The sequence below is a fragment of the Hyperoodon ampullatus genome (genome assembly GCF_949752795.1).
Source record: "Hyperoodon ampullatus genome assembly, chromosome: X".
NCBI lineage: Eukaryota > Metazoa > Chordata > Mammalia > Artiodactyla > Ziphiidae > Hyperoodon > Hyperoodon ampullatus.
In genome coordinates, this window is record NC_136913.1 from 91,840,184 (window position 1) to 91,897,967 (window position 57,784).

The following is a 57,784-nucleotide window of genomic DNA, read 5'->3' on the forward strand; positions in this document are numbered from 1 at the left end:
TCTCCGTTTTCCTGCGTTATTTTAGACCGCATCACTTCCTGACAAATTTTATGAACTGTTTCATGTATACAGAAGATAATACAGCATATATGTAAGGTATATCTTAATAATATGTAAACCTGTGTACTCACCACCAAGCTTGAGAACTAGAACACGGCTAATGCCTTGGAGGCCCCCCTGTGCCCTTCCAGGTTCATCCCCTCATTCCTTCCCAGAGGTAACCATGATCCTGAACTGGGATAATAATTCACATTTTTATACATTCACTGCAGAGGAATGTTCCCTTAAATAATGTTATTTCTTTTCCATTTTGGAGTTTATGTAAATCTAATTATACTAGATGTATTACTTGTCTTGCTCTTTCTCTACCCCCGCAATTTTGTGTTTGTGGTATTTATCCATGCTGATGTGTGCAACTGTTGTCATCATTAATCATTGCTCTATAGTTATCCATCATATGAAAATTCCACAATATGTCTATTTCCTGTTGATGGACATGTGGCTTGTTTCCAGCTTTATGCTTTTGCAAATTATTTTGCGATGAACTTCCTCATTCATAACCCGCTATGCCCATATACAAGAGTTTCTCTAGTTTCTCAGTTGAGAGCAATTCTCCGCACTTCCCCATCCGCCCCAGCCAGGGTGATATTTGATAACGTCTGGAAACGTTTGGGGTGTCATAATTGAGGGTGTGCTACTGGCATCTAGTGGGTGGAGGCCAAGGATACTGCTAAATATCCTACAATGCACAGGACAGTCCTCTACAACCCAGAATTATCTTTTCAAAATGGCAACAGTTGAGAAACCCTGATCTACAGTATAGGCCTAGACATGAAATTTCTGGGTCCTAGGTTCTGCCCAAGTTCAGTTTACTAGGTAACACCAATTATCTTAAAAAATGGTTGTACTAGTTCATATTCCCAAGAGCAGAGGATGAGACTTCTATTTGCTCCACATTCTTGCCAACTCTTAGTATCATTACCTTCATTACTTCTTGCCTGAACTTTGCCCTAGACTCCTGACCTTCTCCTACCTCTGTGTCTTTCCCCACAGATACATGCTTCATATACTTGCTAAGTTAACCTTCCTAAAACCCAACTCTGGCCATGCCAAATTCCTGTAAGAAAATTTTGATGACCGTACTGCATACACAATAAATTTGGCATTTAATACGCACACAAAAGAGCCCACTATCTCTGTAGACCTAGTAATACCAACTTATTAGGTGGTTTCCAAATAAGCCCTGCCCTTTCTCTGCTCTCTGCAGCATGTGTGTTGTTGAAGACATACCCTTTCTTATGTCTGTTCTACATTCATTTCTATGTCCATTAATTCAGCCAGTCATTAATTCTTTTTAATTTACTGAGTATTTGTCTTTCTCTGGCTCACTTATTTACCTTAACATAACACCCTCCAAGTCCATCCATGTTGCTGGAAATGGGAACTTTTTTTTTATGGCTGATTAGTATTTATTTGTATATATACCTCACATCTTCTTTGTCCATTCATCCATTGAAAGACACAGAGTGCTTCCATACACTGGCAATTGTAAATGACACTGCTATGAATATTGGGGTCCATGCATGTTTTTGAATGCATGTTTTTGAATGCATGTTTTTGATTTTTACAGATTGATGCCCAGCGGTGGAATTGTTGGGTCGTATGGTAGTTCTATTTTTAGTTTTCTGAGAAATATCCATACTGTTTTCCACAGTGGCTGCAACAGCTTACACTCCCGCGAAACTGTGTAGGATGGTTCCCTTTTCTCCACATCCTCGCCAAAATTTGTTATGTGTGTCCTTTTGTGAGGTGATTAGTGATGTTGAACATGTATGCATGTGCCTGTTGGCCATCTGCGTTTCCCCAGAGACAGCAGTGGAGACTTCCTTCTTAAGGCTACAAGAAGCCATCAAGGGGCTCTAATTTGGGAAATAATTTGTGTTTTAGAAATGTCACTCTGAAAGCAATGTGAAGAAAGGATCAGAGAGGAGCAAGAATGGAGTGCTCATTGTAGCAGTGATTTATGTGAGAGATGCTGAAGTCCTAGACTAAGTTAGGGGTATTGAAAGCACATGAAGAAGTGTATAGAACTGAAAGTCAACAGTTGATTGGCTGTGGGTGATAACTGGATGTAGAGATACAGAAGGTGTTATAAGCGTAGAAGAATAAGCGGTGGTAGATGTATTGAGAACTTAGTATGCCAGAGTGGGAGCAGGAAAAGAAGGAAAAGAGGAGAAACCCCAGGGAATACCCTGGCGGTCCAGTGGTTAGGACTCGGCAGTGGCTGGGGGCCCGGGTTCGATCCCGGGTTGGGGAACTAAGATCCCAGCAAGCTGCGCGGCTGGGCCAGAAAAAAAATAGGGAGAACCCCAAACCAAATGAATAGTGACAGGAGGGAGAGACAGAAGAGGGAGAGTGCAGATGGGCAGAAAATAGAGAGGCCAAGGAATAGGAGGGCTCAGTGAGATAAAAGAACACGTGTAGAGAGAGTGGAAGAATGAGAGAGCAGCATGGCCAGGGGCTTGCGGTCCAACACTGGGATATTTTCATTTTAGATGTGAGAGGTAGAGTAGTTTAGGGTGAAGAATAAACCAGAGTGTGTCTGTGAGAGGGGTTGGCTAGTATGTTGTAAAGATGTTCATTGGAAATGAGAGCGTCAAATTGTTGAGTGATTGATGTGGACATTGGATTCATGTAGAAGGTGGTAGGATGGGGCAGAGAGCAGTGGATGGCTAGGGTCAGTAGATGATAGCGTGAGGGAGTTATAGAAGGTGGCATAGCAGGATAGCTTAAACCTCAATGATAAATTTTATGACTGTAGGGACTGATAGATACGTTAACAATGAGAGCTGGAGATTTTAACCCACCACTGTCAGAACATGAACGTCCAAGCAAACAGAAATAAGCAGTGATATCAAAGGCCTAAGCAATAATACATTTGAGCTATTAGATACTATAAAACTTTATACCCAACAAGCAGAGAACATAAATTCTGTTGAGCATATTGACCGTTTACAGAAATAGACCTTACTAAGAAAAAGGAAGCCTCAATAAACTGCAAAGTATCCCTGGCATGAAATCTAGGCTCTCTGAAGATAATGCTTAACGCAGTGGGTAATAACACAGAGATAGCTTTAAAACACCCAAATGTTTGGAAACAAAATAGCATACTACTAACTAATCCTTGGATTGGAGGAAATCAAGAAATATTTAGAACTGAATAACGGGAATATTCAGTATCCCTCAAAGTTTAAGATATATTTACCCTGGACCCACTAATACTACCACTAGGCGCTTCGCCTAGAGAACCCCATGCCCATGCAAAGCAGATGACAAGGCCAAGGATGCACAGAGCTGCATTGTTTGTAATTGTCCAGAACTGGACACAACCCAAATTCAAAAACTAGTTGGTAGTTATATGAAGTGATATATGCATCAGTGGAATGTCATACAGCAAAGAAAATGAACAATCTTGGCTACATACAAGCTAGATGAATCTTATGAATCAAGATATCAAGCCAGAAAAAGAAAACAGAACAGACACACACAAGAAAACATTCTATAGGAGGCCATTTTTACAAAGTACAAAAACAGGCATGCATAGATAAATCACAAGAGCCTACAAAATACCTGGGTGTATGAGGGAAAAGCACAAGAGACTTTTGCACGTGGGCATGTTTGTTTTAACTCAAGTAGTAGTTATAATTTCCAGAATTGTTTTCTTGAATAATACCCCAGAACTGGTACAATCAGGAGGGTGGAAAGTGAAGAAGACATTGGACCACTCTGTTTCTGCTGAGAGCATCACAAATTTTGGCTTTGAGACCACATTGCCTCCTTCTCCATCTATACAAAGTTGATGTCCCATGCCTTGCCTTTTGATACCCACAAAACTAGGAAATGTACCCTGGGACCTCTATTATAACTGCTGCAGGAGAAGCAACAGTTTCTGAGCCCATGCTCACTAAGAGAAATCAGAAACCACAGAAGAAGCAGCATAGACTCCACGTTCCTGCTCCCACCAAATCTCATGGGGGTTTATTATCTGCTTGGCAGAGGCTAAGCTATGTGTGGAATCCAGGCCATAAGGGGGGGAGTTCAGGAAATGTAGACTTGGTCTGCAACCTCGATCAAGCCTTACCTGCTGTGATTGGGATTGTAATGGAGTCAAGTGAGCTAACCTACGATATTTGCCACAGGATATAAAACTGGAAGTGGGGAAGCCAATTAGGAGGCTATTGGAGTAGTCCACCTGAGAGACGATGGGAGCTTGGACCAGAGTGACAAAAGCAAGGTGTTAGAAAGTGGTTGGATTTATATTTTACTCAGAAAATAGGACTTGTCTATAAATTATGGCAGGGTTGAGGGAAAGACATAAAAGTGTGAAGATTAATACTTCCTTTCACTCCTGCCCCAGACATCCAGTTTTCTCTGCAAACCCTCAAGCCTGGTTCAGGAGCCCCTCTTATGTATATCACTGCACCATGTGTTTTGAAATTCCTTGGCTCATCATCTATATTTCAACTAAGGAGTCGTTTCCCGGTGGGCAGACCGTGTGTGTGGCTGTACATGGCACAAGACCTGGCATATGGTTCTCTCTCAATAAATAGTGCTATCATGAGGAATGGAGGAATACCGGATCACCTTGAGTTCACCAACTCAGTGACCTGGGGAATTCCTCTGTATTAAGGGGCCCTATGACTCCTTGCTTATTTCCAGTGTTGCCAGATGGGGCTACATCTTCCAGTGTGCATTGTGAACACATTTGGGTAGTCAGAAACTGGAATCCAACCCCAAGGGAGGGGCACGGGACTGAGGCTTACTCAAGTCAACACACATTATGTTCCACTAAATTTCCCCTTTGCTCTCCATGGCAGTGATTGCCCTAAGCACACTTATCCCTCATTATAGTAAATCAGAAACACAAAAACATTCTGCATTTTGCCCTGGGCTCCATTGTGAACAAGGCTGTATCCACATGAATATCTGAGACAAAGCTGCTGACAGAAAGGTATAAATGCTGAAGCTGCTCTAGGAACTACTTGAGAGTCTTAACTGAAAATTAAAGGGGAAGGTAGTTTGATATGGACTAAGGGCTTTGAACAAAGTAATAGTTGAAACCATTTACATTCTGTGATGACAACGGAACACGAAGTCCAGCCATTAGAAATTATAAGGTAAGGTGATAAGGTGGTTGCGCGTCACTCAGGGGTTTGACATCCCTACTGGGTAAGCCAGAAACTGCTTCAGGTCTCCCAAAGAAAAACTATGATGAACAATCAGTTGCTTCATACATTGCCACTTGTAAATTAAGAGGGTAAACTAGTACTTTTAAAGTGAATTTATTGTGATTCATTGAGCTTAGTAATTTGTATATTCCTTGGGGTTCTAAACACTTCCTGGAGCCTGTGTGGGAAAGGGCCTTCTCTCATCTGCGGGATTCCAGGAGCTTCTGGCTGGGCAGACACATTTGGGACATATCTTAGGCACTGGCTCCCCCTGGAGTGCATTCTCCAACCCTTGTAGACACCTCCCCCTGCCCCCAGTCAGGGTCACACAGCTCATTTCAGGAACTATGGATAATAAGGCCAGGCTGCTCCCATGACCCATGTTTCTTCTTCTAGTCGGCTTCAGGGATGCATATTTTTCCTTCTCATTCATGCTATTAAGTGGCCACAAAAAAATGGCCTCGTAACTCTAGAACAAGTAGATTTTCCATATTTTGAGCACTGATTGTATGATTGGCCATAATAATTTAGGTGCCTTCCATGAATTAACTCATTGCAGCCTCTAAAGAAGTCCTAATATTATCTTACTCTAGAGATGAGGAAACTGAGGCACAGAGAAGCTATGTAACTTGCTTAAGATTCCACGGCTAGTGGGTAGCACAGGTGAAATTCCAACCCAGGCAGTCTGGCTTCAGAGTCTAACCTCTGACATCTACTATATCATCTCCCCTCCCGGCTGGAAAATGGGAGGAATAATACCTACCTTACAGAGCTGAAGTGAGGATTAAATGATTATTATTCGTCCTCTGGAGGAGGGTGGCCATTTTCTGATCAGTGGGATGGGGTAGAGAGTACATTTTGTCAGTTAAGGTCCACACATAATCCTCAAGGTGAAATAAGCGTTTCCATTTATTTTTAATAAATTCAAAGTGAAGTTCTGTATAAGCAAGTTGCCATAATAATGCATTTCAGTGTAAAGATGCTCTCTTAATATGTTTGCATTAAATGGAACACAAGAAAGGTCACTCTGACTTCATTTCCATAGCTCACTCCTAAATAGGATCTGCAGATCCAAACAGAAGCTTTTCCAGACCTAATAGCTCCTGGAATAGGTTTATGCACTTGAAATTCTTCCTTAGCCCAATCAAGGTGACACATAAAATTAACCGTCATAATTCCTATGGAGAATACTCACCCCTTTCATAGCCCATGAGACGACATACTTATAAGATGACGACCTTTCATGTATGACTAAGAAAATTTGAACAGCTCCTAGGTGTCAGGTTGCTCTAACAAATAGATTTGTTAGCAAATGTATTTTATTAATGAAGAATGAAATGGAGAATGCTTATAAAATAGTCGTTCATGGTAAGTCTGAGCAAAAGGTATTCTTAAGGCAAGCGTGTAGAGGCCCATCCCCTTGTCTTTATTTCTTCTGCTCCTGCCCAAGGTCAAGATTCATTATCTCTAACTTGGATCATTAACATAGCCTTCATTCTTTCTGATTTCCTGCACTTTCATTATGATGTGTCTAGGAGTGAATATCTGTTGTTTATCCTGCTGAGAATTCACTGGGCTTCTAGAATCTGTGGATTGGTGCATTTCATCTGCTCTGGAAAATTTCTGGCCATCATCTTCTTTCCCATTACTCAGTTGTGTCCTTCCAGGATTTAAATTAAATGTATATTAGACTTCTTCACTCTATTCATTGTGTCTCTTATCCTACATTTTTCTTCATATAATTCATTTCTCCAGGCAAAATTCTGGATGATTTCTTTGGTCTATCTTCGAATTCCGTAATTCTCTCTTAGGTTTATTTCTCTTCATCGCATTTATCATCATCTAATGATTATGTTTAGCCTTCTGTTAAACGCATACTTTGAACCCTCAATCGTTATATTGTTTAGTCCTAGATGTCCTGTTTGATTCTTTTTCAAATTGGCTATGCCACTTTTTAGGATTTTCTGTTCCCTGAAAATATTTTAAAGCTTTTTAAAAATTTTTTGAACTATAGTAGGCCATAGTGACTATAGTCTGTGTCTCATAATTCGGATATCTGAAATATTTGTGAATTTGTTTTCATTGCCTAGTTTTTCTTTCAGCTGTCACTTACAATGTATTTTGTTGCTTATGTGTCCACTTATGTTTGACTATGTGCCAATATACCACTGAAAAATTATTTATCAGACTGATTTCAGGCATAGGAAGACAGAACCTTCCTGCAGAGAGCATTTTTACTTGCTGCTGCGAAATGCCTGGGGTCACTACCTGTCCAAGACCACTTTAATCCAAGTTCAGGGCTTGAAGTTCCTTGGATCACTCTGGTGATGGATATCTAGACTGCAATTCCATGCCAGGGCTTGTTGCTTCTGGTTCACCATTATCCCAAAGGGGTAGCCACTTATTTTAGAGTGGCTGGAAGGCTTATCAGATCTACTCACTGGGGATGAGAACTTCAACTTTTCATCTCTTTTCCATGAGGCCACCAAAACCACAGCTCAGTGTCACAATTCTTTCTTCTGGATTTGCTAATGCCCTCAGGCAAAAGTGGCTTTGAGTGCTGGGCTTTCCTATTTGGGTTTTTGCTTTCTTCTAGATTTTAGCCTCAGAGTTTCTTAGCGCTTAATGAAGATAATTTCTTTTTCACATTTCACCCAGTATTTTTTAGTTGTCCTCATTGGGATGGTGAGTGCAAATGACTTAGCCTGCCATGACTGGAAGCAGAGGTGTGCACCACCCTCCTAACTTCTCTCCTTGTCCCCAGTCTCTCTTTCTTCTAGTTCTTCCTCCAGAAAGTAACTGAAAGTTTCTTCCTGATGGTGTCATTTTCCTGCACAAATCCTCCAAAAGCTTACTGTTGAATGTCAGATGAAATTCAAATTCCTTTGTTTGGACGATCAGATCTAAAACTCTCTTTCTGAGAAACTAATATATAGCACAGGGAACTCTACTCAATACTCTGTGGTGACCTAAGTGCGCAGGAAGTCTGAAAAAGAGGGGATATACATATACATAAAACTGATTCACTTTCCTCTAAAGCAGAAACTAAAACAACATTGTAAAGCAACTATACTTCAATAAAAATTAACTTAAAAAAAAAGTAGAGGGCTTCCCTGGTGGCGCAGTGGTTGAGAGTCCGCCTGCCGATGCAGGGGACTCGGGTTCGTGTCCCGGTCCAGGAAGATCCCACATGCCGTGGAGCAGCTATGCCCCTTAGCCATGGCCGCTGAGCCTGCGCATCCGGAGCCTGTGCTCCGCAGCGGGAGAGGCCACAACAGTGAGAGCCCTGCATACCGCAAAAAAAAAAAAAAAAAGAAAGAAAGCAAACAAAAAAGAAAAATAGAAGAGATGCAGATGAGAAATGGAGTATGTGGAATAGGTTATGGAGAGAAAGGTTGAAGAAGAAAAGTTCTCTGCCAGTCAATCAGAAGACTTTGGACTTTTTAAAGTAAGAAAATGATGTGATTTTATTTGGGTTTAGACATGGCACTTTGTGGGCAGTGTGGAAATTGGGTAGGTATCCTAAATAGAATGCTTGCATTTCCCCCAAATCTATGTGTTGAAATCCTAAACCCCAAAATAACGGTATTAGAAGGTGGTGTCTCTGGGAGGTGGCTAGGTCATAAGGGTGGAGCCCTCATGAATGAGATTAGGGCCTTATTTAAGGGGGTCCTGAGAGATACTTTGACCCTTCCACCAGTGAGTACATAGTGAAAAGTTGCCACCTATGATCCAGGAAGTGGCCTTCACCAGACACCGAAGCTGCTGGTACCTTGATCTTGGACTAACCAGCTTCTAGGACTGTGAAAAATAACTGTTAGCTGTTTATAAGTAAAAAAATAAAATAAAATAAAATTCTCTTTCTTAGCTTCACATATTCACTGAGTAGTTATTTTCTGTGCACTGAATGTGCGGCCCTCACTAGGCCAGGTACTACCTATTCTTTTTCTTCTTACGTGTTTTACCTCTTGCCTTACCTCCCAATCCACCTCATACTCTAGACAAACTGGAATACTCGCAGTCATGGGTCAGAGCTGGGTCAGAACACAGATGGACTAACTCCTAGGTCAGTGCTATGTCCTCTACACCATGATCCCATATTCAGGTTTAAGTGCATTCAATCTGGATATTGATGTACATTCTAATAAATAAACTAGACAAAAACTCAACAAGTATAAATTATCCTGGCTTTTTCATATTCCTTGCTGCCTTCTCGGCTCTTTGTCATGTGAGTGGGGGACGTAAGCTCTGGAAATAAATTCATTCTTGCCATCAAGTTTTTGGCCATATCCATAGTCACAAGGACGCCTAGGAGAAAAACTTGAGGCTTACTTTTCCTGTCAGTTGAGACACTGATTGAAGAATTTGATTCCAGGAATAGGAATAACCTGCTTTGAAACAAAACAATTCCCACATGCCTGTGGCTGCCTGAAATAGCAGTCAAAGCTGAGTTTCTCTGGAAAAACACACTTTTCTAGAAGTAGGCCAACCTGGAAATAGGGTTCTAGTTTCGCTCTTTGCCACTGTGTAACCTTGGGCCCATCGACCCTCCTTCTCTAGGCAGTCCCCACACCTCCTCGCCCATATACAATTCAGATGCTCAGACAAACTGAACTGAAATGGCCTTTTCATTTTTAACCAGCAAGCATTGGCTGGACGAGGATGCCTGGGTGACCAGAGACAAGGGGTGCAGGATTAAGAGCAGTAGGGCTGGGCTCAACTGACCCACTGCTGTTGTGATGGTTCGTTATAGAGGGATCCCCCACGTAAGTAAGTGGGTTAGTTCTATGCGGATCTGCCCCGTAAGTGAGAAGAGAGCACTAACTGCAATAGAAGGAAAAAGAGGGGGAAAGGAGAGGGAAAACGAATGTGTGAAGATTCTCTGCTGGTGAAGAGAAGGAAGGAAATTAAGAGACACATTTTAAACACGTGTGATTCTAAAATCGTTTAGAAAAAAGACAGAAGAAGAAAGAGGGTGCTTGAGAAGAGGTCGAGGTGGGGTAAAGAGTTAATTTTTTAGCTGTACAAAACACTCAGCCACCCCAGAGAGTTCCATGCAAGTAAAGCTGTGCAATATGCTGGACACAAGCGGTCCCAGCTCTTTTCACCAAATACTGAAGGAAAGGGGAAGGGGGGGAATGTTTGTTTGAATATTCTAGTTGACCAAGAGTGAACCTGAAATCCATTTTGATTTCAACACTTTTACATGGCATGCCTCACGAGGTTCAGCGCTGGTGAATATGACTGAGGTCTGTCTGTTCATTGCCCATGTGGCTTATGTGCTCTGAAGAAGCCTCTTTCTGACCTTGCTTCATCAAGGTACCTGAGATGGGAAGGATGAAGGGTAGTGAATGAGTGGAAGCATTTCCTCTTTCTCTGAGATATTTCTACTCTATGTGGCAATGTTCAGGGTAGCGGAAAGAAGAGAAGCCCTCTAGCAAAAATGTAAGGCTTTTTTCCCCCACATGCGGGGCCAGAATGCTGGAGCATTAGAGTGGCCTGCTCTCCGGGGGCTCACTGCCTTGAAGATCCCATACACTGACCGTTGCCTTCTTTTCCCCTTCAATGCTGTCAGCCAAGAACCCTCACTTCAACTGTGCATCCCTTAGCTATGGGAGGGGGGCTCCTGGAGCCCAATTTCGGTCCTGATGATGGGCCAGAACCGTGTCACAAGACGCACTGGTTGAACCTCCTCTATGCCTTCCAGAGGACAGGCAGTCTGGTTCACTGGAGGCCCGAGGGTCAGGGAATGACCACCAGTCAACTAGGTCCTGATTCCTCAAAGGTGTCCAGTATTTTCAAAACGCAGATTGAGCCCGGGTGGTCAAATTACTACTTTCACCACAAAAAGCAAACTCTTGGGGATACGCTGTTCCAAGTGAAAAGCACATTTTGCGTTTTTGCAGAGGGGAGGTGCAGGGCGGGGTGCCCCGCGCCGCCGACCCCCGGCCCAGCTCTCCAGCTGCCAGGGAGCTGGAACTGCGGCTGACCCGGGAATGACTGCAGACGCCAGAAGGAGCAGAGGGCTGGGCGGCACACAGGCTGTGGTAGGAGGCGGGACCGTGCAGCTCGTTGAAAGTCTCCCGGCGCCTGCCTGATTGGCGAAGCTCGCTTGCCATCGGGGTGGGCGGAGCCAGTTGTGCGCCGGGCCTCAGGCCCGCCCAGCGGCCGCCAGCAGTGCGTCCGACCCCGAGCTGTCTGCAGCGGCTGGGTTTGTGGTCGGGGTGCTGCGTGGAGTGAAGTTGCTGGGCTGCTGCTCTTCTTGCCGCTCCCTGGCTCAGGGCCGCTGGTCGACCCGCACCCTCCGCGCTCCCCTTGGCCTCGATGTTCGCACCTTACAGGCGGCTCTTTGCAGAAGCACGACCTCCTCGCCCCGCTCCTCTTGGTTATCCCGCGCCCCCCGTCGTCTGTCGGCCTCCCGCTCCGCAGCGTTCTCGAGCGTCCTCGGACAGTCGGAGCTATGGCGTCCCGACATGCGGCGGGCCGCTGTGCGCCTAACTCCTCATCAGGACCCGGCCCTTGGCGGGCGACGACCCCAATCCCAGCTGGAAATTCCACTTTGGCTTCTGACCTCTCCTCGCCTGATGTTCCTGACGTCGTTCTGGACTTCTTTGATTGGTGAGCGGGGTCGCCAGGCTGCCGTGAGCTGGGCGGGCAGAGGGTGAGTGGGCGACCTCTTAGAAGGAGGCGGCTGGAGCAGACGTGGGCCTGGGCTTTTGAACCGCTGCCCACGCGCGCTGCCTGCTGGCCAGTCCGTAGAGGAGTTGGTGGTGGGGCTGGGCACGTGCAGCTGCGATGGAGCCCCCTTGTTTCAGCCCCTGTGTTGCTGTGGTACCTAATAGCGCTGAAATGGCGGGGGTCGGGGAGCTACCGCCCCAGGGTCCACCCCTCCGTCTCCAGGGCCTGAGTTCTCCTCAGCCAGGTATACTGGCCCCTGTGTGTGAGTGCGCGGGGGGAGGGGGTGATGGTGCGGTGAGGGCTAAAGTTAGTATTCCGTGCTGAGTTGACGGCTGGTAAAACTGGGAGGGCCTCGAACGGCCTAATCCCAGATTCCGCTCCCCACTCTGCTCCGCCAGATAGGGTCCTCTAGCAACAACCCTTCTTATTAAATGCACCGGATGCATTCCTGCTTCTTACCCCTGAATAGTGTTTCCTTGTCAGCCAGCAGAACGATTCAAACAAGCCAATCACATCCTTGCTTAGGCACCAGGGAGTACCTCACCCTCTTAGTACTGCAAAGCCCGCCTCCCACAGAGCCTTCTGGTTCACGCTGTTCCAGAATGCAACCCCCACGTGTCCTGCATGGCCTGCGATGTCCTCCTCTCCTGGGCTGCCCAAGAGGTGGGTCAGTGTGCCTCCGAACCTGCCCCCATAAGCACCGAAAAGGTCTGGACCACTCATGATTAAATGGAGATAAAACCCACAGCTGTAAATTTGCCCTGCTAGAAATCTAAAATATTCTGAGGGAATTTGTATAGAGAGAAAAGACAAAATAATAATAATAATAATTCCATGCAGTGCAAGTGGCAGCACCATAGGAGAAGATGGTTTCAGTCCACCCACCTCTGGCTTGGGGGCCCAGCAATCTTCTGCTGTGCCACTCCTTTGCGTATGCCTCTGTTGCAGTAAAAATCCTGATCATCCTAATGATAGGGAAAAGCAACCATGGCACTTTTGTGACACAGTGATGAAATTAACCCCAACTTAAGCCAGAGTCCTTAAGAATTATTAAGCAACCATTGCCATAGGGGTGGCTTCTATCCCTAATGAAACTGGTTTGATGCTCTCTGAAGGAAGAAATCTATAAATATGAGCAGATTAGAGAGGACACACCCTCTCACCCACACACACAAAGTACATCCAGTGACAAACAAACAAGCAAAAAGAATCAGAGAGAAAGAAATCAGAAAACTTGAATGCAGAGGGAGGAAACAATTTAAATTGGTACAAAGGTCCACAATTCAATCCAGTTGGAAGTCTAGAATTTGCTAAAAGAATTTATACCCTGGTGAGACCTTTGTCCTTGGCAGACAGCTGGCTTCTTACTGTGTCCTCACATGGCCTTTACTTTGTTCAGTGTGGGGAGAGAGAGAGCTCTGTGGCGTCTGTTCCTCTTTTTATAGGGATACCCCCCTATTGGATTAGACCTCCAAGCTTATGACCTCGTTTAACCTTAAGGCCATATCTCCAAATATAGTCACAGTGGGGTTAGGGCTTCAACATACGAATTTGGGGGGAACAGAATTCAGTCCATTACATGTTTTTTTTTTTTTTTCTTTTTTTACTTTTGTCTGTGTTGTGTGTTCGTTGCTGCGCGCGGGTTTTCTCTAGTTCCCGCGAGTGGGGGCTTCTCTTCGTTGAGGTACACGGGCTTCTCACTGCGGTGGCTTCTCTTGTTGTGGGGCACGGGCTCTAGGTGCCCGGGCTTCAGTAGTTGCCGCATGTGGGCTCAGTAGTTGTGGTTCGCGGGCTCTCGAGCTCAGGCTCAGTAGTTGTGGCGCACGGCTTAGTTGCTCCGTGGCATGCGGGATCTTCCCGGACCAGGGTTCAAACCCGTGTCCCCTCCATTGGCAGGCGGATTCTTTTTTTTTTTTTTTTTCGGTTCGCGGGCCTCTCACTGTTGTGGCCTCTCCCGTTGCGGAGCACAGGCTCCGGACGTGCAGGCTCAGCGGCCATGGCTCACGGGCCCAGCCGCTCCGCGGCATGTGGGATCTCTCCGGACTGGGGCACGAACCCGTGTCCCCTGCATCGGCAGGCAGACGCTCAACCACTGTGCCACCAGGGAAGCCCAGGACATTCTTGTAGGTCGCCATTGCCACAGTGCTGTCACAACATACTCATTACATTTATGTGCAAACAATCACACATTCACTTACCCATATTGTCACAAACAGGAATTAACTCACGTAGGCACGTCAAAACAAACATGCTCACACCTCCCAAGAAGCTCACAAGTTATCTCAAACTCAGAAAAAAGTACACTCACACACATACTTCCATACATTCCCTTATACAAGTATACTTACATTCACATATCACACAAAAACACACATACACAATCATCACATAAGAATATGCTGACATGCACTCAGATGCTCACCAATTCACTCATACAGATGAGTACACACAAAATATTCACTTAAATATACAGACTCCTTCACAATAAGGCACTCTCAGCCGTGGAAAGGCTTGCATATACCCAGTAACGTACACTCACCTAGTAACAAGACGCTTTCACACATGAACTCCTAAGAACATGCTGATGAATTCCCTCATACATAAACACTCTCAGATGCACACATACACACACTGACACATTCACTGCACATAAACCTACTCAAGCAGTCATTCAACCACATGAGCATGCTGACCGTTTCATGCACATAGAGACCTATATTCATTTCCCAACACACCCATTCACTTTTCATGCACCTGAACATGCTCACAATCAGGAACCTACATATACACTTGCACGTAAACATGGTCACACTCGTCACGAAGCCCCAGCATTCACTCACATAAACTCATAAACATACTCCCATGCTCACATTCCACTCATACAGTGTACTCACACTTTAACAAGCTCACATAAATAAACACAATAAGCCGTCACACCTACATGAATATGCTATCATTCATGAACATGCTCGCACATTCACATGCACACACAAATGCTTTTTCAATAAATTCAAACATTTCAAATATAATCACACTTGAAGACGTGTAAAAGTTCATGTATTCATGCTCACAGTGTGCATCGTCACCTATAGACACACAATTGCATTAACACACGTAGTGTTGACTCATCCAAATGAACATACTGACTAAAAACTCAATACTACTCATTCACATTCGCACCATATGCTCGCACGTTTACTCAGGTATGCTCACAACTTCAGTCATTTCCATGAGCGTGGTCAGACATTGACTCCCTCACTTGAACATGCTCACAATTTCACTGATGTACATACTCAGAGCTGCTCATACAAACACACTGATACATTCACTCCATAAAAATGAGCTGACACCTTCACTCAGTCGCATACCATGATTACCGTTTCTCTCACAGGGATACCCAAAAATATACTCTCCAGTGCTCCCATTTAGCTACCCACATTAACATGCTCACCATCAGGAACATGCTCACGTACGCCCTTGCACACAAATATGCTCGTGCTCACCACAAAGCTCACGCATTCATTAATCCATACGCTCACATGAACTCAAGTCATGCGCTCACATTTCACCCACACAGTATACATGCATGAATATGAGCATAAAATACATTCATACACGCCCGTGAACATGCTTTCATCCAAGCATATGGTCACAAGGTAATGCATACACATGAACACCAACAAACATTTACTTGACCACTCAAATATTCTTCCGTGATCATACTCCAAGACACGTACACATTCACATAATCACTTTCAAAAATGTGCATCCTCACATATACACACAGGATCACACACTGGCTGACCAACATTAAGATGAGTATAGTTCACTTCTTGCAGTGAACATCCTGACGAGTTCCTCACATACGTAAACATGCATACATTCGCACTCACACACACACTTCCCTTCACTCACACAATCATGCCGACAACTCAGTGAGTCACAGAAGTATTACCACACATTCACACAGATGAATATGATAAAAAATTCATTCATACGCCATACATATTAGGTTTAGAGTTCCACAATCACACATTCACTTTCAGTTTTATGCAAATTCTCATTGTCTCAAACGGAAACATGCTTATACATTCACTTGCACAGAAATCTTCTTACAGTCACCAAGAATCTCACAAAATCTTACAACACGTAAAACACTTTCCCTTACAACACACTTTCACACATGACCTGACTCAGATGTACTCCCACATAAACAAGATAAAAAAGAAACCCACCATATAGTCACTACACAGAAACATGCTAACGTGTCTGGACATGCTCACCATCCATACATACAATGAGTGCAACGAAACATCACTTGAAAAATGCTTGCTCACAATGAAGGAGCATGAGCCGGCTCACACATACACTTACACAGAGACATACGTATATACACACACTCACACATTCATCACTCAGCAAAAAGTTTAAGCATTCACGCATTGAAATATGCCCACAAAGTCACTCATATTCAAAGACATGCATTCACACACACAGACTGACACATTCAGTCACACAACATGGTGACATTCACTCAGCCACATGACCATGCCCACATTCATTCACACAGAGGCTCCCACTGAGACATTCACTTACACATGCAGATTAACATTGAGAAGATCAGGATCATGCTTGTAAGAACCCTCACACAAAAACATGCTCACATCCACTATGAAACATACACTTTAAAACACACATATGTCAACTTTCAAATGCCATCCTAACACACTGTCACATGTATAAGTTTACACATTCATTCTCACGAGTGTACATGCTTACATATGTTCACACGCTCAAACATTCCCTCGTCCTGTTTACATGCTTATAGTTCACTCACTCAAATGCACATACAAACTGGCTCACACACATACCCATACTAACATATGCACACTCAGATCCTCAAACATTCCCACAAAGTAGCTCGTACCACACTCGCATAAGCATAATCACATACTCACTTATACACACGAAAGTGATTACAAATTCCCTCACATTCTAGACACATTCATTGCATGTATCTGCACACACTCACACATTCACTTTTCCATGCAAATTATCATTGTCACAAACACAGCATGCTTACAGACTCACTTGCTCAAGAACGTACACTAAGAATCTCACCCATTCGCTCAGTTACATAAAATCCCATTCACTCACACATGCTCTCAGAGTAGGTTATTCAAATATAGTTGTACGTTATCAAGATCACATGAAAACCACCTGCTCATACCCACTAATATGCTAATAGGATTGCACATGCTAACAAATGGACGCGTAGAGATGGGAACACAAATATTCACTTTGTAAACACAAATTTACACTTAAGAACACAATCACCCATGAGCCGGCTCACACTTAAACCGTCATAGAAGGCATGCTTGCGTACATGAACATGCTCACACAGTCACTCACAAAACATACTCAAATACTCATTCAAATATGCCCACAAAGTTGCTCACATTCAAAGACATAGAAACATTCATGCATACTGACACATTCACTCCTTCGCACAAACCTACTCAAACGGCCACTCAATCACATGAGCGTACCCACAAATTCATTCACACGGGGACTCAAACATATATACTAAGATGCTCCCACGAACACATTCACTTATACATGCACATTAATATTGTGAAAATCAGGAACGTGCTCCCATGGACACTTACACATAAGTGTGCTCACTTCTAGGTGAAGGTCCAGTAGTCACTCACAGAAGAATATACACTCACATGCACTTACACTCATGTTCGTATTTCACTCGCAGAAATACACTGAACGATTCAACTCACAGTAATAAACTATACATATTCACTAACTCAGAGAAACATGATAACAGCTGTACACATGGTCACAAATTTAAACATACAGTTGAACACACAAACATGTCAGCATACACAGATGTACAGGTTCCATATTCACTCTAAAGAAGATAGATGCTCACATAGAAGCACGTGGTTACACATTCACTCACATTACCACTTGCATTCACTATGCAAAAGCATATAGTGACAACTTACCCTCATCCATACACATGGTAACTAACGTACATTCACACCCAAATGTTCATACTTTCACACACTCACAAAAAGTATCCCACACCTCACTCACTCTCATGAGCTGAATTACGTATTCATTCACTCACGAAAGTGAGTACAAATTAACTCACTTGCAGATATGCTCATTGCAGTTATAAACACCCATTCACGCATGCACATTATTATTGTCACTAAGAGTAACAAGCTCATATATTCACTTGCACACAAATATGGTCACACCAAGCTCACAAATTCACTCAATTACACGGGTTCGTGTCCCGGTCCGGGAAGATCCCACATGGCGCGGAGTGGCTGGGCCCCTGAGCCATGGCCGCTGAGCCTGCGTGTCCAGAGCCTGTGCTACGCAGCAGGAGAGGCCACAAGAGTGAGAGGCCCACGTACCGCAAAAGAAAAAAAAATGCACTTGAACACGCACGAACATGTACATCAACACAAATATTGTCTCAGATCTACATGTTCATATATTCAGTGTTGTGAGTGGACGAACTCAGATATATGCATACTTTCAAACATTAATTCACTAATATTAACATGCTCAAATTTCACTACTCAAACACGTGTAGTGACACATTTACGTACACATATACACATATGCACATATATTCCCCTTCAGACACTCAGGCATTCATATACCTACCCAAAATTTCCCACGTCACACTTGTGAGCAAATGCACACATTCACTTATACACACAAGAGTGATTACAAATTCGCTCACATTCCAGACATGCTCATTGTGTGTGTATGCACAAACCTACACATTCATTTACTCATGCACATTTTTGGTCATAAACATTAACATAGTCACAAATACAATTGCACACAAACATGCTCACACTGACTTAGAAGCTCACAAATTCACTCATTTATATAAAAACCCTTACATTGACTCACACATATGGGCATGAATGACCTCATTCGAATATACAGCTGACCCTTGAACAACAAGAGTGTCACCTGTGTGGGTCCACTTATATGCAGATTTTTTTCAATAAATTTATGGCTAGCCCTCTGTATCAATGGGTTTTGCTTTCACAGATTTAACCAGCTGCATATCACGTGCTATGTTTATGATCCACAGTCGGTTGAGTCCGCGAATGCAGACTACAGGGATAGAGAGGGCTGACTATGGGACTTGGACACTCTCAGATTTTGGTATCCTTGGTGGCTGCTGGAATCAGTCCCCCATGAATAGTCTGCAACTACTGTAGTCACATATTAACAAGGTCACAAGAAAACATACTTGCTCATCCACTATACATGAATATGGTAACATGATTCGCAGGCTTACAAGTTCATTTATACAGGTGAGCATACAAAAGTGTTCACTTTAAGCGTGCCAATGTAGATCCAAGAGACCACTCTCACCCACAAACAGGCTCACCTACACACTGTCACAGACAGATGTGCTCACATACATACACTCACACATTCACTCACTCACAAAACACTTAAACACTGAGGCATTCTCAAACTTGCCCACCAATTCACTCCCACTCACAGACACACATACATTCACACATACATACTGACATTCACTCCTTCACACGAACGTGCTCAAACACTCAATCACATGACCATGCCAAGAGATTCATTCACACAGGGACACAAATGCATACATTCAGGAGTTCCCACTCACACATTCACTTACACATGCACATTTTCACTCTTAAAATCAGGAACATGTTCACATAGGTATTCACATACAAACACGCTCACATCCTCCATGAAGCTCAGAATATCTACTCAAAGAAGCAAATACACTCACATGCACTTCCACTCATGTTTATTCAGGTTTCACTTACACAAATATACTCACCTGTGAACTAGCTCACCACAGTGAACCTGATACACGTTCACTTACTCATACAAACATGCTAACCCCCATGCATATGGCTGCAATTTCAAGGGTACGCTTGAACATACATTTAAAGCAGTCCTCAGAGACTGAGATACTAGCACAGTTTGAGATTACAGGGCCGCATATTTACTCTCACAAATGCACAAGCTCACGTACATGCTCATTTGTTCACTCACATTATCATGCTTACAGATAACTCACTCAAACACATATACTGGCAAATGTACTCACACATACTAACATACATTCACACTTGGTGGCTCACAGTTCACACACGCACAGTAGCCCCACCTCATTCAGATTATCATCATCAATCATGCACTTAAAACATAAACATGGTTACAAGTTCACTCACACTCCAGGTACACTCATTTCATTTACACATGCACACACCCATTCCCTTACCCATATAAAATATCCTTGTCACAAACAGTAACATGCTTACATATTGAATTGCACAGGAACATGCTCACACTCAGCAAGAAGCTCACGATTTCATTCGTTCACTTAAAAAACCATTACATGCATTCCCTTATACATGCTCCCTTATTCAAATATATTCACACATAAACAAGAACACACAAAAAACACATTTACCCCCAACGACTCAGAATTATGCTAACCTGCCTTCACGTGCTTAAAAATTCATTCATACAAGTGAACACACTTAAATATTAATTTTAAACACAAATTTGCACCTAAGAAAACACTCTCACCCATGAACATGTTCACACTTATAATGTCACACAGAGATATGCTTAAACACAGTCACATGTTTGCATACTCCCTGAACAGGCTCAGATTTGCCTACAAATTGAAATTAAAAAACATACTTTCACATGCATCCACTTACACATTCACAGCTTCACACAAACATGCTGATATATTCAGTTAATTTCATGACCATACTCATAAGTTTACTCACATGGGGACCCAAATATAAACACTCAGATGCTTCCCGATGCTGTCACTCACACTTTCACTTGCACATGCACATTCTTGAAATCAGGAACATGCTTACGTATAGATGCACACACAGATATGCTCACATCCACCGTATAGCTCCAACATAAGCTCACAGAAGAAATTCGCTCATATGGACTCACATTCTCACAGTATCTCACGTGAATATGCAGACACATTACCTAGCTCACAGCAATGATCCTGATACACATTCTCTCACTCAGAGGAACATAGTAACATCAATATTGTCAATAAAAAAGTATGCCATATGGAGTTTAAGGCAAGGAAGGCTTTTATCAGGACCATTGTGATAGGGGCTAGGGACTATTGCAATAGGGAAAATAAACTCAACTCCACATACAATAGAGACAGATGACAACTTATGGCCAACAGGGAGGGTGAGGGAGTTAGTGAATGGCAGATTACTGAGAGGAACTTAGGTATTGTGTTGGTTAATTTTAGGTGTCTATTTGGTTTGAGTAAAAGATGCCCAGATTGTTGGTAAAACATTTCATGGTGTGTCTGTGAGCAGGATTCCTGAAGAGATTAGCATGTGAATTGGCAGACTTAGTAAAGAAAATTGCCTTCATCAGTGCAAGTGGGCATTATCACAATCTCTTGAGGGCCTGAATAGAACAAAAAGACAGTGGAAGGATGAGTTTTCTCTTTGCTTGAGCTGGGACATCCATATTATTCTGCTCTTAGACATCACTACTCCTAGTCTTGGACCTTTGGACTTGGACCAGGATTTGCAGCATCAGCCCCCTGATTCTTGGGCCTTCAATCTTGATCTGGGACTTTCCTGTTTGTCAGGCCTTCAGACTTAGAGTGGTTTTTACCACTGGCTTTCTAGGTTTTCCAGCTTACAGACAGCAGATTGTAGGACTTCTCAGCCTCCATAATCTCATGAGCCAATTACTATAATAAATCTCCTCATCTATATCTATATCTATATCAACATCTATATCTCTATATAACAGAGAAATAGCATTAATGTAAAGATATATCTATAAATATATAGATATTAGATATCTGACATAGATATCTAGATATATATACCTACCATTGATATTGATCTGTAGATATAGATAGATAAGCTATCTATATGCCTGTCTGTTTCTTACTGGTCCTGTTTCTGTGGAGAACCCTGACTAACACAAGGATGAAGGGAGGCTGGGGGGTGGAACTTGATTAGACCTCAAGAGGAGGGATGAAGAACTTAGATACGAAGGAGGGGGGGATTCTTGCTAAACTGGCCTAGGAGGATTTTTGCTCAAACTGGGCTTGGCAGGCCAAAGATAGGATCAAGCTTGAGGCCTAGTGAAGGAGAGGACTCAGAATGGCCTCAAGTTTGGTTAAGAAGGGAGTTACTTTGAGTTCCCCTTCTTGTGCAAGTCAAGAAGAGGCATTCTTTTTTCCTGTGAACGATATAAGTCCATTTCTCATTCAGTCACCTTTTGTTCATTAAGGAACAACTGAGCCATCTGCTGATGCTTGGTAGTAGAGGATATTTGCTGGATCATGCAAGGCATGAGGCATTTAATGAGGAGGGTTTCTAAGAAAAGGAAAAGAAAGATTAATGTTTGTAGTGGACTATCTGAAGCCAGTTTCTGAGTCCAGAAGGACAGCCCATTGAAGATGCTGGGCTTGAAGCATGTTTAGATGGTGGAGTGAGGATGGCAGTGGCAATCTGATGGATTTCCTAGTTTACAGTGGATGTTTTCTGATGGCATAGACATCAGCTAGGTTTTGGTAAGATCATCCACAGTCATGATTATTTCGTGGAGCAGAGCATGGAAGATAAAGTGAATTTCCCGAGTGGCCCACACGGCAGCAGTTCCAGGCATGAGGATCATACATGATCTGCTGCAGGGAAGAGTCCTTTGAAGTTTACATCAAGTTGTCCAACTTCAGCTCACAGGGCTTCTTTAGATCCTGTGAAACAAAGCCAGTTAGAAGAAAACCTAAGGATCCAGTAAGAATCTGGGTGGTCAGCTTTGAGTTCTCAGCGATGTCAAATCAGGAGGGTTGGAGAAAAATTGGAAACATTAGTTTGAAGAGTTGCAGCCAGATGTTGAAGGAAATTGGAAGAATTGAGAATTTGGTAAGGACTGACAAAATGTGTGAGATAGCAGGAGCTAGTCCAAGTTACATGTAGGTAACACAACCATGTAGTTTACGAAGAAGTGCAAACTAGCTGAAAGGTAATGAACAGGACCAGAATCTCACCCCTCACAAGGGTGCATTTTCTATTGAAATATAAAATTTCACTCAACCGTCACTTCCTTTTTTTTTTTTTTTTTTTTTTGCGGTACACGGGCCTGTCACTGTTGTGGCCTCTGCCGTTGCGGAGCACACGCTCCGGGCCGCTCCGCGGCATGTGGGTTCCTCCCGGACCAGGGCACGAACCCATGTCCCCTGCATCGGCAGGCAGACTCTCAATCACTGCACCACCAGGGAAGCCCCGTCACCTCCCTTTTGATCAAAGATAATCAAAGTAAGATTATTCTTGCTTATAGAGTGTCTGGTCTTATTAGATTTGGCTTGCTTATTTGCACGATTGCAGCAAGAATGATAATTGACCACATAGGCCATTTTTAGTTTACTCTGCTGGAACTTTTCATAAGGAGTCTCACTTCGATTGGAGTTTTAAAAGCCTCGCAAAGCTAGGAATCCAAGCCAAAATCTCACCACCACAATTCCCCTGCAGTACCTATAGATCTGGGTAAATTAATCTCTTCTTGAAGGCCCCCAAAATATCCTAAGTTTCCTAGGCCTGCCATGAGGTGACCTCTCCCGCTCACCTGTAAGGCTGAGAAAGCTGTAAACCAGGTGCCAGGCCCATTTTCCCAAGAAGACTTCGTAAGCATTGGCTCCATAAAGTCACCTTTAGTTCCTTAAAACTATCTGGTCATATCTGATTATATATATTGTTCTCAACTATGATAGTCTGGGACTTCCCTGGTGGTCCAGTGGCTAAGACTCTGTGCTCTGAATGCAGGGGGCCCGGGTTTGATCCCTGGTCAGGGAACTAGATCCCACATGCCACAACTACGAGTTTGCATGCCACAACTAAGGATCCCACATGCCGTGACTAAAAGACCCCACATGCCACAGCTGAAGTTCCCGCATGCCGCAACGAAGATCCCTCGTGCCGCAACTAAGACCTGGTGCAGCCAAGTCAATCAATCCATCACTGTTTTTAAAAACACTGTATTCTTTCAAAACATGATAGTCCGCTCAGAGCTTTGGTCATATAGTCAAATCAATTATGTTCTGTTCCCAGGAGGAAGGATTCTTATTGAACCTAAGCAGTTCATTGTATTACTGTGAAAATAAGAATACTTAGTAAGAATATTCAAATTCTAGAGTGATCAGTCAGGCAAAAAAAGATAAATGCTTCATTTCTGCTTACAGAAGTATGATCTACTAAACTGTTATGAATTGTAGATAGCTGAAGTTAGAAAAGTAGGCAGTTCTTTATATGCAGAAAACGGAACATTAAAGCATCAGCAGTAGTCCAAGCAAAAGCCATAATCGTCCTTGACGAATTCATTCAGCCCTATGTAATTCTTGTTCTGCTTGATCTTGGGTTAGCCATCTCATGAACTTATCAGCTTCTCCAGGAGAATTCTGGAAATCCTGACTCAGGCCGGTGGTACGGTCTCAAAGTTATTTAAGCAATGCCATTAGGAGTTGTGTGCCTCAAGAGTACCTGGCATAGTCCTTTCTGTGGGACTCCAAGATAGTCCCATTTTGTTGAAGATAATTACTCTGGCCTGTAGCTGATTGCAAGAGCTTTCAGGGAGGCATCAAACTAAAACAAGTGTGGATGACAAAAGAGTGAAAATGGCCATAGTAAAAGACGTGATGAAAGTTCATCACAAAAATGATGCAATTGCCAAGGACAGTTGGTTGTTTCTGTGGCATACAACATTTTAAGACACTAACTGGCATGACAGCTGATAACATTATGCTGATGTTGTCTAATTCTAAGGCAAAGCAGCACCAAGATACGTCATGGACAGCAAGGGCACTGACATTTATAGGAATCAATACAATTTCTGAAGTATTTGTATTAATAACATTTTACCCATAGAAATATAAACTAGAGAAGGTTAAGCATCTCTTTATATTTGGCAGTGCTTCCTGTGCAACTCAACTTATCAAATAAAGCTACTTATTGTAACATCTCTCATTTACAAGGTGAAAGAACAAACTCTGGATTTTCCGCAGGCTCTCTTGGAAATATCAGTGTCCGTATGAGGTCAAGAAGATTTCATTTAGGATTTGAATTTGGAAAGACCCAATATCACAAGTTGTTAGAAATGGCAAAAGATTTGTACACTTGGCTAAATAGAATCATGGGTCACTAAGAAACTATTTGGCCACCTATTTAACCAGAGTACTAATATAAGATTTCAAAAGTAAATATTGGAAGTAATGTGATTAAAAACAGCCTTCTCTCTTTTAGAAGTAAGAAGACTCATTTATCTTACAAATAAAGGACATGATAAATCAACAAGAAGCACAGGAATTTATTCTGCTAAGACACAGAATCTCTGCTTTCTACGGAGATTACTTAGAAGGTAAGGAAAAACCTATTATAAACTCTTATTAAGAGCAAACCGAAGAGGGTTTTGTCTTAGCAACTTTCAAATATACAATATAGTATTATTAACTGTAGTCATCACGCTGTACATTACATCCCCATGACATTTATTTTATAACTAAGAGTTTGTACCTTTTTTATGGCTTCATAGCTGCGTTTCATTTTTTAATATATTTTTATTGAAGTGCAGTTGATTTACAATGTTATGTTAGTTTCTGGTGTACAGCAAAGGGATTCAGTCATATATATAAATATATATATATATTCATATATACATATATATATATATACACAAACACACACATTCTTTTGCATATTCTTTTCCATTATGGTTAACAACAGGATATTGAATATAGCTTCCTGTGCTATGCAGCAGGACCTTGTTGTTTACATATTTTATGTATAGTAGTTTATATCTGCAAATCCCAAACTCCTAATTTATCCCTTCCCCACCCCCTTTCCCCTTTGGTAACCATAAGTTTGTTTTCTATGTCTGTGAGTCTGTTTCTGTTTTGTAAATATCAATAAGTTCATTTGTATCGTTTTGTATTAGATTCCACATGTAAGTGATATCATATGATACTTGTCTTTCTCTGTCTGACATACTTCACTTAGTATAATAATCTCGAGGTCCATCGATGTTGCTGCAAATGGCATTATTTCATTATTCTTTATGGCTGAGTGGTATTCCATTGTATATATGTACCACGTTTTCTTTATCCATTCATCTGTCGATAGACATTTAGGTTTCTTCCGTGTCTTGGCTGTCGTAAATAGTGCTGCTGTGAATATTGCAGTGCATTTATCTTTTTGAATTAGAGTTTTCTCTGGATATATGCCCAGGAGTGGAATTGCTGGATCATATGGCAACTCCAGTTTTAGGTTTTGAAGGAACCTCCACACTGTTTTCCATAGTGGCTGCACCAATTTAATTTCCCACCAACAGTGTAGAAGGGTTCCTTTTGCTCCACACTTTCTCCAGCATTTAGTGTTTGTAAACGTTTTCTTAAATTTTATTTTATTTTCTTTATTTATTTGGCTGTGCTGGTTCTTAGTTGGGGCACGTGGGATCTTTGTTGCCCCGTGCAGGATCTTCATTGCACGTGGGATCTTTTAGTTGTTGCACGCAGGATCTTTAGTCGTGGCATGTGGGATCTTTGGTTGTGACATGTGGGATCTTTTAGATGTGGCGTGCAGGATCGTTTAGTTGTGGCATGTGGGCTCTTACTTGCGGCATGCGGGGTCCTTTAGTTGTGGCATGTGGGCTCTTACTTGCGGCATGCGGGATCTAGTTCCTCGATGAGGGTTTGAACCTGGGCTCCCTGCATTGGGAGTGTGGAGTCTAAACCATTGGACCACCAAGGGAAGTCCCTGTTTGTAAACTTTTTGATGATGGCCATTCTGACCGGTGTGAGGTGATACCTCATTATAGTTTTGATTTGCATTTCTATAATAATTAGTGATGTTGAGCATTGAAGAAGATACCTTCTAATCCTAGTTTTTTGAGAGTTCTTATCATGGAAGTTTCTTGAATTATGCTAAAGGCTTTATAAATGTCTCTTAAGATGATCATGAGGATTTGTCTGGTATTCTGTTAGAGGTATTACACTGTGATTTCTTGTTTTATATAAATTTATTTATTTTTATTTTTCTCTGCGTTGGGTCTTCGTTGCTGCGTGTGGGCTTTCTCTAGTTGCACTGAGCGGGGGCTATTCTTCTTTGCGGTACGCGGGCTTCTCCTTGCAGTGGCTTCTCTTGTTGTGGAGCACAGGCTCTAGGCGTGCCGGCTTCAGTAGTTGTGGCACGTTGGCTCAGTATTTGTGGCTCAAGGACTCTAGAGCGCTGGCTCAGTAGTTGTGACACACGGGCTTAGTTGCTCCGCGGCATGTGGGATCTTCCCGGACCAGGGCTCGGACCTGTGTACCCTGCATTGGTGGGTGGATTGTTAACCACTTCTCCAGCAGGGAAGTCCCTACACTGTGATTTATTTTCTTTCTTTCTTTCTTTCTTTCTTTCTTTTTGGCTGCTCTTGGATCTTCGTTGCTGCATGCGGGCTTTCTCTAGTTGCAGTGACTGCAGGCTACTCTTCGTTGCGGTGTGCGGTCTTCTCATTGCGGTGGCCTCTCTTGTTGCGAAGCATGGGCTCTAGGCGCGCAGTCTTCAGTAGTTGTGGCACATGGGCTCTAGAGCGCAGGCTCAGTATTTGTGGTGCACGGGCTTAGTTGCTCCGTGGCATGTGGGATCTTCCCAGACCAGGGCTCGAACCTGTGTCCCCTGCATTTTCGGGTGGATTCTTAACCACTGCTCCACCAGGGAAGTCCCTACACTGTGATTTCTTAATGTTAAATCAACATTATATTCCTGGGATACAAATCCAAATCAACATTATATTCCTGGGATAAAAATCCTTTGGTCAGGGCATACAATCTTTGTGTATGTTCTTGGACTGCTACAGGCATTATACCCAAGGAGTCTAGGTCGTTTTCAGGGAGAGTCCAAAACGGGTTCAGTCAGGCAAGAAACTCATACAATATGGAAGATTCTCTTCTATCGTTATACACAATCATGCATGAAGTGAATCTTTTTTTAGAATGAGAAAAAGTTCATAATGAAAAAAGATAACAACTACCATGAACAAAAATTACAAAATATCACACACACACACACACACACACACACACACAAACACACAATGCCACATATGGCATGATTCCATTTCTATGAAATGTCCAGATTAGGCAAATCCATAGTGGCAGAAAGGAGATTAGTGGTTGCCAGTGTTTGAGGATAGGAGGGAATGGGGTATGACCGCTTCCTGGGTATAGGGTTTCTTTTTGAGTTGATGAAGATGCTCTGAAACTAGATAGGGGTGATGACTGCACAGCATCGTGAATGTACTAAAAGAACTGATTTGTACATTTTATTTTTAAAACTTTTTATTTGATTTGTCCATTTTAAAGTGACTAAAATCATTAATTTTCTGTTATTTTATTTTCACTTTAGTTTAAAAATAACAAAGGAAGAAATGTGCAACCCCGTCTTAACAGAGAAGAGGCTTCTTGTAAAAAAAAAAAAAAAAGCCTGATTTGGGACGTTAAGGATGATTAGGGCTTAGAAAGTCAGTTTTGGCCAAAGCTATGCATAAGGTCTAGTTAGAGGAATGAAGATGGGCAAAGATCCATTAGAAGAAAGAGAACATAGCATATTTGAAGGAGTAAAAGATGATCTGTGCAGCTACAGCAGTGAGCATGGAATGTGTTCATTTTGTGATGTATCCAGACATTAATTTGCACTTACTCTGTGCCAAGCTCTACATCAAGTAGGCCCTTGTAAAGTATTAGCTCATTAAATCTGTACAGCAATCCGATGAGGTTGGGACTATTTTTCACCTCATTTACTGATGGAGAAATTGAGAATTATTATATAAGACAGGATTTGAGATATTAAATCCTGAGCCCAAGATCTCACAGCCTGTGAGTGAACTGGAACTTTTATCCAGGCAGTCTGGTTTGAGAGCTCACACCCTTTAACTGCCACAGCTGCCCGAAGACACCAGGTCCTGCCTCTGCAGGGCAGCTCATCTCATGAGTTTAAAGACACAGGGGATTGGCAAGTGTTTCTGTGTAGAGTTTATGTTTACAGTTTGCCTAAAGTTCAACCGAAACAATCTTTACCCATACACTCACACACACCCACTCAACCCTCCAGATACGTTTCTGAGTCATACAAGGTTTTTGCTTCTACATAGTGTTTGCACAGATTTTACCTTTAGACCTCCCAATTCTTCCCAAATCTTAAGGGTATTTTGAAATCCTTCAGGTAGAAAAACTGCCTCACCTGAGAGTGGTGTTCCATCAGGGGCGCAGGCAGAGGTGTTGAGTATATCTGAGGCTAGGATATTAAACCAACATATGGGGAAGGAAGCTTTTTTCCTAATCTCTGAGTTTCCTAGGTGGCCATGGGAGAAAGAAGAGAAGTCATTATGTACATGAAATTTTCTACATCAAAATTAATGATATATGTAAATTTCATTAAAATCTGTCAGTGGTTCCCTATTTACTATCTAAACATGAGTACACTTCCTAACAAAGGTCTTAAGTTTTGTTCTTGTGTTTTTGGAAGTGGGTGTTACTGATGTTATAGTCACTTCCGTGTTTATTTTGTGTCACAAGGCACACTGTTTGCATTCTTTGTCAGGATATATAAGAGGAAGTAGATGCGAGGTAAGTAAAATTTGTTTAATATCTGGGCTGAAAATTCTGTAACCTTTTCTAAGTTTCTGGGTCTCTGTCAACCCTATTTTGCCTTTGCAGCTGGCTCACTATTAAGCTGTGCCTGTAGAGATTTCCTGAGAGAGACAAGACGTCTGAAGGAAGGAGAATCTACCATGTCTTGTCTCTGTTCCTGTTCCTCTCTGTGTCACCCCCTAAAGGTAAGAATAGTCTTGCAAATGAACTTTTATTACTTTATTTATTTTGTTTTTATTGATTTATTATTTTTGGCTGTGTCAGGTCTTCGTTGCTGCGCATGGGCTTTCTCTAGGTGCGGCGAGCGGGGACTACTCTTCGTTGTGGTGCGCGGGCTTCTCATTACGGTGGCTTCTCTTGTGCAGCACGGCCTCTAGACTTGCGGGCTTCAGTAGTTGTAGCAAGTGGGCTCAGAAGTTGCAGCTCACAGGCTCTAGAGCACAGGCTCAGTAGTTGTGGCTCACAGGCTAAGTTGCTCCGCAGCGTGTGGGATCTTCGTGGACCAGGCCTTGAACCCATGTTCACTGCGTTGGCAGGTGGATTCTTAATCACTGTGCCACAGGGAAGCCCTCTGATGAATTTTTAAGAAGAATTCTTTTATATGTCTTTTATATAATTGTGATATGTTCTTTATCCTTTCATCTGCCCAGAACACTTAGCTTGTCTCCATTCCTTGGCTATTGTGAATAATGCTGCAATGAGCATAAGGGAGCAGAGCAGAAATCACCTCCTTTGGATCTGTTTTCAGGAGTGGGATTGCTGGCTGATCTGATAGTTCTACTTTCAGTCTTTTGAGGAACCTCCATGCAGTTGTCCACAGTGGCTGCACCATTTTACTTTCCCACCAACAGGGCACGAGGGTTCCCTTTTTACCACACTCTTGCCAACACATGCTGTCTCTTGTCCTTTTGATAATAGCCATCCTAATAGGTGTGATGTCTTTTTTTTTTTATTAGTTTCTGCTTTATAACAAAGTGAATCAGTCATACATATACATCTGTTCCCACATCCCCTCCCTCATGCATCTCCCTCCCTCCCACCCTCCCCATCCCACCCCTCCAGGCGGTCACAAAGCACCAAGCTGATCTCCCTGTGCTCTGCGGCTGCTTCCCACTATCTATCTACCTTACGTTTGGTAGTGTATATATGTCCATGCCTCTCTTTCCCTTTGTCACAGCTTACCCTTCCCCTTCCCCATATCCTCAAGTCCATTCTCAAGTAGGTCTGTGTCTTTATTCCCGTTTTACCCCTAGGTTCTTCATGACATTTTTTTTTTTAAATTCCATATATATGTGTTAGCATACGGTATTTGTCTTTCTCTTTCTGACTTACTTCACTCTGTATGACAGACTCTAGGTCTATCCACCTCATTACAAATAGCTCAGTTTCGTTTCTTTTTATGGCTGAGTAATATTCCATTGTATATATGTGCCACATCTTCTTTATCCATTCATCCGATGATGGACACTTAGGTTGTTTCCAGCTCCGGGCTATTGTGAATAGAGCTGCAATGAACATTTTGGTACATGTCTCTTTTTGAATTATGGTTTTCTCAGGGTATATGCCTAGTAGTGGGATTGCTGGGTCATATGGTAGTTCTATTTTTAGTTTTTTAAGGAACCTCCATACTGTTCTCCATAGTGGCTGTACCAATTCACATTCCCACCAGCAGTGCAAGAGTGTTCCCTTTTCTCCACACCCTCTCCAGCATTTATTGTTTCTAGATTTCTTGATGATGGCCATTCTGACTGGTGTGAGATGATATCTCATTGTAGTTTTGATTTGCATTTCTCTAATGATTAATGATGTTGAGCATTCTTTCATGTGTTTGTTGGCAGTCTGTATATCTTCTTTGGAGAAATGCCTATTTAAGTCTTCTGCCCATTTTTGGATTGGGTTGTTTGTTTTTTTGCTATTGAGCTGCATGAGCTGTTTATAAATTTTGGAGATTAATCCTTTGTCAGTTGCTTCATTTGCAAATATTTTCTCCCATTCTGAGGGTTGTCTTTTGGTCTTGTTTATGGTTTCCTTTGCTGTGCAAAAGCTTTGAAGTTTCATTAGGTCCCATTTGTTTATCTTTGTTTTTATTTCCATTTCTCTAGGAGGTGGGTCCAAAAGGATCTTGCTGTGATTTATGTCATAGAGTGTTCTACCTATGTTTTCCTCTAGGAGTTTGATAGTTTCTGGCCTTACATTTAGGTCTTTAATCCATTTTGAGCTTATTTTTGTGTATGGTGTTAGGGAATGATCTAATCTCATACTTTTACATGTCCCTGTCCAGTTTTCCCAGCACCACTTATTGAAGAGGCTGTCCTTTCTCCACTGTACATTCCTGCCTCCTTTATCAAAGATAAGTTGGCCATATGTGCGTGGGTTTATCTCTGGGCTTTCTATCCTGATCCACTGATCTATCTTTCTGTTTTTATGCCAGTACCACACTGTCTTAATTACTGTAGCTTTGTAGTATAGTCTGAAGTCAGGCAGCCTGATTCCTCCAGCTCCGTTTTTCGTTCTCAAGATTGCTTTGGCTATTCGGGGTCTTTTGTTTTTCCAAACAAATTTTGAAATTTTTTGTTCTACTTCTGTGAAAAATGCCAGTGGTAGTTTGATAGGGATTGCATTGAATCTGTAGATTGCTTTGGGTAGTAGAGTCATTTTCACAATATTGATTCTTCCAATCCAGGAGCATGGTATATCTCTCCATCTATTTATATCATCTTTAATTTCTTTCATCAGTGTCTTATAATTTTCTGCATACAGGTCTTTTGTCTCCTTAGGTAGGTTTATTCCTAGATATTTTATTCTTTTTGTTGCAATGGTAAATGGGAGTGTTTTCTTGATTTCATTTTCAGATTTTTCATCATTAGTGTACAGGAATGCCAGAGATTTCTGTGCATTAATTTTGTATCCTGCTACTTTACCAAATTCATTGATTAGCTCTAGTAGTTTTTCGGTAGCATCTTTAGGATTCTCTATGTATAGTATCTTGTCATCTGCAAACAGTGACAGCTTTACTTCTTCTTTTCCAATTTGGAATCCTTTTATTTCCTTTTCTTCTCTGATTGCTGTGGCTAAAACTTCCAAAACTATGTTGAATAAGAGTGGTGAGAGTGGGCAGCCTTGTCTTGTTCCTGATCTTAGTGGAAATGGTTTCAGTTTTTCACCATTGAGGACAATGTTGGCTGTGGGTTTGTCATATATGGCCTTTATTATATTGAGGAAAGTTCCCTCTATGCCTACTTTCTGCAGGGTTTTTATCATAAATGGGTGTTGAATTTTGTCGAAAGCTTTCTCTGCATCTATTGAGATGATCATATGGTTTTTCTCCTTCAACTTGTTAATATGGTGTATCACATTGATTGATTTGCGTATATTGAAGAATCCTTGCATTCCTGGAATAAACCCCACTTGATCATGGTGTATGATCCTTTTAATGTGCTGTTGGATTCTGTTTGCTAGTATTTTGTTGAGGATTTTTGCATCTATGTTCATCAGTGATATTGGCCTGTAGTTTTCTTTCTTTGTGACATCCTTGCCTGGTTTTGGTATCAAGGTGATGGTGGCCTCGTAGAATGAGTTTGGGAGTGTTCCTTCCTCTGATATTGTTTGGAAGAGTTTGAGAAGGATGGGTGTTAGCTCTTCTCTAAATGTTTGATAGAATTCGCCTGTGAAGCCATCTGGTCCTGGGCTTTTGTTTGATGGAAGATTTTTAATCACAGTTTCAATTTCAGTGCTTGTGATTGGTCTATTCATATTTTCTATTTCTTCCTGAGTCAGTCTTGGTAGGTTGTGCATTTCTAAGAATTTGTCCATTTCTTCCAGGTTGTCCATTTTATTGGCATAGAGTTGCTTATAGTAATCTCTCATGATCTTTTGTATTTCTGCAGTGTCAGTTGTTACTTCTCCTTTTTCATTTCTAATTCTACTGATTTGAGTCTTCTCCCTTCTTTTCTTGATGAGTCTGGCTAATGGTTTGTCAATTTTGTTTATCTTCTCAAAGAACCAGCTTTTAGTTTGGTTGATCTTTGCTATCGTTTCCTTCATTTCTTTTTCATTTATTTCTGATCTGATCTTTATGATTTCTTTCCTTCTGCTAACTTTGGGGGTTTTTTGTTCTTCTTTCTCTAATTGCTTTAGGTGCAGGGTCAGGTTGTTTACTCGAAATGTTTCCTGTTTCTTAAGGTGGGATTGTATTGCTATAAACTTCCCCCTTAGAACTGCTTTTGCTGCGTCCCATAGGTTTTGGGTCGTCGTGTCTCCATTGTCATTTGTTTCTAAGTATTTCTTAATTTCCTCTTTGATTTCTTCAGTGATCACTTCATTATTGAGTAGTGTATTGTTTAGCCTCCATGTGTTTGTATTTTTTACAGATCTTTTCCTGTAATTGATGTCTAGTCTCATAGCATTGTGGTCGGAAAAGATACTTGATACAATTTCAATTTTCTTAAATTTACCAAGGCTTGATTTGTGACCCAAGATATGATCTATCCTGGAGAATGTTCCATGAGCACTTGAGAAAAATGTGTATTCTGTTGTTTTTGGGTGGAATGTCCTATAAATATCAATTAAGTCCATCTTGTTTAATGTATCATTTAAAGCTTGTGTTTCCTTATTTATTTTCATTTTGGATGATCTTTCCATTGGTGAAAGTGGGGTGTTAAAGTCCCCTACTATGATTGTGTTACTGTCGATTTCCCCTTTTATGGCTGTTAGTATTTGCCTTATGTATTGAGGTGCTCCTATGTTGGGTGCATAAATATTTACAATTGTTATATCTTCTTCTTGGATCGATCCCTTTATCGTTATGTAGTGTCCTTCTTTGTCTCTTCTAATAGTCTTTATTTTAAAGTCTATTTTGTCTGATATAAGAATTGCTACTCCAGCTTTCTTTTGATTTCCATTTGCATGGAATATCTTTTTCCATCCCCTTACTTTCAATCTGTATGTGTCTCTAGGTCTGAAGTGGGTCTCTTGTAGACAGCATATATATGGGTCTTGTTTTTGTATCCATTCAGCCACTCTGTGTCTTTTGGTGGGAGCATTTAGTCCATTTACATTTAAGGTAATTATTGATATGTATGTTCCTATTCCCATTTCCTTAATGGCTTTGGGTTCGTTATTGTAGGTATAGTCCTTCTGTTGTGTTTCTTGCCTAGAGAAGTTCCTTTAGCATTTGTTGTAAAGCTGGTTTGGTGGTGCTGAACTCTCTCAGCTTTTGCTTGTCTGTAAAGGTTTTAATTTCTCCATCAAATCTGAATGAGATCCTTGCTGGGTAGAGTAATCTTGGTTGCAGGTTTCTCTCCTTCATCACTTTAATTATGTCCTGCCACTCCCTTCTGGCTTGTAGAGTTTCTGCTGAGAGATCAGCTGTTAACCTGATGGGGATTCCCTTGTGTGTTATTTGTTGTTTTTCCCTTGCTGCTTTTAATATGATTTCTTTGTGTTTAATTTTTGACAGTTTGATTAATATGTGTCTTGGCGTATTTCTTCTTGGATTTATTCTGTATGGGACTCTCTGTGCCTCCTGGACTTGATGAACTATTTCCTTTCCCATATTAGGGAAGTTTTCAACTATAATCTCTTCAAATATTTTCTCAGTCCCTTTCTTTTTCTCTTCTTCTTCTGGAACCCCTATAATTCGAATGTTGGTGCGTTTAATGTTGTCCCAGAGGTCTCTGAGACTGTCCTCTGTTCTTTTCATTCTTTTTTCTTTATTTTTCTCTGCATCAGTTATTTCCACTATTTTATCTTCCACCTCACTTATCCGTTCTTCTGCCTCAGTTATTCTGCTATTGATCCCATCTAGAGTATTTTTCATTTCATTTATTGTGTTTTTAATCGATGCTTGATTCATCTTTAGTTCTTCTAGGTCCTTGTTAACTGTTTCTTGCATATTGTCTATTCTATTTCCAAGATTTTGGATCTGGGAAATAGAATCTTGGATCAGCTTTACTATCATTATTCTGAATTCTTTTTCAGGTAGACTGCCTATTACCTCTTCATTTGTTAGGTCTGGTAGGTTTTTATCTTGCTCCTTCACCTGCTGTGTGTTTTTCTGCTTTCTCATTTTGCTTATGTTACTGTGTTTGGGGTCTCCTTTTTGCAGGCTGCAGATTCGTAGTTCCTGTTGTTTTTGGTGTCTGTCCCCCGTGGCTAAGGTTGTTTCAGTAGGTTGTGTAGGCTTCCTGGTGGGGGGGACTAATGCCTGTGTTCTGGTGGTTGAAGCTCGATCTTGTCTTTCTGGTGGACAGGTCCACGTCTGGTGGTGTGTTTTGGGGTGCCTGTGGCCTTATTATGTTTTTAGGTATCCTCTCTGCTAATGGGTGGGGTTGTGTTCCTGCCTTGCTAGTTGCTTGGCATAGGGTGACCAGCACTGTAGCTTGCTGGTCGTTGACTGAAGCTGGGTGCTGGTGTTGAGATGGAGATCCCTGGGAGATTTTCGCTGCTTGATATTATGTGGAGCTGGGAGGTCTCTTGTGGACCCGTGTCCTGAAGTTGGCTCTCCCACTTCAGAGGCACAGCACTAACTCCTGGCTACAGCACCAAGAGCCTTTCATCCACCCGGCTCAGAATAACAGTGAGAAAAAGTAGAAAGAAATAATTAGTAGAAGAAAGAAAGAGAGATTGAAAGAAAGGAAGAAGGGAAGTAAGGAAGGAAGGAAGGAAGAAAGAAAGAAAGGAGGGAGGGAGGAAGGATGGAAAGAAAGGAAAGAAAGGAGGGAGGGAGGGAGGAATGAAAGCAAAAGGAAGAGTGAATGGAAGAAGAGAGGGAGGGAGGGAGGAAGGAAAGAAAGAAAGAAAGACAGGAGGGAGGGAGGGAGGGAGGAAGGAAAGAAAAAGAAAGTGGAAAGAAGAAGGGTGGGAGGGAGGGAGGGATGGAGGAAAGAAAAAGAAAGAAGGAAAGGAGGAGCGGAGGGAGGGAGGGAGGAAGGAAAGGGAGGAAAAAAAGAAAGAGCAGGTAAAGTAAAATAGAATAAAGTATGAAATATAGTAGCGTTATTAAAATTAAAAAGTAATTATTGAAAAAAAACACGGACCGAAAGAACCCTGGGACATATGGTGGAAGCAAAGCTATACAGAGAGAATCTTACACAGAAGATTACACATACACATTCACAAAAAGAGAGCAGGGGGAAAAATCAAAAATCTTGCTCTCCAAGTCCACCTCCTCGATTTGGGATAATTCGTTGTAAAAAGAGGAAAAGGGCGAAAAGTCTGAAATCTTGCTAAGTCCACCTCCTTAATTTGAGATAATTCGTTGTAAAAAGAGGGAAAAAAAAGGGGGGAAAGTCTTAAATCTTGTCCTCAAGGTCCACTTCCTCAATTTGGGATGATTCGCTGTCCATTCATGCACTCCACAGACGCAGGGCACATCAAATGGACTGTGGAGCTTTAATCCGCTGCCTCGGAGGCTGCACAGAGAGATTTCCCTGTCTCTGCTCTCACAGCTCCCGGGTCTCAGCCTTGGACCTGGCCCCGCCTCTGCGCGTAGGTCGCCGGAGGGCGTCCGTTCTTCGCTCAGACAGGACGGGTTTAAAGGAGCCGCTGATTCGGGGACTCTGGCTCACTCAGGCAGAGGGGAGGGAGGGGAATGCCCTCTCCTCGCGCACCAGGCAACAAAAGGGAAAAAAGTCTCTTGCCTCTCCGGTAGCTCCAGACCCTTTCCCCGGACTCCCTCCGGGCTAGCACTAACCCCTTCAGGGTCTCTTCCTGCCGCCAGCCCCAGACCTCTCCCTGCGCTCCGACTGAAAGCCGATACCCGAGCCTCAGCTCCCAGCCCCGCCCTCTCTGGCGGCCGAGCAGACAAGTCTCTCGGGCTGGTGTGTGCCTGAGGGCACCGATCCTCTGTGCCAAAATCTCTCTGCTTTGCCCTCCACACCCCTGTTGCTGTGCTCTCCTCCGCTACTCCAAAGCTTTCCCCCTCTGCCCCCTGCAGTCTCCGCCCTCGAAGGGGCTTGTAGTGTGTAGAAACCTTCCCTCCTTCACGGCTCCCTCCCACTGGTGCAGGTCCCGTCCATATCCTATTGTCTCTGTTTATTCTTTTTTTCTTTTGACCTACCCAGGTATGTGGGGAGTTTCTTGCCTTTTGGGGGGTCTGAGGTCTTCTGTCAGCGTTCAGTAGGTGTTCTGTTGGAGTTGTTCCACGTGTAGATGAATTTCTGATGTATCTGTGGGGAGGAAGGTGATCTCCGCGTCTTACTCTTCCGCCATCTTCCTCCGGCTCAGGACAGAGAGTCTTGAAAGAAAATCCCGAATGCTTTTCTCCCCTTTCCCTATGCACTGGCTACTCACTAAGGAACAGTCTGGCTTTCATATTGTTGATTGACTGACTGATCGCTCATAAGCACAGCAACCACATTCTAGCAGCCAAGCACTTACTTACTAGGCACTTGCTGTGGGCAGGCCCGGCACTAATAAGCGCTTTCCAAGTAGTGTCTCCAGTCCTATGGGGAAGACTGTTTTCTCCAGCAACGTTTTCCTCCAGCTCCTGTCCTCGCCAACTACACCAATGTCTTCATCAGCCAGTTCCTTCCATGGGCAGATGCGGGCATAATCCATTCGAGCAGCAGACCGCGTCTTGCCTCAGTCCTGGTCCTCCAGCCCGGAGCCAGCCTCCCGGTGTGATGTCTTAATTGCAGCTTTGATTTGCATTTCCCTGATGGTTAGTGATGTTGAACACCTCTTCATATACCTATTTGCCAGTTGTATGTCTTCTTTGGGAAAATGTTTATTCGGACCGTGTGCCCTTTTATGAATTATTGGTTGATGTTTTTTTGGTTTGTTTTTTGCTGTTGAGTTGATTGAATTCCTTTTATATTTTGCATATTATCCCCTCAACAGATAACATGATTTGCAAATATTTTCTTCTGCTTCATAGGTCAGTTGCCTTTTCATTTTGTTGATTGTTTCCTTTGCTGTGCAGAAGCTTTTGAGTTTGATGTCGTCCACTTGTTTATTTTTGATTTTGTTGCCTTTGTTTTGGTGTCATTTCAAAAAAATATCATTGCCATAACCTATGTCAAGGAGCTTACCCCTGTTTCTTCCTCTAGGAGTTTCACAGATTCAGGCCTTACGTTTAAGTCTTTGATCCATTTTGAGTTCATTTTGGGATATGGTGTAAGATAAGGCTCCAGTATAGTATCATTGCACGTGGATATGCAGTGTTCCCAGCAGCATTTATTGAAGAGACTATCCTGTCCTCATTGTGTGTTCTTGGAGTTCTTGTCAAATAGTTGAACATATATGTGTGGGTTTATTTCTGGGCTCTATATTTTGATCCATTGGTCTATATATATATCTGTTCTTATGCCACTACCATACTGTTTTCATTACTATACCTTTGTCAAATAATGAAATCAGGAACCATGATGCCTCCAGGTTTGTTATTTGTGGGGTGGTTCATCAAAGGGTACAAATGATCAGTTATAAGATGAATACATTCTAGGGATCTAATGCACAGCATGCAGATTTAATTTAAGATGTTGTATGGTATGCTGGAGACTTGCTGAGAGAGTAGATCTTAGTTTTATCCCACGCACCACCCCAAAAAACCTTTAGCTATGTGAGGTTATAGATGCATAAATTAGTTTGACTGTGGTAATCATTTAACAATGTGTACATACATCAAGCATCATATTGTTCCCCTTGAATATACAAATTTTATTTGTAAATTGTACTTCCATAAAGTTGGAGGGGATGGGAGGAATGTGTGTCCTGTTCACATGGAAAAAATTAATTACTATAAACTGTCAGAGGTGAAGCCCAGTATTTGGGTTACTAGAAAAATACACTTTTAGTCAGCTGTCTTCAATAAACTCAATGACCGAAAGGAAACAGTGATCAAAGAACTAGGAAACAATGAGAAAGATGTATCCCAAAGAGATAGAAATTATGAATAGGGACAAAATAAAAGTTCTTCAGCTGAAAAGCACCGTAAGTGAAATGAAAATTTAATAAAAGATGTCCAACAGCAAATTTGAACAGGAGAAAAAGAATCAGCAAAGTTTAAAAGGTTAGTTGAGATATCCAGTCTCTGGAAAGGAAAAGAGGAGCAGAAAAAGCAAAGAATGAAGAATAATGAGCAAATCCTATGAGACTTATATGCATCAGCAAGCTTATCAATGTACACATAATGACAGTTGCAGAGGCAGAGGAGAGAGAGAAAGGGGCAGGAAATCTTTGAAGAAATGATGCCTGAAAACCTCCAAACTCGGAGGAAAGACATGAATCTACACACCCAGTAAGTTCTACAAACTCCAAGTAGGATAGAATCAGAGATCCCCACCTAGGCACATCATGATCAAATTATCAAAAGTCAAAGACAAAGAGTGAACCTTGAAAACAGCAATAGAAACAACTCCTCATATACAAGTAATCGTCAGTAAGATTTGTGCGCATTCCTCTACAGAAACCACACAGGACAGGTGGCATTGGAATGGCATATTAAAAGCGTAGAACAAATGAACAAAAATACCCTTTCAACCAAGAATTCTATATGTGGGGGAAATGAAGGGGAGTTAAAGACATTCCAAGACAAACAATAACTGAGAGAGTACATAGCTAGTAAGCTTGCCCTATAGAAAGTACTGAAAGGAGTCCTTCAGGCTGAATTGAAACAATGCTGGGCACATATTTGAAGCAATATGAAGAAATAAACCACAAAGGCCAAGGTAACTACACAGGTAAACGCAGAAGCCAGTACTGCTGCACTTTTGGTTTATATCTCCTCTTTTTGTTCTCATATATGATTTAAAATACAAATGTATAAAGCATTAACTATAAATCTCTGTTAATGGGCACCAAATATACAGACATGCCATGTGTCACCATAATTAAATAAAGAAATGTGGCAGAGCTAGGGAAAAGCAGAGTTTTTGAATACTATGGCAACTATCTCCGTGTTAATACAAACTTGATTATTATAAAGCTAAGATACTAATTGTAACTCCCAGTGTAACCACCGACACTGCCCCCACAAAAAGCTCCAGCACTAAAAAAAAACTAAAAAAGTACAGCAAAAGGAGTGATAAAGGATCACTTTGTACACTACAAAAAGTAATTAATAACAGAAAGCAGAGTAATTGAGGAGTGAAGGAACAAAAAAGACTGACATGTGGAAAATAAATAGGAAAATGTCAGGAAAACTCTTTCCTTGTCAGTAATCAATACAATAACCATAGATAAAACTGTTCAACGAAAAGACAGCACCAGTGAGTGAACTTCAGGCAGTCACCTTAGCGCTGGATGCTCTGGCCAACAGTTAGCACCATCTTCACATTTTCATGGACAATCAGGCCGTTGTCATCGGTCTGGCTGTCTGGTCCGGCCCATGGCGGCAGCGACGTTTCCTTGTGTAAAACTGTCCCCTTTGGGGTAAAGAGCCGTGGGAATCTCTTGGCCCACAGACTCCCAAATTATAAATCCAGGTCACACGTGTCTCTACATATACTAAAACCACTACGCAGGGCTTCGCCAAGACCCTCCTGATGGGGTTTGGAGTTCCGGGCCTTATTGATGGTGACCGAGGCATGCATTTTACTTCTCAGGATACACCACGCTGGGCTCTTGAACAGCCTTCAGTGGACCTTTTGCCTCCCTACCCGGCCTTAGGCTGCAGGACTCAGAGTTCCAGAGTGGCTTACTTCCACAAGTTCAGATTCCATTACACGAAAATGGCACGTTTCTGTCGCTTGCAACACGCCAGAGGTGAATTATAGTATAGGGTCTGACTGCATCCTTTGATGTTTGACTGCTGAGGGCTTTTAAACGTCAACCCTCCCTCTTCCCCAATGCCCCACACTCCACTCTCTCCTTTGGCACGGTTGTAGGGTGGAGGGCAGGAGGAGTGGGCATCAAACGACACTAGCTACTGCCAGCACAAGGGAACTGTCATGCTGGCCCCATCCACTAATCACAGTAGAACTCCCAAAGCAATTTCTTCCATTCCTGACTCTCTGAAGTCTATTTTGGAGCAGCTTGAGAAGGCTGCCCTGCTCTCCCCCCAGAAGCCTCCTCACGTAAGGAATACACTTTGCATCGCGTCTCGGTAGTGTGTGTGTGTGTGTGTGTGTGCGTGTGTGTGTGTGTGTGTGTGTGGTGTCACCAGTCTTGATTGACCGTTGAACCCAACTTGGGATAGGAGGAGTCCATAGTGACTCAGGGTGGCAACAACAGCTCTTCTCCTGAGCCTTCCCAGGAGCGCACTGCAGAATGTGTGCTTCCCATCTGTGAAACGTTAGGATGTGTCAAATTCGATGTCCTGGATCCCAAGGCAGTGTGCTTACTGGAAGTAAGGGACATAGCTTATGTTCTCCTGAACGTGAAGTTACAGCTGACACCCAGTCTTGCTTCTATGCCCATCAACAGTAGTAACTGGGATTAGCATAAAATAGTTGTTGATTTCTTCCTCGTTTTCAGCATTCGTTACCCTTGACCACTCGGCTAAGTGGGGCTGAGTACAACAAAAAGTCTCGGACTGTTGACCGAGAAATGATTCTAGGAAGCCTGTGCTGTTAACGTCTGCCATGCTGTATTAGTCTGCTCAGGCTGCCCTAATAAAATGCCATGGGCTGGGCGGCTTAAACAAGACAGTTATTTATTTCCTACAGTTCTGGAGGCTAGGAAGCCCAAAGTCAGGGTGCCAGGAGGGTGGAGTTCTTGGTGAGGGCCCTCGTTTTGGCTTGAAGATAGCCACCTTCTTCCTGTGGCTTCACGTTGGGATGGTGGGAGGAGAGTACCATCTATGGTCTCTTCCTGTAAGGGCAATAATCCCAATGTGTGGACCCCAGCCTCCTGACCTTACCAAAACTGAATGACCTACTGAAGACCCAGTCTCCAAATACCATCTCCTGGGGGTGGGGTGGGGCTGGGGACGGGCTTCTCGTATGAATTTGGGAGGCAAGGGGTGTGCACAATCCAGTGCAGAGCAGGTGCTCAGCCCAGACTTTAAAAGAAATCTCTCTCTCTGTCTCTGTCTCTCTTCCCTCTCTCTGTCTGTCTTCATTTCTTGGAGGCTGCAACTGAATTGGGGAGCCCTGATGAAACACTCTCCAGCTCCTGTCTTTACTGCTTCTTCCACTCTCCATTCTCACTGCATCCATATCGACTCTGTATGTCCTTTTCTAAGGAGCCTTAACAGCATTAAAACCTCCAAATTCGCTTGCTGTCTCTTGTGGGAGGTTTTAAGCGTTGCTGAGATTTGATCTATACACCTTCTCTCTCTCTCTCAGTTTTGAACTACGTGTGTCTGTATCAGCATGAGCTGCCCCAGGGTGGCAACTGGGGAACATATGCAGGTTCCCATACCCCAGGGCGCCGCCTTTAGGGGCATTGTAGTTTTGCTCTTCAGTGGTGGAATGAAAAGAAGGGATTCCTGTGTGATCACAGAGGCTGAGGGTGAGCTGGCCCTTTAAGGCCTCCAGGGAAAGTGAAGAACTTGATCACTCATTGGACGGTGGTGCTGTCAATCCTTGGCTGCTGGCAAATGAGCTTAGAGTCGGCGCTGGAGGAAGTGGCCCTTCGTTGACCCTTGTAAGGTCCGCCTCCCGTCAGCAGCCAATCAAGCTCTTTCCCGCCCTGTGCGCAGCGGCCGCGGCCCTGTCTCGCCGGGGCGCTCCGCGGGCAGGCCGTCTGCACTTCCCGTAGCGGGGCTCGCAGAGGCATTTTCTCCGACTCTGGTCCCCTGGGCAGCTGGCTTCTCTGCAGCCCCCACCCCGTCCCGGTGGCCCAGCGGCCAACAGCGTCCGCTCCCTCAGCGACACTCAGTGCAGCGGCCGCCATCTTCCCCACGGTCGTCACTGCAGCCCGATCCGTGTCTGGCGTGTCTCTCCTGCCATGTCTGCCACAGAGGAGCGTGGGCCGATCCCAGGTGGCCAGGACGGAGCTGGTGGCAGGGGGGGTGGCGACCCCAGTCCCCTCGGGGTCCGTGCCTCCCCTTCTGGAGGGATGGATGGAGTCGAGGGGGTCACAGCACTTCTGGCCTCCCTGAGGCTCTCCAGAGCCCTTCACGGGGAGGATGGTGGGCAGGAGGCCGCCCAGGCCGCAGTGGCAGAAGACTGGGATGCAGAGATGGTGGAAGAGGAGGAGGAAGAGTTTGAATTAGACATCGAGGACCAGGAGGAGGCTGAGTACCAGTCAGAAGAGGGGGAGGAAACTGAGGAAGAGGTCGAGGAGGAGGAAGAGACAGAAGAGGAGGACGAGCATGGGCAGGGAGGCGCGGGAGTGGTCGCAGGCCGCGGGGCGCCCGCGGTGCAGTTTCATTCCCTGCTCCGGGATGTGGGCCATTGTCTTCTGCACCACAGCCACTACAACGACCGTGTCCTGGCCGGGCCCCACGCCGGCCGCGTGATGGTCAGGCGCCGCTCCCGACCGCCCTCAGACCCTGCAGAGGCTGCCGCGCTTCCTCACGGGCAGGAAGACCTGGGAGAGGCAGGTGAGGTCTGGTGGGGCGAGTGCCAGGCAGAGGGCCCCCCACCCTGGGAGCCGCGGGAGCCTGCGGAGGGGGTGGCATCCCAGAAGGCAGAGGAACCGGTGGCGGGGGCAGGGGAGGCTGAGTTCTGGGCGGGCGAGGTCCTGGCTGATGCCTCCGAGTCCTGGGTGGCTGGGACTTGTGGACCCGTCGAAGGGGCCGAGGCTGGCTAGGGGAGGCCCAGTCCCCTGTCCCTTGCAGCCCCTGCTGCGGCATCGGCCTCAAAGGCAGGGTGCACTCAGCGCTGGCTTTTGGTGGTTAAGCAGCGGGTCCAAGCTCTCAAAAACCTTCAGCCACGATATGCACAAGTAGAAGCCCAATTCTCTAAAGACCTTTAGGATCTTGAGAAAAAGTATGCTGCCTTCTACCAACCTAGGGGCAAACAAATGGCATACCTCACTTTTGGCTGACGGGCTTCTAAAAATGTAAAGATTCTCAGTACGATGACCTGAGAAAATGATGAAATGGCACAGGGGCACTTTTCAGTGGCTGAGGAATCAATGAGGTTCACGGTAGAATTTGTCTTGAAATGGGGTGAACATTTTCCAGTGACGTTCTGGCAGAAACATACAAAATTGCTCTCAGGATCAAATGATTTCCATCCCTTCTCCAAAGGGCCAGAAAAAATCAGCAGCACAGTGTGTGAGATCTACTGGAAACAGGGGGATAATGTTGTGAAAACTGTCAAGCAGCAGAAGTGTGAGGGCCAAGGAAGTGCTGTATCAACCAGTAGGAACATGACCAGCTATTCTCCTTATTTATTTATTTATTTTCGGACATATTTCTCTTCTCCAGATCCTCCTGAGAGCAGAGAACTAGATTCTGCTGCTGATTTCAAATCGGGAAATGTTTCCCACCACCTTGTGATGCCAAAGTCCGTATCATTCGACACTAAAGAAGAGAGTGAATATCATTATGAAAATGCTGAGGAAGAGAAAGAGGATGGAGATGAAAAAGCAGAAGAAGGACTGAAGCTGGATATGGACTCAGCAGAGGGCAGTTCTGGAGAAGACAAGGTATTATTGTATAGTGCAACCGGTCCTGACATATACCTGTTACTGACAGCTTTATGTTTTGTTTTGTTTACATCCTTAATGTATTTTTTGTTTATCTTTTTAACATCTTTATTGGCGTATAATTGCTTTACAGTGGTGTGTTAGTTTCTGCTTTATACCAAAGTGAATCACCTATAGTATACCTATATCCCCATTTCTCTTCCCACTTGCGTCTCCCTCCCACCCTCCCTATCCCACCCGTCTAGGTGGTCACAGAGCTCCGAGCTGATCTCCCTGTGCTATGCAGCTGCTTCCCTCTAGCCATCTATCATGTTTTTAATTGTTTTTGTAAAATAATAAGAAAAAATTGTTGAAATTTAGTTTTGGAAAAACAGTTTAATGTTAATAATGTACTTGTATTCTAGATGGTATAGAAGGAAGTGTGTTCTGAAATGTATTTCATTTACAGCCACAAGTCCTTTGTCCTGTAGCTTTAAGTCTACTGCAGATGGGAAATTTATCAGACCTGGAAATAGAGACCTATATTTTTTTAGCGGTCTAAAATATAGAGACCTATACTTTTAGAGACTGGTCACCAGGAGAAGCAGCTAAAGTGACTAAGCTGTGCACTAGCTGTACCTTCATCACCTGGCCACAGAAATGAAGTCTCTTGGAATAACAATGCCTTTGAGAAGGTGACTCCTTACAAAGTAGTAAAAAGTTAAGGATTTCAAATAAGACTGCATTTCATGAGTAATTCACAAATATTAGTTCAATTTAGATGTTTTATTCAAAAGGAAAGAAAATGAGCCATAGTATTATTATTGGCTATCACTGAGTTGGTAATTCAATCCTAATTTCTCTTTCCGCTACCCATTCATCTTTTCCTTTCTCTCTCTCATCTCTCTCTCTCTCTCTCTCAGTATCACACTCTTTCTTTCTCCCTTTCTTAATTTTGACACCTGTGGATGTTTGATAACAGCCTCATTCTCATTATACAGATACGGAAACTGAAGGTCTGGGATTATAAGGGATTTATGATTTGGTAAGGAGCATAGGCTCTTAAGGTGGAAAGACATTTAAATCACAGAGTGGCCTTTCAAGAAAAAAAACTAACATATATAGTGGTTGGCAAGAGAGAGATGAGGTTGGTGTGATGAAATGATGTGCACCCTGACAACCAAGGGTCTGGGTTACAAGAAGAAAACATTTTGTTTTCTCCTTGGAGAGCCAAGAGATGTACATAGTATTGACTCATATTTAGAAAGTCCCTGGTGCATGTTGTTGGTGTACAATTGTTAATTGACTCTTATCCCATCCTACAGTTGGAAGACATTAAAAGAAGTGGACAGCGAAAGAAGAGAAGAATTTGTTCTTCATGAACATTCTAGTTTTCATTAGCCCACAACACAGATTTTGTTTCAAAGTTCATCATGCCAAAATGATATTAACTGCTATCTGACTTTATTCTTACCTTTTAGATATAAATTTGACAGTATTGTTCACATTGAAAATAAAAGCTTGTTTGACACGAATAAGCTGCAGATTTTTTTTAACATAAATAACACTGACTCCAATGTATCTTTGTTCTATTTATTTCGGCCCACCTTACTGTCATTGAAAGGGATTCCTTTCAAGTATTTGGTAAGCCTGTTTGACATCCTTTTATAGCAGCCTCAAATAAATTAAAACATTAGATTATAAACAACTTGTGTGACGATAGAGATGGTGGCCCAGCCTCTAGTATATGTTATTGAAAGAAACTGATGGATGACCTAGCTTGCCTGGGGACCAGATGGTGCTACTGGCCTGCCATGGAGCAGCAGCATCATCAGCAGCATCAGCATCAGCTGGGAACTTGTTTGAAATGCAAATTCTCAGACCCTGCCCCAGACCTACTGGATTGGATATTCTGAAGGTAGGCTGCTAGCCATCAGGGTTTTACAGGTCCTCCAAGTGCTACTGAAGCACACTAAAGTTTGAGAACCACTGCTTTAGAGCAATGGGGGAAACATTTAACTACACCTACAGTAGAACCAGCCTTAATTCACTGACTTGGTACTATTGCAGGTAAACTGAACAGGATGGTAAGATCTGGACTGAGGAAGGTACTAGAATTCTCAGGGGCCTGAGACACAAAGACCTCCCGGAGGGATGTGTTAGTTTCCTAGGTTTACCGTAACAAATTACCACAAAGCAGGTGGCTTAAAACAACCGAAATTTATTCTCTCACAGTTCTGGAGACCAGAAGTCCGAGGTTAAAGTGTCGGCAGGGTTGGTTCCTTCTGGAGGCTTAGAGGAAGCATCTGTTCCATGCCTCTCTCCTAGTTTCTGGTGGTTGCTGTCAATCCTTGGCATCACTCGGCTTGTACATGCAGATTTCCAGTCTCTTTCTTCATCTTTACATAGTGTTTTCCCCTGTCTCTCTTTCTGTGTTCTTTCCCTTCTTATAAGGACACCAGTCATATTGGATGAAGGGCCCACCCTAATCCAGTATGACCTCACCTGATCTTTATTACACCTGCAAATACCCTATTTCCAAATAAGGTCACATTTACAGGTTCCGGGGGTCAAGACTTCAACATATCTTTTGAGGGGACACAATTCAGCTTATAACAAGGGGCAAAGATTCAGTAGTGGAAGGGACAAATAGATAAAGGAAGAACCTAGTTCCAACACGATAAAAGCATTATGATACCATGCACATATGAAGTTTAAAGGCATTCAAAATTATTAGATTGATTATACATACATCTATTTGTAGTAAAAGGCATACATAGGAGTAATGCATGCATATGTAGTATGCAGAAAGGTGTGTATGAGAACAATAAACCTATTTAAGACAGTGGTTAAATCTATGGAAAAAGAGGGAGAATTCAGTTGGGGAGGGGTACAGTTGGTTTCAATTTTATTTGTAAGCTAACGTTTCTTAAGACGGCTGATGGTTGCATGGGTGTAGCATTCTCTGTACCTTTGTCGAGGTCTGAAATATGTCCTAATTTAAAGAAAATTAAAAGAGGAAATGGGCCTAGTATCTGGAACTTCTTTAAGGGAAAAGAGTGAAGTGGTACTTGAGCAGAGCAGACGATCAGAGAAGGGAAGGACCAGGGGTTTGAGGGTACAAAGCCTTATTTCTATATTTAGTTAAGGCTGCTTGAGAGCTTCCTGGTTAGCATCAGTACATTTTCTGTTTTCCATGCTAGTTCCTCTCGTATCCTAGAGTAGATTAACATTATTTATTTATGTGTGTATCGCCCCAGCTCCCTAAAATGGGAGCTTCTGACTTGTGCAGGACGTAAAGGCTTTTATTGATTTCTCTCTTCTAAATCGCTGGGTTTTCTTCTTTGTAGATGCTTGATAAAGGTCTGTTAAAGTGATGTGAGTGTAAGGTATCCACAACCCTTTCCCCTGTCAGTGGGGTTGACATTTAAAAATGCATTGTCATGTAGTAACACAGTATTCCTCATGCTTAGAACAACAACAACAAAAGGCACGAGGCCTTTTGTCACCATTGTTTAATGAAAGAACAGTCCAAGTAGAAATTTATCCATGTAGGGTCCCTCGAAAGACCTCAAATTGGTTTGGTTCCGTATGGTTCATGCCATGCCAGCAGGGTGTGTGTGTGTGTATTTCTGTGTTAATATAGTTAGCGTATTAACTATAGTTAATAGTTAATATTAAAGGCCTTTACCTGGGCTTAAGAATTTACGGAGGTTCACTTATTTATTTATATATTTATATATATATTTATTTATATTTTTGGCCATGTCATGTGGCATGCAGGATATCAGATCCCCGACCAGGGTTCGAACACGTGCCCCCTGCATTGGGAGCACAGAGTCTCAACCACTGGACTGCCAGGGATGTCGCCGGAGTTTCAGTTTAAACAAACGCATGCATACCTCTTTTTGAGATAAGCCTTTTTTGGTGCATGCTTGGAGTCCTTATCCCTGCCCCTTACCGAGCTCCAGTTACCTAGGGCCCTGTATTTACTCTCCAGGTGGCCCCATGTCCCAAGCCCCAAGAGGCATGTGTGTTCCTCTTCACTGAGTCTGTGCTTCTGAGGGGTGAGTTGCACTGTCAGTGTTATACTCTCAGGACTGAGAGGTATCTACGAGGTGATGGCCGTGTATACAGGTAACAGGACAAGTGGGCTACGTTATCCACATGCATGCACCTGAAGCCTCTCATGTTGAGGGAGGAAGCTCAGGCTTGCTGCTCTGAGGGTTTGCTGTAGCTCTAACATATCAGGCTTCTCTGAGTCTCTGAGAGACAGTCCCTAAATCAGGTCAGGGACAAATCCTGTGTTTCCTATTTCTCTGGGTGTTTGTGGGTTTTTCTGTATCCACATGTATAATATATGTTTTCAATGAGTCCTTCAGCCTTGAAAACTCTGTGCTTTTTCTAGGAAGAGACCTGTCTTGTCCCTCTCTGCCTGGTCCAGGAAAGGTTAGGATGTTCTGATATTTTCCTTGGTTATGGCTCCATCTTCTGAAAGGAGTTGATCCCAAAGTTCTCCTTTTATTCCACTACCTGAGAGGTGACCATTGGGAGAAAAGCAGAGGGGTAGGGTGGGTGCCGAAGTTGGAAACAGTTTTCTGTACCAGTTAGGTGTATGCTAATGACACTAAAGTTAGTGATGAAGAATCACTTTTACTCTAAGCCACCTATTTTCAGATGCTTATAACTCCAAGGAATACAAATGAGTACAGGTGTACAAGTCTAACAGGGCAGGATTCTCAGACAATGGTGTTTTGTGAAATGTAGTATTATCCAGTCCTGTGAATCACGTCATATAGTAGGATCCGTGTTGAGGCATAAAGTGTACATTTTGTAGAAGTCTGAGCAATGAATTATGTGTGTTTATAGATAAGGAATTGATTTCATCCCCAATTCTGTGAAGAAAATGAATTTAAAATGATTCAAAGAGGCACCTAAAGGTTGGCTCTTCTCTCTCTCTCTCTGTCTCTGTCTCTCATCCAATTAGTTATTTACTCTGTTGCCTTTCTCTCCGTTTTCCTGCATTATTTTAGACCGCATCACTTCCTGACAAATTTTATGAACTGTTTCATGTATACAGAAGATAATACAGCATATATGTAAGGTATATCTTAATAATATGTAAACCTGTGTACTCACCACCAAGCTTGAGAACTAGAACACGGCTAATGCCTTGGAGGCCCCCCTGTGCCCTTCCAGGTTCATCCCCTCATTCCTTCCCAGAGGTTACCACGATCCTGAACTTGTTAATAATTCACTTTTTTATACATTTACTGTAGAGGAATGTTCCTGTAAATAATGTTATTTCTTCTCCATTTTGGACTTCATGTAGATCTAATTATACTGGATGTATTACTTGTCTTGCTCTTTCTCTACCCCCGCAATTTTGTGTTTGTGGTATTTATCCATGCTGATGTGTGCAACTGTTGTCATCATTATTCATTGCTCTATAGTTATCCATCATATGAAAATTCCACAATATGTCTATTTCCTGTTGATGGACATGTGGCTTGTTTCCAGCTTTATGCTTTTGCAAATCATTTTGCGATGAACTTTCTCATTCATATCCCACTATGCCCTTATACAACAGCTTCTTTAGTTTCTCAGTTGAGAGCAATTCTCTGCACTTCCCCATCCGCCCCAGCCAGGGTGATATTTGATAACGTCTGGAAGCATTTTGGGTGACATAACTGAGGGTGTGCTACTGGCATCTAGTGGGTGGAGGCCAAGGATACTGCTAAACATCCTACAATGCACAGGACAGTCCTCTACAACCCAGAATTATCTTTCCAACATGTCAGCAGTTGAGAAACCCTGATCTACAATATAGGCCTAGACATGAAATTTCTGGGTCTTAGGTTCTGTCCAAGTTCACTTTACTAGGTAACACCAATTATCTTTCAAAACGGTTGTACTAGTTCATATTCCCAAGAGCAGAGGATGAGATTTCTATTTGCTCCACATTCTTGCCAACTCTTAGTATCATTACCTTCATTACTTCTTGCCTGAACTTTGCCCTAGACTCCTAACCTTCTCCTACCTCTGTGTCTTTCCCCACAGATACATGCTTCATATACTTGCTAAGTTAACCTTCCTAAAACCCAACTCTGGCCATGCCAAATTCCTGTAAGAAAAATTTGACGACTCTACTGCATACACAATAAACTTGGCATTTAAGACGCACACAAAAGGGCCCACTAGCTCTGTAGTGCTAGTAATACCAACTTATTAGGTGGTTTTCAAATAAGCCCTGCCCTTTCTCTGCTCTGTGCAGCATGTGTGTTGTTGAAGACTTACCCTTTCTTAAGTCTGTTCTACATTCATTTCTATGTCCGTTAATTCAGCCAGTTATTAATTCTTTTTAATTTACTGAGTATTTGTCTTTCTCTGTCTCACTCATTTCTCTTAACATAATACCCTCCAAGTCCATCCATGTTGCTGCCAATGGCAAAATTCTTTTTTTATGGCTGATTAGTATTTCTTTGTATATATACCTGACATCTTCTTTGTCCATTCATCTGTTGAAAGACACAGAGTGCTTCCATACACTGGCAATTGTAAATGACACTGCTATGAACATTGGGATGCATGCATCTTTTTGAATTCGTGTTTTTGTGTTTTACAGATGGATGCCCAGCAGTGGAATTGTTGGGTCGTACGGTAGTTCTACTTTTAGTTTTCTGAGAAATATCCATACTGTTTTCCACAGTGGCTGCAACAGTTTACACTCCCGCGAAACTGTGTAGGATGGTTCCCTTTTCTCCACATCCTCGCCAAAATTTGTTATGTGTGTCCTTTTGTGAGGTGATGTCTCATTGTGGTTTTGGTTTGCATTTCCCTGATGATTAGTGATGTTGAACATGTATGCATGTGCCTGTTGGCCATCTGCATTTCCCCAGAGACAGCAGTGGAGACTTCATTCTTAAGGCTACAAGAAGCCATCAAGGGGCTCTACTTTGGGAAATAATTTGTGTTTTAGAAATGTCACTCTGAAAGCAATGTGAAGAAAGGATCAGAGAGGAGCAAGAATGGAGTGCTCATTGTAGCAGTGATTTATGTGAGAGATGCTGAAGTCCTAGACTAAGGTAGGGGTATTGAAAGCACATGAAGAAGTGTATAGAACTGAAAGTCAACAGTTGATTGGCTGTGGGTGATAACTGGATGTGGAGATACAGAAGGTGTTATGAGTGTAGAAGAATAAGTGGTGGTAGATGTATTGAGAACTTAGTATGCCTGAGTGGGAGCAGGAAAAGAAGGAAAAGAGGAGAAACCCCAGGGAATTCCCTGGCGGTCCAGTGGTTCGGACTCGGCAGTGGCTGGGGACCAGGGTTCGATCCTGGGTCAGGGAACTAAGATCCCAGCAAGCTGCGTGGCACGGCCAGAAAAAAAAAATAGGGAGAACCCCAAACCAAATCAATAGTGACAGGAGGGAGAGACAGAAGAGGGAGAGTGCAGATGGGCAGAAAATAGAGAGGCCAAGGAATAGGAGGGCTCAGTGAGATAAAAGAACACATGTAGAGAGAGTGGAAGAATGAGAGAGCAGCATGGCCAGGGGCTTGCGGTCCAACACTGGGATATTTTCATTTTAGATGTGAGAGGTAGAGTAGTTTAGGGTGAAGAATAAACCAGAGTGTGTCTGTGAGAGGGGTTGGCTAGTATGTTGTAAAGATGTCCATTGGAAATGAGAACGTCAAATTGTAGAGTGATTGATGTGGAAGTTGGAGTCATGTAGAAGGTGGTAGGATGGGGCAGAGAGCAGTGGATGGCTAGGGTCAGTGGATGATAGCGTGAGAGTGTTATAAAACGTGGCGTAGCAGGATAGCTTAAACCTCAATGATAAATTTTATGACTGTAGGGACTGATAGATACGTTAACAATGAGAGCTGAAGATTTTAACCCACCACTCTCAGAACATGAACGTCCAAGCAAACAGAAATAAGCAGTGATATCAAAGGCCTAAACACAATAATACATTTGAGCTATTAGATACTATAAAACTTTATACCCAACAAGCAGAGAACATAAATTCTGTTGAGCATATTGACTGTTTACAGAAATAGACCTTAATAAGAAAAAGGAAGCCTCAATAAACTGCAAAGAATCACTGGCATGAAATCTAGGCTCTCTGATCATAATGCTTAACGCAGAGGGTAATAACACAGAGATAGCTTTAAAACACCCAAATGTTTGGAAACAAAATAGCATACTACTAACTAATCCTTGGATTGGAGGAAATCAAGAAATATGTAGAACTGAATAACGGGAATATTCAGTATCCCTCAAAGTTTAAGATATATTTACCCTGGACCCACTAATACTACCACTAGGCGCTTCGCCTAGAGAATGCCCATGCAAAGCAGATGACAAGGCCAAGGATGCACAGAGCTGCATTGTTTGTAATTGTCCAGAACTGGACACAACCCAAATTCAGAAACTACTTGGGTAGGTATATGAAGTGATATATCCATCAGTGGCATGTCATACAGCAAAGAAAATGAACAAACTTGGCTACATACAAGTTAGATGAATCTTACGAATCAAGATATCAAGCCGAAAAAAAAAAAAGAAAGAACAGACACACACAAGAATACATTCTATAGGAGGCCATTTTTACAAAGTACAAAAACAGGCATGCATAAATAAATTACAAGAGCCTACAAAATACCTGGGTGTATGAGGGAAAAGCACGAGAGACTTTTGCACGGGGTGGGGGGTGGTCATGTTTGTTTTAACTCAAGTAGTAGTTATAATTTCCAGAATTGTTTTCTTGAATAATACCCCAGAACTGGTACAATCAGGAGGGTGGAAAGTGAAGAAGACATTGGACCACTCTGTTTCTGCTGAGAGCATCACAAATTTTGGCTTTGAGACCACATTGCCTCCTTCTCCATCTATACAAAGTTGATGTCCCATGCCTTGCCTTTTGATACCCACAAAACTAGGAACTGTACCCTGGGACCTCTATTATTACTGCTGCAGGAGAAGCGAAAGTTTCTGAGCCCATGCTCACTAAGAGAAACCAGAAACCACAGAGGAAGCAGCATAGACTCCACCTTCCTGCTCCTACCAAATCTCATGGGGGTTTATTATCTGCTTGGCAGAGGCTAAGCTATGTGTGGAATCCAGGCCATAAGGGCGGGAGTTCAGGAAATGTAGACTTGGTCTGCAACCTCGATCAAGCCTTACCTGCTGTGATTGGGATTGTAATGGAGTCAAGTGAGCTAACCTACGATATTTGCCACAGGATATAAAACTGGAAGTGGGGAAGCCAATTAGGAGGCTATTGGAGTAGTCCACCTGAGAGACGATGGGAGCTTGGACCAGAGTGACAAAAGCAAGGTGTTAGAAAGTGGTTGGATTTATATTTTACTCAGAAAATAGGACTTGTCTATAAATTATGGCAGGGTTGAGGGAAAGACATAAAAGTGTGAAGATTAATACTTCCTTTCACTCCTGCCCCAGACATCCAGTTTTCTCTGCAAACCCTCAAGCCTGGTTCAGGAGCCCCTCTTATGTACATCACTGCACCATGTGTTTTGAAATTCCTTGGCTCATCATCTATATTTCAACTAAGGAGTCGTTTCCCGGTGGGCAGACCGTGTGTGTGGCTGTACATGGCACAAGACCTGGCATATGGTTCTCTCTCAATAAATAGTGCTATCATGAGGAATGGAGGAATACCGGATCACCTTGAGTTCACCAACTCAGTGACCTGGGGAATTCCTCTGTATTAAGGGGCCCTATGACTCCTTGCTTATTTCCAGTGTTGCCAGATGGGGCTACATCTTCCAGTGTGCATTGTGAACACATTTGGGTAGTCAGAAACTGGAATCCAACCCCAAGGGAGGGGCACGGGACTGAGGCTTACTGAAGTCAACACACATTATGTTCCACTAAATTTCCCCTTTGCTCTCCATGGCAGTGATTGCCCTAAGCACACTTATCCCTCATTATAGTAAATCAGAAACACAAAAACATTCTGCATTTTGCCCTGGGCTCCATTGTGAACAAGGCTGTATCCACATGAATATCTGAGACAAAGCTGCTGACAGAAAGGTATAAATGCTGAAGCTGCTCTAGGAACTACTTGAGAGTCTTAACTGAAAATTAAAGGGGAAGGTAGTTTGATATGGACTAAGGGCTTTGAACAAAGTAATAGTTGAAACCATTTACATTCTGTGATGACAACGGAACACGAAGTCCAGCCATTAGAAATTATAAGGTAAGGTGATAAGGTGGTTGCGCGTCACTCAGGGGTTTGACATCCCTACTGGGTAAGCCAGAAACTGCTTCAGGTCTCCCAAAGAAAAACTATGATGAACAATCAGTTGCTTCATACATTGCCACTTGTAAATTAAGAGGGTAAACTAGTACTTTTAAAGTGAATTTATTGTGATTCATTGAGCTTAGTAATTTGTATATTCCTTGGGGTTCTAAACACTTCCTGGAGCCTGTGTGGGAAAGGGCCTTCTCTCATCTGCGGGATTCCAGGAGCTTCTGGCTGGGCAGACACATTTGGGACATATCTTAGGCACTGGCTCCCCCTGGAGTGCATTCTCCAACCCTTGTAGACACCTCCCCCTGCCCCCAGTCAGGGTCACACAGCTCATTTCAGGAACTATGGATAATAAGGCCAGGCTGCTCCCATGACCCATGTTTCTTCTTCTAGTCGGCTTCAGGGATGCATATTTTTCCTTCTCATTCATGCTATTAAGTGGCCACAAAAAAATGGCCTCGTAACTCTAGAACAAGTAGATTTTCCATATTTTGAGCACTGATTGTATGATTGGCCATAATAATTTAGGTGCCTTCCATGAATTAACTCATTGCAGCCTCTAAAGAAGTCCTAATATTATCTTACTCTAGAGATGAGGAAACTGAGGCACAGAGAAGCTATGTAACTTGCTTAAGATTCCACGGCTAGTGGGTAGCACAGGTGAAATTCCAACCCAGGCAGTCTGGCTTCAGAGTCTAACCTCTGACATCTACTATATCATCTCCCCTCCCGGCTGGAAAATGGGAGGAATAATACCTACCTTACAGAGCTGAAGTGAGGATTAAATGATTATTATTCGTCCTCTGGAGGAGGGTGGCCATTTTCTGATCAGTGGGATGGGGTAGAGAGTACATTTTGTCAGTTAAGGTCCACACATAATCCTCAAGGTGAAATAAGCGTTTCCATTTATTTTTAATAAATTCAAAGTGAAGTTCTGTATAAGCAAGTTGCCATAATAATGCATTTCAGTGTAAAGATGCTCTCTTAATATGTTTGCATTAAATGGAACACAAGAAAGGTCACTCTGACTTCATTTCCATAGCTCACTCCTAAATAGGATCTGCAGATCCAAACAGAAGCTTTTCCAGACCTAATAGCTCCTGGAATAGGTTTATGCACTTGAAATTCTTCCTTAGCCCAATCAAGGTGACACATAAAATTAACCGTCATAATTCCTATGGAGAATACTCACCCCTTTCATAGCCCATGAGACGACATACTTATAAGATGACGACCTTTCATGTATGACTAAGAAAATTTGAACAGCTCCTAGGTGTCAGGTTGCTCTAACAAATAGATTTGTTAGCAAATGTATTTTATTAATGAAGAATGAAATGGAGAATGCTTATAAAATAGTCGTTCATGGTAAGTCTGAGCAAAAGGTATTCTTAAGGCAAGCGTGTAGAGGCCCATCCCCTTGTCTTTATTTCTTCTGCTCCTGCCCAAGGTCAAGATTCATTATCTCTAACTTGGATCATTAACATAGCCTTCATTCTTTCTGATTTCCTGCACTTTCATTATGATGTGTCTAGGAGTGAATATCTGTTGTTTATCCTGCTGAGAATTCACTGGGCTTCTAGAATCTGTGGATTGGTGCATTTCATCTGCTCTGGAAAATTTCTGGCCATCATCTTCTTTCCCATTACTCAGTTGTGTCCTTCCAGGATTTAAATTAAATGTATATTAGACTTCTTCACTCTATTCATTGTGTCTCTTATCCTACATTTTTCTTCATATAATTCATTTCTCCAGGAAAAATTCTGGATGATTTCTTTGGTCTATCTTCGAATTCCGTAATTCTCTCTTAGGTTTATTTCTCTTCATCGCATTTATCATCATCTAATGATTATGTTTAGCCTTCTGTTAAACGCATACTTTGAACCCTCAATCGTTATATTGTTTAGTCCTAGATGTCCTGTTTGATTCTTTTTCAAATTGGCTATGCCACTTTTTAGGATTTTCTGTTCCCTGAAAATATTTTAAAGCTTTTTAAAAATTTTTTGAACTATAGTAGGCCATAGTGACTATAGTCTGTGTCTCATAATTCGGATATCTGAAATATTTGTGAATTTGTTTTCATTGCCTAGTTTTTCTTTCAGCTGTCACTTACAATGTATTTTGTTGCTTATGTGTCCACTTATGTTTGACTATGTGCCAATATACCACTGAAAAATTATTTATCAGACTGATTTCAGGCATAGGAAGACAGAACCTTCCTGCAGAGAGCATTTTTACTTGCTGCTGCGAAATGCCTGGGGTCACTACCTGTCCAAGACCACTTTAATCCAAGTTCAGGGCTTGAAGTTCCTTGGATCACTCTGGTGATGGATATCTAGACTGCAATTCCATGCCAGGGCTTGTTGCTTCTGGTTCACCATTATCCCAAAGGGGTAGCCACTT

At 42.7% G+C, this 57,784-nt stretch overlaps 1 protein-coding gene across 3 annotated transcripts; it reads left to right on the forward strand.

Annotated features, from left to right (window-relative positions):
• The first annotated feature begins 11,748 nt into the window (after positions 1-11,748).
• On the forward strand, positions 11,749-51,835 carry LOC307069506 (uncharacterized protein). 3 transcript variants are annotated; one of them, XR_013811498.1, is made up of 5 exons: positions 11,749-11,846; positions 25,262-25,376; positions 29,713-29,831; positions 44,909-45,129; positions 46,434-46,637. XR_013811498.1 is itself a non-coding variant. In XM_079727882.1 (3 exons), exons 1-3 carry the CDS (start codon positions 43,993-43,995, stop codon positions 51,770-51,772), a joined length of 345 nt encoding a protein of 114 aa, XP_079584008.1. In that variant the 5' UTR covers positions 43,962-43,992; the 3' UTR covers positions 51,773-51,835. The 3 variants fall into 3 exon arrangements, 2 of the variants coding, with proteins under 2 accessions (XP_079584008.1, XP_079584007.1); XM_079727882.1 differs by lacking the exons at positions 11,749-11,846; positions 25,262-25,376; positions 29,713-29,831; positions 46,434-46,637 and adding exons at positions 43,962-44,077; positions 51,734-51,835; XM_079727881.1 differs by lacking the exons at positions 11,749-11,846; positions 25,262-25,376; positions 29,713-29,831 and adding an exon at positions 43,962-44,077.
• Positions 51,836-57,784: the final 5,949 nt, after the last annotated feature.

Excerpts from the sequence above, each read along its gene's own strand:
- LOC307069506 (XM_079727881.1), top strand. The coding sequence starts at position 43,993 with ATGGTCAGGCGCCGCTCCCGACCGCCCTCAGACCCTGCAGAGGCTGCC. Across the intron at positions 44,078-44,908 it reads GGAAGACCTGGGAGAGGCAG|ATCCTCCTGAGAGCAGAGAA; the intron begins GTGAGGTCTGGT and ends TCTCTTCTCCAG. Across the intron at positions 45,130-46,433 it reads GCAGTTCTGGAGAAGACAAG|TTGGAAGACATTAAAAGAAG; the intron begins GTATTATTGTAT and ends CCCATCCTACAG.